The 70,840-nt window shown below is 39.7% G+C and overlaps 6 protein-coding genes, 1 non-coding gene and 1 pseudogene across 8 annotated transcripts; 5 read left to right on the forward strand and 3 right to left on the reverse strand.

Annotated features, from left to right (window-relative positions):
• The first annotated feature begins 7,231 nt into the window (after nt 1-7,231).
• LOC144660824 (uncharacterized) lies at nt 7,232-8,969 on the forward strand. Its single transcript, XM_078521549.1, has one exon. The coding sequence runs from the start codon at nt 7,307-7,309 to the stop codon at nt 8,540-8,542; it is 1,236 nt and encodes a 411-aa protein (XP_078377675.1). The 5' UTR covers nt 7,232-7,306; the 3' UTR covers nt 8,543-8,969.
• Nucleotides 8,970-14,788: 5,819 nt separating this feature from the next.
• LOC144661487 (serine/threonine-protein kinase Nek10-like) lies at nt 14,789-43,566 on the forward strand. Of its 2 annotated transcripts, none has more exons than XM_078522265.1 (41): nt 14,789-14,922; nt 15,864-15,975; nt 18,212-18,278; nt 19,283-19,407; nt 20,095-20,155; nt 20,594-20,631; nt 20,998-21,082; nt 22,611-22,652; nt 23,317-23,395; nt 23,654-23,721; nt 24,318-24,397; nt 24,545-24,631; nt 25,169-25,258; nt 25,822-25,861; nt 26,594-26,685; nt 27,274-27,346; nt 27,509-27,554; nt 28,178-28,239; nt 28,661-28,747; nt 28,866-28,888; nt 29,386-29,427; nt 29,831-29,933; nt 30,638-30,766; nt 30,993-31,034; nt 31,523-31,618; nt 31,888-31,933; nt 32,141-32,262; nt 32,407-32,509; nt 33,311-33,389; nt 34,165-34,294; nt 35,046-35,116; nt 35,504-35,546; nt 36,801-36,907; nt 37,048-37,770; nt 38,484-38,542; nt 38,720-38,826; nt 40,071-40,184; nt 40,533-40,626; nt 40,743-40,807; nt 41,413-41,471; nt 41,828-43,566. In XM_078522265.1, the coding sequence occupies exons 2-41, from the start codon at nt 15,926-15,928 to the stop codon at nt 41,913-41,915; spliced, it is 3,717 nt and encodes a 1,238-aa protein (XP_078378391.1). In that variant the 5' UTR covers nt 14,789-14,922; nt 15,864-15,925; the 3' UTR covers nt 41,916-43,566. The 2 variants fall into 2 exon arrangements, with proteins under 2 accessions (XP_078378391.1, XP_078378392.1); XM_078522266.1 differs by lacking the exon at nt 14,789-14,922 and adding an exon at nt 15,374-15,510.
• Nucleotides 43,567-48,410: 4,844 nt separating this feature from the next.
• Nucleotides 48,411-50,900, forward strand: LOC144660672 (uncharacterized). Its single transcript, XM_078521356.1, has one exon. It carries the CDS (start codon nt 48,553-48,555, stop codon nt 49,711-49,713), a length of 1,161 nt encoding a protein of 386 aa, XP_078377482.1. The 5' UTR covers nt 48,411-48,552; the 3' UTR covers nt 49,714-50,900.
• A 923-nt stretch (nt 50,901-51,823) lies between these two features.
• Nucleotides 51,824-54,783, reverse strand: LOC144660411 (uncharacterized). Its single transcript, XM_078521029.1, has one exon. It carries the CDS (start codon nt 54,723-54,725, stop codon nt 53,562-53,564), a length of 1,164 nt encoding a protein of 387 aa, XP_078377155.1. The 5' UTR covers nt 54,726-54,783; the 3' UTR covers nt 51,824-53,561.
• A 4,403-nt stretch (nt 54,784-59,186) lies between these two features.
• On the reverse strand, nt 59,187-62,003 carry LOC144660253 (uncharacterized). The gene has a single exon (XM_078520857.1). It carries the CDS (start codon nt 61,955-61,957, stop codon nt 60,791-60,793), a length of 1,167 nt encoding a protein of 388 aa, XP_078376983.1. The 5' UTR covers nt 61,958-62,003; the 3' UTR covers nt 59,187-60,790.
• An 878-nt stretch (nt 62,004-62,881) lies between these two features.
• LOC144659208 (uncharacterized) lies at nt 62,882-66,477 on the forward strand. The gene is made up of 3 exons (XM_078519643.1): nt 62,882-62,930; nt 63,379-63,522; nt 64,364-66,477. The coding sequence occupies exons 1-3, from the start codon at nt 62,882-62,884 to the stop codon at nt 65,149-65,151; spliced, it is 981 nt and encodes a 326-aa protein (XP_078375769.1). The 3' UTR covers nt 65,152-66,477.
• A 1,234-nt stretch (nt 66,478-67,711) lies between these two features.
• Nucleotides 67,712-67,932, forward strand: LOC144661780 (small nucleolar RNA U3). The gene has a single exon (XR_013572348.1). It is a non-coding gene; the product is annotated as a small nucleolar RNA U3 (small nucleolar RNA).
• Nucleotides 67,933-69,373: 1,441 nt separating this feature from the next.
• LOC144660067 (uncharacterized) lies at nt 69,374-70,592 on the reverse strand (annotated as a pseudogene).
• Between the last annotated feature and the right edge of the window lie 248 nt (nt 70,593-70,840).

Below are 70,840 nucleotides of genomic sequence, written 5' to 3' on the forward strand. Positions count from 1 at the left end.
TACAAAACTTTGGAAAGCTATCAGGACTGTGTCTGAATGAAAGAAAAACGAAAGCAGTTTGGCTGGGGAAAGATAAAAATTGCAAAGCTAAACCCCTTAATTTAAACTGGACAAGCGATGCAATCAGAATTCTTGGAACCTACCACTCATATGATAAGAAAAAAACCTTGAAACAAAACTTTTCGATCAAAGTACAAAAAATACAAACAGTATTTGATATGTGGCGCAGCAGGGATTTGACTATGTTTGGAAAAGCAGTGATTATAAGAGCACTTGGAATCAGTCCAATTGTGTATTCTATGTCCATGTTGGAAGCACCTAAGTCTGAACTTGAAAAAGTAAGTAAGTTGATTTTTAAATTCTTCTGGAAGAATAAACCGGATAGAATAAAACGAGAGGTGTTATATCAAAATATTGATAGAGGTGGGATTAAGTTGCCCAATATTTTTTTGATGAATAAAGCACTGAGGTTAAGTTGGATCAGTCGGCTTTTGGATGGTAGGCCATGTAAGTGGAAGACAATACCACAACACTTCTTAGACAAACTGGGTGGAATTGAATTTATACTGAAATGTAATTATGATGAGAAGAGCTTGGACAAACAAATCCCAGCATTTTACAGAAATATGTTATTGTATTTTAAAGAACTAAAATGCCTCTACGACAAAGAAAATCTAGAAAAATTCGTTCTATTCAACAACAAATTGATTCTTATTGACAAAAAGACCGCGTTTTGGAAATCTTGGTTTAATAATAATATTGTTACTGTCCAAGATCTGTTAAAAGACAATGGCGCGATAATGACTTACAATGACTTTACTAATAGATACAAGAACATTAAATCGAGCTTTCTTCAGTTCTATCAGATGATATCAGCGATTCCAAAACGCCTGTTTCTTTTAGGCAAAAATAATAGCATCGATAAGGAGATTTTCCATAATGGTAAACCAGTAGCTTTAGGACTAAATACCAAAATAGATATATTTAAATTAAAATTTAAGGACTTTTACAGACTATTTATTGAAGGAAGGTACACGCAGCCCACAGGCTTTCGGAAATGGTCCAACTATTTTAATAGTGATGTAACAAAAGAATGTGAAAACTGTCTTAAACATACTCAAGCTATTTGCCAAGATACCAAAGTCCTACAAACAACTTTTAAACTATTACATCGCATTGTTTTTACTAAACGAGAGCTGGCATTCTGTAATATTGCCAAAGACGCAAAATGTATCTATTGTGAACAAGAGGACTCGATAGAACACTGCCTTTTTCAATGCAAATCAGTGGTCGACCTTATTTCCAGTGCACGTAATTGGTTTGAGCAGAAAACAAACAAGTCTCTGGTTATAAATAATTACTCTTTACTCTTTGGAACAGAACATCAAACAGCTGATAACACGAATCAAATAGAAAACCTCTTTATTATATATCTAAGACATTACATAATTCATAATAAAGTGTGGGACAGCCAACTTAGTCTAAAAGAATTCCAAAATAAATTTAATAACTATTGTAGAACCTTGAAGATTAATAACCCTTTCTCAAATTAAATTAATCGTTAGAGATGGAAATGTACTGTACATAGTGTATTTGCTTGATAGTATATTGGAGAATTGTTATACTGTAGTTAGTTTTCTGTTGCTTTTTTTCTCTTTTTGTTTGTTGTATATCGTTCTAGTTTTACTTGTGCTGTACTTGTAACATTTTATTTTCTTTGAATAAATTTATTAAAAAAAAAGGAGAAAAACGTCCAAAATACAGCAACTGTGGAGGAGTTGGCCACGGTTTTGAGAAAAATCTATATTATGAAGTGAGGACCCATTTAAGTGCATTTTGTATTTTTAGAGCTGTGGAAATATTTTGAATGAATAATAAAACAATTATTGAATTTTGCTTTTGTATGAAATGAAGAATTTTTCAGATCTCTTCGACCCTCCTCGATCTGCACAATTCTTCATATCATACTCAGCCTCATCCAATGATTCATAAATATACGGCTCCGTGGTTACAGGTATAAGAGGGGCCTGAAGGGGTAAAATGAGAACTGCCTTTGGGCAGATTTTCACCGGGAAAATGGGATTTGGATCACTGGGGCTGGAAGTCACAAACAAATAAACAATAGAACTGGGACTTGGATTTGGAAAATTAGGGAAATAGGCTGGGAAATGGGATCTGGGCAAAATTTGGGCTGGGATGGGATTTTATGTGTACCGTTAATTATAATAATTATAATTATAATTTCCTAACAATTATAAAAGTTGCATTCTTTAGACAAGGAATATGATAGTATCAGAACATTTCCGCGCCCAGTATTTCCAATTGGCGAATCGAATGAAACGGGAATCGCTGTATTTCGCTGTGTTTTTCATTGCTTTATCCACGACCAAAAGCATCATAAACAAAATTTGTCGGTTAGCTAAAAATTGCCTGTCAATTTTGTTCACTAAAATAAGCGCATTTGTCGTTGGGGATGTAGCGCGTGCCAGGCGTTCGGTCCCCAACTAACCGAACGCCTGGCACAAGCAATTGAAAATGACAGCTGTCGTATGTGAGATCGTTTAGATAAATGACTACTTGCAGCGTGATTTAAGCTGTTACATGTTACTACCAGTTAAAACAACCAAGTTTATGGCCCGTCAGCAGTCGTTTACGTGGTTCCACTGTAACGGCCAAGCTGTATATGTTGTAAGTATATACCACACAAGGGAACTGAGTGCTTTTTGCGTGCGCTGATTGGTTAACTCGGAGGTGATTAGCAAAGTACTATTCACATCCGAGCAGCTAAAGAGAAACAAACTGCCTTCGCGCGTGGCTTTGTTTACTGAAAGTGATGTTTCAGTCCGTTAATTATTCAAGTTGTGTGGTATATACTAAAACAATTATTCACCTCAGTGTCGGTGAATGTGGTGGATATTTACCCAGCCGCGAAGCTGCGAGGTAAATATCCACCACTATTTACTTCCACTTCGGTGAATTATTGTTAAATAGTGTATGTCTTAAAGGGACTGTGTCACGGCTGAGTTTATTATATTAAGTTTTTCCAAATATACTCCCTAAAAAAACTTATTGTTTGCAAAGAAATTACTTCACTTCTAGGGATCTAAATGACGAAACCAGCTTAATTAAAACCAATGGATTGAATAGGCACCACCGTAAAATTCGTCAAAACATTAACTGTAAATTTACATTTGTCTATAGATTTGCGATTCTAAATTAGAGGAGAGATGATTCAACTGTTTACAAATTGTTCGTCTGAGAAGAGTTATTCGTCTCCCAAGATGCATGCAGCCAGTTAATTCTGACTTACCAGCTAAATATCGCGATCAACTGCATGTGTCTTTAGTGACTTGTCGAGACTGGCAACCAAATAAAATGCAGCCTAATTACAAATACATTCATTGATCGATAATCACGGTATTTTTTGTTGAGTGTCGTTACAAGTATATTTTCCCGCCAGAAATTAATTCACTTTTAATGACTTAAGTCTTGAGTAAATTCTAGTAAAAACAAGACAAACCGCGTTGTAAGTCGATAATGTACCTATACATATCTGCTGAAGCTATATGAATACAGTTTGTCGTGGTATATTATTCAAGAAGAGTGGTAATAAACGCGCGGTCAAAAACATGTCCATAAATACAGTAATTATGTTATTTGTGTATGCTTATTTAATACATGTGTATTCAGAATAATCTTGCTCGCCAAACCGTGACAATGGCGCCTTTTAGCTTGATCAAAACGCCTGGCCGGGGTGGGGGGAGGGGGGCGAAACGCAAAAAGAAAAAGAACTTAAGTTCTAGCAATCTCAATGTCAAAGAAAAGAAATGAAAGATAGAAAACATATCAAACTGATAACGCCTAATAGAGCTGTTGTTAGTTTACTGACGGTTTAATTGATTTAATCAAGTTTGATTTAATCAAGTGTTGGACTCATTCAAGCACATGAGCTCGTGAAAGAATTGGCCAGTTTTTTTCACGTTTGTCATTCGCGTGCTTTCGGTTGAGAAATTTGGTTTCCCAATAAAACACGCTTAAGCTTTGCTGCGCACAAGAACAGTTCTGCAAATCCTTTTTCGTATTTCCGAAAAAAGCAAACAAACAAAATTAGCACCACTGGGAAAGTTAGCCCAACGTCACATACAGAGTCCCCCTACCCCCTACCACCATCATAGCCTGACCAATTTGCAGTTCACCATGCCATACCAACAAAGATAAACATTCCCTTTAAAAAACACTATCTTAAGCCTCATCAAACACTTCATACAGCACCTCGGTGCCTTCCTCAAAGAAGCTGATACTTGCTAGCAAATCTTTTCTTGCTAATCCATCCAACTTCTTCTTGATATCGTCGATTTCACGCCAAGCTGACAGATTGTTATTTCACTTATCTGATCAAAATAGAGGTTGCAGATGATCTTTTGCCTTTCTTCCATGCAAATTCAAGAAATGAGCGCAACAGTCAGGCCCGTTGGTTGGTTTTTGCCCGCAGGCAGGTTCGTTTTCTCATGCAACGGACCAAACAGTTGCCAGTGCTAGTGTAGCCTGCGAGCAGGCTCTCTGTTCGGGGGCAACGTGAATATTGAACTGCTCGAGCGCCGCGAGCGCCGAAGGCGCGAGTGCGTGGGCGAGTGCGTGGGCGAAGCGGGAACACCGAGGGAGAGCCTGCACGCGCGCCATTGAATTTCAAATCCGGCCCCTCGAAATGTGACAACTTGTTGACAACTCGCTACGCTTCCGGTGTCAATATATCGATCGAACGCTCGCGCGTTTATTTCGAAAAAAGTTGTAAACAAAGAGAGTGAATGTTACTGTATCTGCAAGTGTACATTTTTGGTAAAATATGGAACTGGTAAATCGGTTCGCATGTAAACGGAAAATTTATTTGAAGCGTCAAATCGCGATGGGAGCCGCGGACAAGTGACGACAGATGTACGAACAAATTGAAAAACAATTCGCAATATTGTCTAGTTTGTCCAGCCGTGTGTTCGATTCCTGTCCCCAAAAAAATTAGAAAATCGAACTTAACTAGTGAGCATCACTCTGCGAACGGCATTTGTAAAGCTGCTTTATTCTCCTGCGCGTTTCGTCCGACTGTCGCGGACTTCTCAGCCGATGCAAATATTAACTGCGAACTGACGCTCGTAGCGCACAGTTCAAGTTCAACCTATCGATTGTCCCTCCTTCACCTGGCCCCGGGCACCTGGTCTTCATTTATGCTGGAAAGTGGGCATATTACTAAAACGATAGTGTCAGAGAGTCGCTCGTAAACTTTCTTCTCCACCATTGCCACTGCAAAGAGTTGAAATACATGTATGAAGCAATTGCCGTAACCGGTTTGGATAACCGCAAAAACATCTCGTCCTTCTAGAAGATAATTTACCGCATCTTCCTGTTCTTGTTTTAAGTTAAGGAGATCGTTAGAATCAAGCGAAAGTTTCCAAAATGCTTTATGAACGCTGCTGAACGAACTCGCGTGCCTATTCCCGGACGCCGGCCGTAGTTGATTTGGCTTTGATGTGGACGCTGGTTTTTCTCACATTAATTGAGCCTGTCATTTTTGACCAATCAGAGTGCTGCGTTCGTGGACGAATGCACCGGATTTAAAATTCAATGGCGTGCGTGCAGGCTCTCAATTTTAATCGCGGGCTCGCTTCCCTCGCCCAGCGGCTCGCTTCGCTCGCCGACTCGCGCCTTCGGCACTCGCGGGATCGCGCCTTCGGCGCTCGAATAGTGCAATATTCACGTTGCCCCCAAATAGAGAGCCTGCTCGCAGGCTAGTGCTAGTGGCACACGAGATGCTATCAGGCGGGTGGGGGCCTTACATACCCAGCTTTTAAAAGAGTATTTGCTGGCGCCCATAGGGGCCCTGCTCGGGAATCCGGGGGTATGCTTCCCCGGGGAAGTTTTCATACTGAAAGACCCTTGAAAAATGCCTTCTCCTTTACTTTTTGGTGACTTTCTTAGTGTATTTCGAGAGCACCTAATTTCTAACATTTCACAACAGAGACTTGCACTAAGACCTACTAACTCTCGCTCATTCATAGATAGTCATAAACGAACTTGTCTTAAACGTCAAATGTGCGTTTGCAGTTACTTGGCTGACTCGTCCCCAGTCGTCTCTTATGCGAAAATTGCAAGACGCGAAGGATGATGGACTCTCCTGGTCTGTTTTTTGTAGTTCTATGCGAAAATTGCAAGACGCGAAGGATGATGGACTCTTCTGGTCTGTTTTTTGTAGTTGTTTTGTGAAACTTGGCCGTTTTAGGGTGTTTTGCCATTCATGTTAATGAAGGTTACGACAAAAAGAGACCGGATGAGTCCATTTACTTTTAGCTTGCGTAGCTGACGGGATTAGGCGGCGCGAGTGCAGCCTTCGGAAGTAAAATGCCGCCAACTACGCAGGCTAATTTACTTCCGTCTTACATTTACCACTTTCATTTATAAGCTTCATAAATTAATAACAATGATGCTTTTCGTACGATAAGCTTGGAACGCCTGTGATATAAGAGCCATAAACCATTCTCGTCCCCATAGCCCTTTTCTCTTAGCCGGCTGGGCCTTGGCGCGAGAAACGAAGGGCCCTGGGAACACAGGATTTCCAGTCCTAGTTTTTAGGACGTCCGGTCTTCATGTATGCAGTCATGATGTTTCAAAAGAATGTACGAGAGAGTCGTTACGTTTTTTACTTCTGTTTACGAATTCTTTGCTTTAAACAGCCAATCAAATAAATTCAAATTATTCAAAAATCCTGTGTCCCCAGAGTCCTTTGTTTGTCGTGCCAAGGCTTCGCCGGGCTAAGAGAAACGATAAGGTCTATTGGGACGAGAATGCCATATAACGACAACAAGCCCCCAGAAACTGACAGTGAACATTTTAATATTCACGCATTTCAAAATTGGTTCCTCTGCTCCCTACGGGGCTCCAAGCTGTGTACCTCGTGGTAATCAAATTGTTGCTAAGGGCAAAGTGAATTGAATAGAATGGTTATGAAGCTAGACAAAAGTCTTTGTTTAGTTCACCTTTAGCATTTTCTGGTCTTGGCCGTGTACAAAACACAATTATAGTTGTTTACGCGTGAATGAGCAACTAACCAATAGAAACGTCTCTGGTACGTGATCCAAGCATAATTTATGCATGGCGTTAAAGCCTAGAACAAAGGACCCCTCTGATATTGACGCTGAGCATGAGCCAATGTTTGATTTCTTGTTCAGTTTTGTTTTCCCTTTTCATCGCCAGTGAAGCCTAAACTCGCGCCAGTTGAACTAGTATAAAAGAAATTCTGTTGCATGTTCTTAACATCGTGATGTCTTCCAAGAACGCTGTCACCATTGGAAGTCTTATTGAAAAAGACATGAAGGAAGCCTATTTTTTACTACAGCATCCGTCTTCGTATTGCAAAGGATACAAATTCTTGAACGATAAAAAATACCGACTATTCGATTATCCACCGTCACTGAGGGCGAGTCGAACTCTGTCGGCATTTAAACATCTTCCCGCAACCGGGAATGAAATTCCAATTATTTTGGAGTGCACGCCAGAATCGTACTTGCAACAGCACTGGAAACAATGGCTTCCTGCTTTCCCTCCCGTAGTTATCAAGCCATCGGACGAAGGACTGCAGGATGATATTCCACTCGTGACAACAGCGGCATTCCAAGACATCCCGAAGCACAAGCATAGCGTACATCCAGATATTTTGTATGAAGTACAACTGAAGAGCTCGATACTTGACATCGAAGCGCCAACGCCAAGACACATGGACGAAAATGCCATTTCTTATCCTTGTATGGTTAAAGTTGACATGAGCTTCGGTGGACTTGGAAACAGTCTTGTTAAGAATGAGGGCGACTTGTCTGCCATTTTGCGACAAATCAGAGAAGTGCACGGCTGGAAGGGAGGGATTGTGTTCCAAGAATTTATCCCTGGTGTCAAAGAAGTGCACTGTTGCCATTTTCACCTGCACAAATCGGGTGAGATCTTCTGGATTGGCACAGCGATCGCAGCACGATTTAATAAGTATTGCGTTACCTCCGTAGAAGTGGACTGGGACAAACAAGAGGAGTATGAACACCTTGTGAATGAAGAGTTCACTTTACCAATTAAAAATTATCTTCAAGAGCGAGGCTTCTTTGGCTTGGTCAATTTTGAGGTCTTGATAACAGATCACGGGAATTATCTGGTCGATGTTAACCCGAGAATTGCTGGTGATACCGCACATGTATTACTGGCTCGCTACACGGCTTTAGATTTTGGCCTGAAGCATTCTAAAATGTTTTCCTTCAACAAGCACAAAACGTCAGCTAAGAAGTTGGTCGAGAAGGCAAATGGCATCAACAAAAATGGAGAAGGAATAGTTATCGTTCTGTCTGCCTCTGATGCGGACGAAGAATGCGACAACAACAACAACGATGACAGCAACAACAACAACAATAACAACAACAACAACAACAACAAACAACAGCGATGCGAGTCTTTCTTGTCTATTTTTGCCAAGACACCAGAAATGGTACAAACTCTTTTTGACAGCATGGACAACTGATATCAGAATAAATTCACTGGACATGTTAACAGTCTTCCTCTTCAATATGGTGGCCATTTTTAATTTTAGAAAAGTATAGACTGATTATGCGTGGTTGCATCCGAACAGATAACATTCAGTTTTTAGAGCAATAGAGAGATTAAATATGTCGTTTATTTTCCCACGAACGGAAAAAATTCTACTCCTGCCGTCTGACGTTTGGCGTTAGTACGTGGAAATTACTGAGTAGTCTTGTGTTTGTCGATCGTCAATGTGTGATTTTTCCCCCTACTTTTTAAGGGTTTATTTTAGATTTCGAGAAAAAAAAGTAGCAAAGGCAAGCTCACGTTTTCCGTTAGCCGTATAACGCCAGCATGTTGTGTCATCGATTTTTAGCATAAGGCCACTACATATGCTAATGATCAGTGGATTTTTAATAGTATAAATACCCAGGAGACCAGTTTTGATCACAAAGGAACATGCAAAAGCCTTTCAGGTTCTCATTCAAGACGATCATTTTCTTGTCAATTAAATTTTGTACTAGCTATTGATTTTTTTGAAATCACTTTATTGTATTTGTTGTATTATTTGCACGTGAGAACATTACAGACGGAGACGATCGCTGACGTCTGCGGCGATTGGGGCGATCACGATCACCGTTGCTCTGCCGACTGAGCCACAAGGCCAGACGGCAGCAGGTCAAGGTGGCAATTTGTGGCAAGGTAATACAGTAGAATCCCGATCCTCCCCCGAAGAGAAGGCAACAACTAAACCGAGGGACAACCATGTCGCCAACTTCGCCGGGGAATCGAACCCCGCCTCCTAAAAATTAAACACTAAACAAGACATAACACAAACAGGACACTTAACGGAAACGGAAGGGAGACTGCACACATTAAGGAGACTGCACACATAAAAACAACAAGGTACGGAACTAAGACAGACATACATGACCACAACAAAACAAGTGCAGCACACCAATAATTGGTGTACTGCAGTTGTTTTGTTAAGGAGACCACAACACACAACGGATGACAGGCAAACAGCAGGAAAAAAAACGGGACAACGGCAGGAAACAGACAGGACTCAGGACTTTGGCTGACTACCAGGGAACTTCAACGAAGCAACATCAGGAGACAGTGGAGAACCACCAGAAGCACAAGCGCCAGGGAAGGCCATCCTGATAATCTTACTAAAAATCCCATTCTGATAGTAATAAATGAGGCGCTCAAGCTCAAAAGCAGTAAATTGGAACATGGGACTATAGTTCTCTTTCGTAAGGACCTCAAGAGGAACAGGAACTGCAGCAGGACTGGCAGGGAACTCAACGGCAGGACGGGACTCAGCAGCAGTAGGACTGGCAGGGAACTTCGCGGAAGGAACATCAGGATCCAGTAGACGAGTCTCAGGAAGAGGATCACGACCAGGCGGAAAAACACTCATGGCTGGACAATCCTTCATGAGAGGGTCGGAGTAGAAGCACTCACGATACATATCAGGCGTGGCAGAATCTTCCAGGACACAGCGACGGGTAACACGATCCATATCAATGAAGGCAAAAACATTATCGGGTTCACGAAGAACAACAGCATGAGGGCGATGAGCACGGGCGAAGGCATCGATCGAATCCTCATCAACAGAAGCACCAGAGGGAGGGATCGACGGAGGAGATACAGAAAGAGCAGCTAGAATCAGTAGGGGCACCAGTACCAAAGTCGAGGGTAGGCGCCGGGACAGACTCCTCAGAGGCTTAGAGACAGACTCTTCGGTAGGCTGACCAGCAGACTTGGAATCAGACTCGGGGCGTTGGCGTTTAGCAGCACGGCGCCCATCAGTCGAAGGATCGAGAGGGACAGAGGTGTCCATCTCATTGGCGGGAGGATCTTCGGCACGCGTGCAATCACGGGCAAAATGGCCAGGCTGCAGGCACTTGCGACACTTATCACGGAGCGGGCAGTTGACAGCACGGTGACCAGACTTGTCACAAATGTGACAAGTCAGGGGCTGGTCCCGGTACCAAACGCGGCACGGGTAACGGAGTATGTACAGCTTAGACAGGATGTCGTCACGGAGGCACATCGTAATGATAAGAGAACCAGTGAGGATTCCAGAAGTACCATGGTAGCAGGGCCGGATATCCAAGACTTCACCATAATCGGAAAACAGATCAGTGACGACGGAATCAGGAACTTCTACCGGACAGTGATGTAGATACACAAGCGGACAGAAGGCTCAGCTCGATTAGACGGACATCGACACCATCGATAACAAGGCCATCACGGAAGACATTGTCGCGAGACTGAACGGACTCAAACGTAACGCGAACGAAGAAATTTACCAGGGACGAACTGAATGGCCAGGATCTTGGCGCCATCGGCAGCAGATACGATCTTCTTCGCGAAGTCTTCCTTCGGGCCGGTACGTAACTCTTTAGTCACAGACAAAACCAACGTCCTAGGACGTTGGACCTTCTCGCCAAATGCAAGGCATGACGAGAAACTGAAACAAAAGCGCGGGGACACAACTGGATAGGTGACCCACGCAAAACAGTTATACAACAAACTGGCTGGGTGACCTTAACCAGACAAGAAACCGGGAAGGTCCAAGATGGCTTCCACTATAGAATCGCGAAAAACCAACAAAACTTACACCACAGAGAACAATGGCTTTCGGCTCAAAAATGGTAGGGCCTCCGGCCATACTCCGCGTCAGGTAAAGTAAGCGATTTTTATTATGACTCAAGCCTGGTTTTCACTAGCGACGCAAGCACAAGCGCAAGCATAAGTGCAATCACGCAAAAAGGACAAATTTTGATCCTTGTTCTTGTGCTTAGCAAGCACAAGAACATACGACTGAGGAGTTCAAAGCAAAAACAAAGCAAAAACTTTACATCCTCTTGGCATAAACAGACGTCACGAAACACGTCATTGACACTTGTTAATTAGTGCTTGGAACCAATCATTGTTTAGTATTTTATTTTAAATTTTTCTTTTTGTAACGATCCTTTTACTTTTCTCATCCGTCTTTTTTTCCGCCCAGCCCCTGAGGAAGGTTTGTTTTGCAAACTGAAATATAGGGCAAGGTTTTTTTCAATATACTCTAGTTTTTTATCCACTTCGTTTATTTTTGAACGCTGTAGCCGTCAGGATCAGTTTGCAGTCTATATTTTACCAAAAATATATACTTATATTTTGAGCAACTTTTTCTTTTCTGAGCAGTTTCTAGACTGAAGATTTGCTATGATTCTCCAATTGTTGTTCGAAGGCCATACGAACCTTTCCGATCATTTTTTGAACTTTTCCGAAGATAAACGAAGTTTCCCGAAGACTTCCAAGGAAGTTTCGAAAATGTTTGAACTCACTCACGAGATGGAATATCTTAACAAACCAATTTTAAGCTGGCACCAATTACGTCGTTTGTCGTTTGTTTGTTTTTAAACAAGATTGTCGTGTCTTTTTTAAACGAACAAGCGGTTTGATTACGCTACACAGTGCATACTCCATTCTCCAATCATCCATTTCTTGAAACCACTCGATAACTCGATCCAACCAAAAGTCGTTTACCTTGGATTTGCCTCAGTCAGTCGACGAACACTGCAATTTTGCCACGATATCTCAAGCTCCCAATTTCCTTGGAGGTATTAAGAAATCGGAATTTTACTGTATTGTTTTCGGCCGTCCTTGCTACCAAAGAGTGATTTTGTTATTGTGGTTTGTGGATATAACATTTGACGAGCATTCATGCAAAAGATAAACTTATTATTTTGCCTCAAAGGAAAAACCGGTAACTGTCAAAAGTGATCCCAGAGTTAAACCGGTAAACCCGGCGTCCTACCGCTGACCGAGAGGCGGGCGTAGTTGGGCTCGAGATTTAGATTTATAGGGCTGTCCACAAGTTGCTCGCAACTTTTTGGCAACTTTATATATTCCGTACAACTTTTTTTCCTTCGAGCCGTGCACTGTTTTTATTGCGAGAATTTTTTTGCGTTGTGAGCAATGCAATTCCTAGACCAAAGATTTCCCAAAGTTGTTGTGCGAGCTGCCCCCTGGCCATGGAACTGCCATACACACGTTTCCGAGCACTTTTCAAACTTTCCCGAAGATTAAGGCGGGGTAAGGAATCTTTTAAAGATTTAAGGAAGGGTCAGGGGAAATATATATATTTTTTGGAACACCACCAGGCAGTTGACCCCAGCGCAATAGCACCTCAGGTTGTAAGAGCTTGTAAGGGTACTGTTCTGCTGCCCATCTAGTAATTTGTAACTTCAAATTGTTATTGTAAAATCGATGTAAAACTACATTAAATCTTTTATATGCCTTTTTTATTCATTTAAGTACACACATAGAGAAGAAAAAAAAAATAAAAACCAAGAGATACGGTAACAACTTTAATATGCCTTATTTCTCTAAAGTTTATTAATTCTTGGAGAAAAAAACTATTCCCTCCAAACTATACCCAAAAATTTACAAAACTTGTGATGAATGCCACCAGGTAAATAAGGCTTAGTTTCACTCCAGATGCATTAGAAACTATCAGTTTGAGCTATTTTGGGAAAACGCCACCACGTCGATTCAGCCTAATATTCACTCCAGGTACAAAAGAATCGGATAAGAAAGTGCCACATGGGGAACTGAAAATGACGATTTTTTGGCTCTTGTGATGAAATGCCACCAGCTCAATAAACCCTTATTTTCACTCCAGATCCATTAAAACTGCCAGTTTGAAACTTAAAGGGACTATGTCACGGGGATTTTGCAGATGTTTGTTCTAAACTGTTCTGAAATTAGTGGTAGGCAACTTTACCCATGAAAAAAATAACCTTTATCTGGGGATAGAAATCAAACTTGAAGTCGCCCGGTAACACTCCGGCTTTAAAGCGTTGGCTAACGTTTTTAAATTGCAATCCATTTTCATTTTAAACAGTTTTAGTGCTCTAAAAAAACAATTTCCTACGACACAAATATGAATTGTGAATTGTGAATTGTTTTTTGTGGGGGGAGGAAAATACATCCAAGTAGGCCAGTATATAAACTTGTCTCAGGGGATCGATGTCAATTGGGGCTTTGTTTCCCTGTTTCTGCTCCTGTCGCACGGTTTTTTTCCTTGCTATTAAATTTTTTGTTTTTTCTCGTAAATGTAAATTTGTGCGACAAAGAAAATAAAAAAATAAAATAAAATAAATAAAAACAAACTAATTAAATTTTACGTTTCGTCAAAACACATAGGACTTCGGATCTGCATATATATGTTGTGGTTCAATTTTATCCTTGGTTCAAATTTTATTTTCCTTTGTTTTTGGGTATGGAAATGCATGATAATGAGTTTAAAACAAAGGAAAATAAAATTTAAACCAAGGATAAAATTGAACCACAACAGACAAAGTTATAAACTATGCGGTAATGCGTCTAGGAAAAAGACAGAAAATTTTGAAAGGTGTGACATATTTTAAGCATGATATAACTGTTTGGAGCCCACAGTTTGAGCTGAACAGTGGAGGGTTTTTTTTAAAAAAAGTAATCTTTTTTTAAAAAAGTCGTTTTAACTTCTGAACTTTTAAAAAAAAAAAATGTTTAAAAATGGACTTAGAAGACTAGCTCGTACAAAACTCATTTTTACCGTATGAAACCAGTCAGTTTGATGAAACCAAATTTTGCAAATAATTTTGTTGTGTTTTTATCCCGTACTTTAATGAATGAGAATAAATTCATTTACACAAATCAAACTATATATCGCGATTTATAAATAGCTGACTATCTTCTACCTGCAAACTTTTTATTATTATTTTTTACTTCTTATGTCTGCAAACAATATATTTGGGTTTTTTTGCTCTTGTAAATACATATAATTTTTTTTTGATTTTTGATCCCCCTCCAAAAAAATTATGGTTCGTTGCTAAAACTGACAAAACTGACAATTTTCCTTGAACGCTCGAAACGTCAGCTTGAAGATAATTTATTTAATAAGACGAGAAATCCAAAAGGGTTTCCAAATAATGAAATTAATCTGTAAGAGATAAAACTGCTGCTTCTTGAATTTCTAGGAATGGATGTACTACTTCATTTATTTCTCCATGATGGGAAAAATCAATATATTTTGGTCTATTTTTGTACAGCTGAAATTTCTATCCCAAGAGAGTGCGAGCGAGTTTAATCATCAACTCAGCAGGCGTAATTTTGATTGGTTGAGATTACGCGCCATTGTCATAAGCGGCGTTTTGATTGGTCGAAAAACCACAATATTTTCTATTCAGAAATTGACGTTGCCTTGCAAATTTCTTGAGCAAAGTAAGCGAAGTTGAAGTCGCTTGGTGCGAAAATGCCGGTCGGAAATCTTGTAGTTTAGCTCATTTTGAAGCTGACAGGTTGCGAAGGCAGTGCGTAGATGTCGTTGATAAATTTATGGTAAGTTGTAGGTGTTTTAATGCGTTCTTGTGTTAACCATAACAGGCTAATTTGGAGATCATTTGCCGAAGGTTTTGCGGGTGACCATGTTTATTCCTCTCGCTTCATGAACTGATATTTTCGCTGGAGGCGTTTTAATAAATCCTTTCGATTCTAGCAATCTTCTTGGGCAAAAGCAGTGTAATTCTCATGTCATCATATAGACTGGATAGAACTTTAATAATTCCATTCTCAACAGTTCACACAATTTTAAATCGGGCTCCCGATCGGACTTTCACGTAAGCTTAGAAAAACCACAACAATTAGCCGATAGTGTCAAGCATAGAGGGAAGCTAGTTTAAAATTATATACAGCGATTTTTATACAACCACGTCTCCATTTAAAAAGGTCACTAAATACATGTATAGAGGTGGAATCATTTGCATTTAGAGAACAACAAAACGTAACAGACATAAAACGAGTTTCGAGGTCATTTCCTGTGTAGCTTTTGACGTATTTCCTTTCGCCGTGAAGGTTCGTAGACTCTGCCCGTGCAGCAGTACTTTACGACAGCGAATAATCACGGCTGTGTCAAAACTCACGTAGACGGTAAGTTTGTCTTGAAAATGTTGAAAACTTCGTCAAATTCTTAGCGATCAAGATTGCGAGGAAATAAGATCTCGCCGAGAGAGATACGGGTACACGTCGACGTGTCTTCTTCCGTTCGGGTTTGTTTAGCTGGTTGAAAATTATATCAAACTAGCGATCGATTTCTAAGGTTTCTGCTGTTATCCAACCTTACTAATTTTAAAGTTAAACCATCGGTGGAACTTAATAAATCTACTCCCTAAAAAGCTCGTTCCTTGAATGTTTTTGTTGCGGGGCACTTGAAAAATTCTGTTGACGAGAAACCGTAGACCAGTAAAGTAAAGTCATGTTTTGTGTATGATTATTATCAACAGGTATATTTAATATGGTTCCGCGGCCATGGGAAGGAAAAACTTAAATTTCTACTAAATCCAGGATGCCTGTAGAGGACAAAAGAGAAAAAGGACAGACATCGGCTGTATACAGGTAGGGAAATCTGATGTATTGTGAAAATTAATTTCGATTTCGCTGACTAGCGTCCTCTCGCTTCGATCGTGATCAGCTTCCCGCAAGCTGCGAGTATGTTATAGCTTGATTCTTCGATGTATATGTAAGACCGTTTAGTTTGATGTTAGCATTTTTATTTAAAGTGAATACAGCATTTTGTGTCGAAATCTTCAAAGGACAGAATATCGGGAGACAATTGTCTCCTAAGTATATACACAACTTATTTTGCCCGAGGGCTGACCTTTACAACGCACGAACGTGCAGCCTGGAGTGAGATATTTCGTGTGGGTTTGCTAGTGGAGTTAACGCACCGTTTTTATTATAAACCCCAGTTTGTGAAAATAAACTCTTCCTTTGTAAAGCAGCTATAAAACTTACCCGACAATTTAATTTATGCATATTGATTTTGAAGCTACATGTAAAACGTAAACTTATATTGTGTATCAGCAAAGATAAGTTAGTTATCGATTAAGCCAAAGTTTTCTTGTAAACGTAGCTAAGTGGTTGCTAATAATATCGATCGGGCTGCCCGCAGTATAAAGTTTTTTTTTTCTCTTATCAGAATGGAGGTTTTTTCTCTGTGGTCAAAATTCGAATCAAGATTATCTTTTTTAATTCGGAGATTAGAATTGCGAGAAATAGGAATTCTGCAAATTCTGAATATTTCAGATGAAAGCACTATTGATAACAAAAGTTTTGGTTATATAATAGAATTATTTCAAACCGACTTGTTCATGTATTGAACAGGTCTAGACATCGTTTGATAATTATTGAATTCAAAAAGTTTTACAGACTCGCTAACAAGATTTGGAGTATCGTGTACATGTTATTTTGCGTCGCGAAATTTTCTTCGCTCTTATACATCACGTCTTTAATTATGCACTGTTTGTATTTGTAGAGGAGAAAACAAAAGATATTGGAAATTATGGCCATTGACAATGCTGCAGTGAGTTAGCGGGCTTAGAACCCTACCGTTCCGGAAAGTTTGTGAACTTTTTAAAATTCTCTTTTGTATTATAAATTGGCACGCTTTTCCGTAAGAGAGTCTAAAATAACAGACTCTGTTCTGTAATCACGCAAGTTTATAGAATTCGACTAACCAGGATACTTTCAAGACTTCCTTATACTTGTTCTAATCCCAGCTGGATTCTAATTTCAGCACATCGGGAGTCCAAAGGTTTTTGTTTTGTCAGTAGTGCCACAATTTGCAAATACTGTATAGTATAATTGACAAGTTTCTAATTTTTTCATAACTGCTATTTATATATTTAAAGAGCAAGTTTTTCAATATAACTACATGATGTAGTTAAAAAAAATACTGTTATGTCAAATGCCAAAAAATAAAGTTTTGTTGTGTTCGAAAGTTTGGAATTACAGTATGCTTTCAGGGCTAGACAACTGTCATAGTTAATTATGCACAATTAAAGGGACTTTGTCACGGATTTAACAGGTAATTTTTTGAGCAGCCAAAATTTATATTTGTGTCATAGGAAACCTAAAAATATTGTTCCATTTTTATTAAAAATTGCTATATTAGAGTGTCTTTGGCTGCAGATGGCTAGGATGGAAATGGATTGCAACTTGAAAAATTAGGGCTTAACTTTTCAAGTTGTTTCCGCGCTTCTTCAAAACATCAATATAATTTATAGCCGTAGCTTGATTTTCATCTACAAATTAAGGTTATGTCTTTCTTTAGATGTTCAAAGATCATGTTTTTTATCCATTAAGTTGCCTACCACTAAATTCAGAACAGTTTAGACCGAAAATCTGTGAAATCCCCGTGACGTAGCTTCTTTAAGGATGGCTGTGCCTCCTTGTGTTAGTGTCGTGTACACAAATTCTGCACATGAAAGGATGGTCCTACATGTTTCTTGTTTCATTTCATACAGACAAGTGTACCATTAGTGTGCACACTCACAAAAGGAGGCACCATCCTTTATTTATTATGATGTTTTGAAATATTATTTCTAGTTTTCTATATTTTTTTGCCTGTCTAGGTTTCCAGCAGTTTATTTAGATTCCAGTCAGACAAAATATTAACCCGATATATAATCAAACAAAATCAAAGTAGTTTGATTTGCAATTTACTTCACTTTCCAGATTTACATGTATTATAATCATTTATAAGCCTTAAACAAAGAAAAATGTCAAATAATACAACATTATTATTATTCATTAAGGATCCAAGTTAATGCAAATCTTTACTTGTTTCTAGGGACAATGAGGAAAAAGACTTATCACGATTGTTAGACTTACTCAATACTCCAGCCAGCAAACAACAGGTATGAACAGTGTATATTTATAAACTGTACACATGCAGTTGTTTGCTCAAAGAAATAAATATTAATAATAATACATGTTAGTCTTTGATTTTTATGCTATTTATATCATAGGTGACAAATTACTCCTTAATTTTGGCGCAAAATTTTAACGTTAATTTTTAATTTCACATGTGAAATTATAAAATTGCCATGGCAACGTAGTTAGCGACAAGATGGCGTCCGAAATAAAAGATGTTTTAAAGCTTAAACTTTGTATATTTTCGCTTAAATTTCATCTTAGCCAGCTAGCCTTGGCCATGTAATAAAACTTTTGATGATATTTTATATTTCGAAATGTCAAAACGACTTCAAGACTTAAGCCAATTACTTAAATGGCATCGAGCGGATTTTTGAGCGTTTTACACAGGCACCGTTTTCAGTTCATTCAAGACAAACTACGGTTATAATGTAAGAAATAATTGACAGTTGATTCATCTTTGAAACTTTTTGTCAACAGCAAAAAGGAATCTCTAAAAGGGTTTTTTCAAAGACTAAAAAACTTGCGAACTTGAGCAAAATGTATGCTTTCAACTTTTCAAAGCTCGGAGTTTGCGATGCCGAATATACCAGTCAAAAACCTACGATTGCAAGCGTAATTTGTCACCTCTGATATTAAAATGTAATCAAATGGTATACTCGTGAAATTAGGAAATAATTTCACTTGCATTTTGTCAAAATGCTAATAATTTCCCTCGCCTTTAAATTATTAGCATTTTGACAAAATGCGCGTGAAATTATTTCCTAATTTCACTCGTCACCATTTGATTACCAATACTAATTTTGAAAAGAGTTGGAACTGCTCTTGATTATTTAATTGCTTGTTTTAAAAAGCAGCAGTCAAATCTTTGTGGCAGTAAGGCTGCTTGATACCTTAAATCTGTAGCCAGTTTGAATACATGTCTAGTACATACACTTCACTTGATTTGTTGGGTTTCAATGTTTCTTATGCTATACATTTTATGTAGCTTCCGTCCATCTCATGGATACCAGATGAAAACCAGAACACAACATCTAATCCCTGGGCCCAAACAAATGGTGTATTGCCACATCAGCACCAGTCAACAGAAGCTCTGGCTTTGGAGAAATTCAGGTTAGAAACATTGCTTTGAAGTACTTGTATATACTGTTGTGTTGAAAGCCTGTTAATGCAGCCAGAAATTGGCTTTGAAATCTCAGGTGTGACTCGGTGAGGCTCAACTTTTGTTTGGGGTTCAAAAACCATCTTGTCCCCAGATCTATCTGCTTGTCCCTCTTAGATGGCAGAGCCTGGGGCACAAGGAACAAGTGGCTCTGGGGACGCATGATTTGATTAGCTAAATTTTAACAAAGGGAGTTTCAAATCTAGCCAATCAAATTAACCATTTTAAACTCTTGTTTAAAAAAGGGATTTTAAAACAGTTCATTTGATTGGCTGTTTCTTTTGTTAAAATCCAGCAAATCAAATCATGTGTCCTTAAAGCCACTTCGTTCTCTTGCACAATCTCCGCCAGCTAAGAGGGACAAGCGGCTCTGGGGATGAGAATGGCTTAACAATAGTGGCAAAAACGTTAAAAAATTCTGAACCTCAAATAAATATTCATGCTCAGGGCATTTATTTAAAGCTTTACCTTGTGGATCCAGCCTTAAATATCTAATTTCCAATGTTTTATCGGGGCCTGGCATTTATTTGGAAAATACAGTTTAATCTATTTGCCATTATTACTTAGCTGTTGACTGTTGAAGTTTAATCCAGGACTGCTTTAGTTGTAACAAGGTTTCCTTTTTGCTTTGACAACAGTTCCAGATATCAAGGTGTCAGGAATTTCAGCTCACATACTTACCATAGTTATTTCAGCCAGGTTGGTAAATGGTACATGTAGCTTTTCAAAAGTCATTAATCAAATATAAAATATGTGAGGCAGCGAGGCATGTCAGCCAGGCATGCAAGGAGGATTGAGTTTGGTTCAGGCTTTTAGCCAGGTGGGAGTCCAGGAGTCCTGTGGACGGCCACTTATCACAGACATTTAATATGAATTACTGTATACAGAGGTTTTTTCCAGCAAATTTGGAAGTTTTTAGACACCTTTGCACTCATAACTGCAGAAAAACACCTTGCATGCTCCTCAGGCCCTCCTATGGGGACAAAGTCAGGCTTTATAAAAATTTTGGACCCCCACTTTTTATATCCTGGCTAAAAGCCTGGTTTGGTTTATGTTTCATGAAACAGCTGAAACGTGCGCAAACTTATGCCCGGTTTTCGATAATTTTGTCAAATTGTCATTTTTGTTCACTTCTAGATTTTCACAGCCCTTGTAAAGCAAAGAGTCTGCTACCTGTAAGTGACTATTTACCAGTATGTTTATCAATTATTAACCTCATGTAGATACAAAGCCTTAAGCAAGATCCAGCTGAAATTTCACATGAAAACAGATTTACATGTAGGTAAACTTTTAGAGCTGCTTAGGCCAGGAAAGCCAGCTGGGCTTGTTTATGAGCCAGCTTAGTGTTTTCTTAGCTACAAGCTTGGTCAATAAGTCTTAAGAAATTTATTAGAATACTTGTTTTCACAACAGTGGTGTTCTAGAAAATATCTGTACCCCTCCCATGGAAGTTACCCTTCCACCATACCCCTCTGAGAATTCCAATTTAAAAGATGTTCATCTGTAAGTAAAACAGTTTCCTTTTGTTTGTTTGTCCCTAGGGAATGGATTGAAAGAGTTCCTCCAGAGAATATCCTCAGAGTGCTAATATGCCTCAGAATGTTGATGAGAGATCATGTGTTCCAGGTACATGTACCAATAAAGTCAGACCTGTACAGTATTTTAAGGTCTCCCTTGAGGAATGGGTAGGCACCTACCTTAATTAAACAAGATGGCCATTTAAGGACGTTCGTGCTTATTGTTTATGCACATCCCTACTGCGCACGTAATTCATGTCGCAACGCCATGCCACGTCATACTTTGAGTGCGCGCGCTGAGTAAAATAATTTCTAAGAACATATAGGGTGGGTTGCCGTTCCGCTAGCTTTGCTTGCAATTTGCTCTCTTAAATGGTCAGTGACCCCTACTTTTTTCTTGCCGGATCACTTTTGTTCATTAATATCTACATTTTGCGAGAAAATGAAAATAAGACTATCGAGTGGAAGTTTGATTTTTTTGTCACACTGACGGTTTGAATTCCACTTTTTGAGCTTTCCTTTTTGCCGTACGTCAGTTTCAAATGCGTTTTTCCAGGGTTAAGTTTTACAAAAAAGATGGCAAACTAGGAATTATTTTTGCAACAGATGCACTTTTACAAAATGTGACTTAGATCGTTAGCCTTCGTTTATAAACTCATCTTTGATATTTTTAACCATAAACCTTGTAAATCATGCTGAATTACGTGCGCCAATTTTTCAAAATCAGGTTATTTTTCCACACGCTTTGTCTCTGAAACGAAATTGGTGACCCCAACTTTTTTTGCATTTCTGACACAAGTCACTCATTATCTGACCGCAGCAAAAAAATTAAAGAAATCTATCGAGTAGAAAATTTTGGCGCGAACGTCTTTAATTAACAACTATTCACTGAAGTGGAGGTGGCTAGTCTTACTGAGCCTCAAAGTGGCGATGTATATATTCACCACTAGCCACCGACACTGAGGTGAATAGTTGTTTTAGTATATACTAAAACAGTGAGATAATATAGCCTGAAAGGATGATTTTTGACTAGTTAATTGCTGTTTCAGATTACAATTTTCTAGGGCATGTTGCTCGGAGGTGAATAGCAAATGATATTCGGAGTTCGAGTAGCCAATCAGCATGCGCCAAAAACACTATCCACTGTTTTAGTAAATACTTATATACAGCTTCATACATGATACTGGTGGGGCAGTTTTTTTTATAGATTGAAGTTTATTCAAGGAGAGTTTGGTGTAGAGCATGCATTTTCCCAACTTCCAGACTGTATAGAGAATTATTTTCAGTGCAATCAAATTTACACTCAACTGGTTTGCTGTTCAAAGTGTTTTTGGTTTCCTCAAATATACTTAAATCTTTCAAATTAACAGTTATGGTTTAAAGTTTTCTTTGGTTCCAAATTTTTCATACCAGTTTTATTTTTATTTCCCTGACAATGACAATGAATTTGAGACAATGTAAAATTAAAAAAAGGTAAAAATCAAACTGGTTTGAAAAATTTTATTTACCAGAGATAAATATAATCTACAACATACAATGTATATATGCATGAACACTGTATTTAAGATCAGACCTGAGGTAGTGTTATTGTTTTTAACTGTCCATGTTGTTGATAAACCTTTCCTTTTCATTTAAAGGTTGAGTTTTTTAATCTTGGTGGAGTCAAAGTTCTTTCAGAGGTAAAACTCTATAGACCTGGTATCAATCCCAGTAGTGTTGGGCTAAGAATGTTGCCTAGGACTGGCATTGATTTCAGTGATCTGTGAGGTTCCGGTACCTGACTGGCTATTGGTTTAATCAAGTTGTATTTATTATTTGGGTGCAATAATAGTTTTATTACATTAGCATTACCTGCATTATTACTAATAAAATATGTACAATATGTTTTTAAAATTATTGATAACGTGACCAGGCTACCTAACACTAAAAACATGAAATAAAGACTAATTTCAAATACTTTTAACTTAGATAGATAGATAGTTTATTGATATTTTTACATGACAGTCTAAAACTGAATTGCGTAAAAATTTACAAGAGATAAATTATTAAAAAAGACACTATTAAAATCTAATCTATTATAACTATATTAAAAATTTGCCATAGAAGGAAAAAAGCTATGTTTAAAACGATTGGTTCGAGCCTTATATGCTTATGCTTAACTTAGCAACAAATGTTAACTGAGCTGTAAATAATATCCTTTATCACACACTGTTAGTGCCCTTCTAACCTTGGTCTGCCTGCCTTGTGGAGGATTTAATTATAACAGCTACATAATTTTAGTATTATAATTGAAACTCTTCATCCCCAGCCTAATGCGCGATTGTACTTTTTTTTGTCTACCAGCGGTTACAACTACTGACAGAAAGTTACCTTGAGAATGGAGAAGAACCATTTACTGTTGACATTTTGAAGGAAATGACAAGTAAACACCTTGTGTATATTTTTGTAAAATAAGTGTCTTAAGTTAGTTGTTTTTAAGCTTTTTGTGTATTCATATGTTATTTTTTTTTCGGATGATGTCTCATATAACTACGGTACATAATTTGTTCATGAGAATCACAATCACAATGTTTGATCATTCTACCCTGTAGAATGGTGTGTAAACAGAAATGTGACCAATCTATTGTGTGTAACAAAAGGTGTTGGCCACTATTCATTGTCATATTACTCTTCTTTACAGACATCTGTCAAAAACTGTCTGCAGATGTTAAACAGAGAGAGTGGCTTATAGCATGTTGTACTCATAAGGTATGTGGGAATACAAGTGCATTCACTTACTCATGTAATTAAAGTACTTGTAATGGAAGTAAGTTCATAATTATAAATATATTCAGCAAAGACTGTTCAGTGAAAGATCATTTAGTGCACCTTTCAATAACTCTGAAGTTCAAAGCCAACCACATTGCAATGATTGGGTTTTTCCAGTTACCTTCATGTCCGTCAATCATTGCGACAACAAACAAACAACCCTGAAAAAAACACAAACAAACAAAATGGATTGGAATTCTCCAATCACAAGTAACCCACGAACATGACATTTTGAACCTGTTGATTAAACTTCCTTTCTTAATTTCCTGAGACATCTACTAGCTAGGATGATTAATGGCAGCTTTAAACCCAACATGACATAACTGTTCATTGAGTTTTTAACTTCAGAATTTTGTATGGTATTAAAAGGCACATAGTGACACTTTAATTAAAGACAGCAAAGGGGCAGTTACTCTGAAAGATGACAATAGACTATAGTTCGAAGCATGTTAATTATTTGAAAACCTTGCCTCTTGTGTCAATTATACATTTCTGAAGTCTAAATTCTGTGGTGTCGGTGTTATTCTTTTTGACAGGCTCTTGTTCTCCTCTTGTCAGCTAGTGATGTCATGGTACTTCACTGTTCTTTGTACGCCTTGATTGGATTGGCCCAAAGGTCAGCTTTATGTACATGTCCTGTAATATGCATTTCACCACAAAGTAAAAATTATAGCAGTACATGCCTAATTCATCTTTGCTTACAGTAGTTGTAGTCAATAACCTCTCCACCTTTATTGACTTACATGCTTCTTTTCTAAATCAGTGAAAGACCTCGAGCCTTGATTGGTGAACTGAACAGCACTGAGATACTATTGAGAATATTGCAAGAATATGATATGCTTTCCAAAACGTAAGTTTACTTAGTGGTTATGCCATATTTGAGCTATTGATGTACCTGTCATCTATTATGTACACAGGGCACAGTGGAGTCAAGTTTGTCCACACTTCAAAATTTCTACCGTACAAAAAAACCTTCAAAGCGATCTTGTAAGCCTACCTGATCCAGCGCTGTCATGAGATACCATCTGCCTACAGATTGTCTGGTGATATCGTATTCTGGCAATGGTGGCCTGGGGAAAATAAATCGTCGCGCAAAGGGCGGCGATTGTAACGCCCACAAACATTGTTGTCTGCGGATGTCGCATGAGGGTATGATTTAAACCTACGATCACAGATTAGTATGATTTCTAAACAGATGTAATCGCGTGGTGGCGCTGGATCACATACATGTACGCCGCTTTCATGATCACTTAGAAGGTCGCTTTCAGTGCACGGTTACAAGATCGCTAAGAAGGTCAATTTGCATGGTAGAAATTTTGAAGTGGGGACAAACTTGACTCTGTGCCCTGTGCCATAAAATTTCTTCTCATTAATTTTGTTGAATTAGGTTGGCAGCTGGACTGCTCAGAATATTATGTGCTGACAGCAGCATCAGAGAGCAAGTGAAAGTCTTCGATGGAATTCCAATTTGTCTGAGGTTAGCATTTTCTTTATTCAAGCTATTTTGTTTTTCTTGTTTGGGGGGCACTTACATGCTTGTATTCTGTATGTAAGTACATCGTGGGTGCATGCGCATGTACATGTAGCTAGTAGGTCCATGAGTGGGTGTTTTGGCCCAGAAGGTGGGTGGGTGAGATCACCAGTGGTTTTGCTGTATTATCAGTACAGTGGAACCTCGATTTAACAAAGTCCTTGATATAACAAACTATATTCTTCAGCCCGGCCAAAGTTACAGTAAAATGTATGGAAAAGAACCTCGATATAATGAACCTCGATATAACGAAATCCTTGTTATAACAAACACAATCCGGAAGCCCAAACGTAAAATATACCTAACAAACGATATAACAAACAAATTTCCCCAGTCCCTTTGCACTTTGCTAAATCGAGGTTTCACTGTACAAGCCCTTATGAGAAAATTGTTGTCACCTAGGATTATTGCTATGACTGATAGTTAATTGGGGAATTCTATGAACAATTGATGTAATTATTTAATGACATTTCTGCTGAACTTAAAGACTGTGTTCATGTTTTCTTCAGCTTGCTACACTGTGACAATCTCAAACTATTGTGGAATGTGGTAAGTGTACATTTTACTATGCACAGTGTATGAAAGCAGGATTACTGTTCTTAGAGGGGATTATTGCAATCTATCAACAACCTTCCACTTTCAATTCTCCTTACGTATTCGCCAATTTTTCCAAACGCCAGTCTTCGCACTTATTTTGTTTTTTGCTCTGCTTCCCCCCGGGGGGGGGGGGTACTCCCATATGTGGCCTATATAGGTATGTGCTGCTCGATAGGGTATGGTTTTTGAGGTTCTCGGTCCTTAAATAGGGTATCATTTTTGCTCCTTTTGGCAATGTGTTCCCGGTGTAATCCGTAGATAGGGTACCTAAATTCTATTAGCTAAAATAATCGCCCAGCTAAACGAAAAAAAAAGGTTTCTTAAAACTGAATTTTCTGTTCAGGTATTAGTAAAGCGATTTTATAAAGATTTGTGTCTTGCCGTGCGCGGTTAGCTGTTATTTGGGTCATCACGGAACGCTTCTCCTCCCCTTGAATAGGGTGTCATTTTTCGGTTTTGGGCCTTAAAAAGGGTATCAATTTTCGCTTTCTTTATCCTTAAATAGGGTCAGGGTTTAAGAACCTTGGCGGCACACCCCTAACCGAAATTTATGGGGGTACCCCCCGCGGGTGCTTCCCAACTAACTGAACGCCTGGAACAGGCTAATTACCAACCAATAACTTTTCATAGCTTACATCAGTTATCATTCAGTGAATGCTGATGTTTTTGGTTTGTGTAATACAGGTGTGGATTATTGTACAACTGGCAGAAGATGCTGATTCTAGCAATGACATCAGAGTTCTTGGTGGAATTCCCCTTTTACTGGCTCTCTTACAGTAAGCAATTTTAAATCGCACTGATGATTTTCCCCCTTCTCCACCGCAAGACTGTTTCTGTCCAAATAAGTTTGCAAATCATAGAATATTTTTAATTGAGTGTTGTAAATCCAAAACCAAAGTAATCACTTAAGCCAATCACAAAAATCACAGACAATCCAGTAAACCAATCAAAACTCGAAGCAAATACCTGTAGCCAGCACGAAGTGCGGGAAAACGTGCCCAAGCGAGTCACGATTGGTTTTGGTCTTACTTAGGATTGGCTGAGAAAGTGGCACGAGAGTTTTAAACCAACCACTAAAGCGTACTAATACAAAACTAATGCAACGCGAATTACTTTCGACACTCAAGTGAAAACTGCTCTATACATACCTGTAACTGCATTACACATACCTGTAACTGCAAACAAGTAAATTGTAACTAAGTATTTTTATATCTTATTTATGCATGTACATTTTGTTTTTTATTTTGTATCTATTTTTTATAGTTGATGTGATGTCTTAAACGATGTTATCAACTTAATAAATGTAGATGTAGATTGTTGATTTCATCATTGTAACGCAATGCATGCATCTTTGTTTTCTGTAGAGATCGCAAGCCAAGCAGTGACACCTTGTATCTTAATTCAGATTCAGGTTCAAAAGCGTCTATCAATGCCGAGGTACTCAATATTTTGTGTAAATTTCTGCTAATTTGTACGTTAGTAACTAAGTTTCTTTTTATAACTAGGTGTGCACATATATTTTTCCTATTATATGTTGAAATTTTTGATATGGTAGGTCCCCTGTAGATTGCCTAAATATGAATTTCATTTGTTTTTCAGCAGACAGAAGCTGAGTCTATGGAAGAAACAATGCCATTGAAAATTGGTGAGTTGAAACTTATTTATTATAGAAGAGTAACAAACAATTTCCGTATCCTGCGATATACATAGTTTGCCAAGATTCGTTTGGACACTTAGAAAGTGCTGCATAACCACAGTTTTTCTAGCTGTAAAATGTGTTTCTTCAAGAATTTGTTGATTAATAAAATAGTCGTCCTACTTGATCCTAATCCTTGCCTCGGTGCCAGAGGCTTTTTGTGCATGGTTTCCAGTCGCGGTTAAGTCTCTTCCCGTGGCTTTGCTGCTTGTGGTGACGGCCTTTGGCCGCTGAAGTGAAGTATTCAGGCGCGCACGCGAAAAAATTCTCTGGTACCCAGAGTATCAATCCTTTTGAATGTTGTCTAATTTTAGCAAACTCAGCCTACGGCATCGTTGGCTAGGTATCAGGCGATATTCCACGCGATTTCACAGGATAATTGTTAAAGACATGTAGCAGGCAATACCCCTTTCTATAAAAGTGGTCATTTCACCCCTCTTATTCAGACACATTTTACAGGCCATAAAATTTAATAGGCACTGGTCCCAGTCCCATTTACTTTTGAGGAAGTTTACTTTTTTAGAAAATTGCAACCTTGATTAACCCTTTTTGAATGTGTTTTTTGTCATTAGCTGTGTGCTCTGCCCTGACTGAACTTGTCGTCAATGACACTAATGGACAACAAATTGTACAGGTTGGTAGATGGTAATTTTTTTTGTAGCTGTATGATTTGTGGATGGTCACTCAAAGCAACCCAGTTACCATTACCTTAGGTTTTGGGTTCTTTAAAGCGTTTTTTCTATGAGCATCGAAAGTAATTTTCCTTTGCCTTGGTTTTGCATTACTAGGCTTGGTGACTGGTTTCAAAAAAATTCGCGCCACTTTCTCGACCAATCAGAAGTAAAACCAAAACCAATTGTGATTCGCTCGCGTACGTTTTCCCACGCTTCGTGCTGACTACATGCATTTACATCAAGTTTTGATTAGTTCACTGGTTGGCTGCGTCCTTTGTTACTGACCAGAGTGAAAAAAATTTGAAAACTGTTGGCCTTTGAAAACTGCCCTATAAGTGATCAGAAATCAGTAACCTTAACCATCCATTTCTTTGTTTTCAGTCCAACGGCATTTATCTGCTGGGTCTGTTGATTCTTCCACAAGAATCATCGTCTTCCGATGAAGCTTCTACAGTAGAACATCTGCAGGTAGGTTGGGAATTTTCATGTGCTTTTATCACGCAACGCTTCATGTCACGCAATGTTTGTTAGTCACTTTGGTAAACTGACCTATGTTGACTTGTGTGTTTTATGTTTCCCTTTGCAGAAAAGCGCCTTCAGAGCTTTGAGGTAAGTGTCTCTCTTTTTTCGGTTATCAAAGACGTTTAAATCTGAACGCAATGACTCGTACAGTGCTTAATGTTATCACAAGCTTTAAGAAAAAATATCAAGGATAGGTATATATCCCAAAGCGTTTTCCTTTACATAATTGATATGGTTGAGTTGTTGGAGGATAGTTTGATGCCATATTTTGATCATAAAAGTATGAAGTTAACTACCTTTGGAGAAATTGTTTTCTTGTTTTCGCCAGAACCGAGAAGACATTTTATCAAAATCTTGAAGTTAAAAATATCTCGGCTACATGTACGACATCCCGCGTTCACTTGAGTGCACTTCTACTTTTTCCCGCCAAAATAACACGCCATAAAGGGCACTATGACGCTTTATTTTTTTCTACCAAAATAACTTGCGTGCACTCTTTTGCTGGAAACTAGTTAGCCTTTTTTTACAGGCACTTCATATACCACTAATGCATGGTGTAATTGTTTTGTTTCATTTTCCCGCAGGTTTCTTTTCAGTATGGAGCGGAATCGCCAACTCTTTAAGAGGTAAGTTCTCTAATGAAGTTCTGAAGTTTTGCCTGGCTTACTTTTGTGTATGTGTACTTGTCTCGACAAGATCCCTTTCTCGAGAGCTTACTTGTAACAACTTTAATTGGTAGGACATGCAATTTTTTTTATCCATTTATACCATGCCATTTATACACCTGGGTGGAGTGAGAGGCACTTTGAAGAAAAAAGTGTCTTGCCCAAGAACACAACACAATGACCCCGGCCAGGGCTCAAATCTGCACCGCTCATTCTTTAATCTAACGCGCTTAGCGTTACGCCACCCCTTCTCCACAGAAAAAATTGACTCATTATACATGTATTTACAGCAAATTATCTCTGCAGGTATTGTAACAATTCTGTGAAACCTGTACATTGACATCAATTTTTCTTTGATCTGTAGGTTGTTTCCTCCTGAACTCTTCGAGAAGTTTATTGACGTCGGGCATTACGTCAGGGAACTGAACGCCTACAAGCCTCTAGTGGACAAGATTTCTACTTTAACGGTAAATGTCTAAACAGCTAAAAAACAAAACAAAGCAAACAAGTCGTGTAACCTGCAATCTGCTTCAAGCTTGCCTAAGTTTCGTCCCTCCTCTTTGGCTTTTAAGTTTTTCATTTGTATTTTTCTATCATTGCAAACCGACTCTCCTAGCTAACCAGGCACTACATAAATTCATGCAATCTTTATCATACGTCAGGTTGTATAAATTATGCTCTTAAAGCTCTCAAAGAAAACATTGCCTTGATTATAAACAAATGGGATATTATTACTAAGGTCAACAATGCTGTCTACCTATTCGGTCTTATCGTTCATGGTTTGAGCTTTTCATGGGTCAACGTTTCTTCAATCAGGTATATACAACATGATAGCCGGAAAAGGTAAAGCCTGCTGTCGAGCCAAGTGGCTCATCAGGCCGGAGCTTATCCCGGTTTCTGTAGCCATAAGCGGCTACATCCCCCTGTATTGGATGCTTGTCCATCGCACGGTTACCCCCTAGGAGTAAATTCGCCGGTACCCATTTATACACCTGGGTGGAGAGAGGCACTACGAGAGTTAAGTGTCTTGCCTAAGAACACAACGCAGTGCCCAGGCCAGGTCTCGAACCCAGACAGCTCGATCTGCAGTCCGGCGCACTAACCATTAGGCAACCGCGCCTCCCATAAATAACTTGAGCGTTTTTTTTTTCTTGCACATTTTCCCCACAAGGAGGAGGACATCTCAGTAATCAGGAACAACATTTTAACAACCAATCAGAATAAAGCTCCTAGTCATTCCGTTGGCTTATATGAAGTACTAGAACTTCTAGGATCAGGTGCATTCGGGAGTGTGTACAAGGTGAGTTTTAAAAAAATACCATTAGATTGCTTTATCCTGATGCCAAGAAATAGGAACATTACCTTAACATTTGATTAAGTTCTCCTGACTAATTTGCCCACATTTCAGTATATTATTTTTAATTCGATGAGGTAGAATGTCTAGAAAGTAATGATCGTATATTTTCCCGAAAAACCCTGCCGGTCATTTGTGATTAATATTTGCCGTCCTTTTGTTTAACTCTTAGGTTAGAAAGAAGAATGGTCAAAGCTTCCTTGCCATGAAAGAGGTATAGGACTAAGTAAACTGTTTTCCTTACTTTGATTATTGAAAAAGTAGAAAGGACTTAACCAGTTTTTGAATGTCGTTCTCGCCCATTTTACAGAGAACATTGCTGTTGGCGATAGCCCAGTATTGTACTAAGGAAATATCTCCATCGATTTTTCGCTCCCAGTAAGTCGGTGGAATAAGTGGCAGTTTTGGCAAATCTTCGTTAAAGCACTTGAAGAATTTCCGAATTATTTTATCCAATCAAAAACTAGCGCGAGCGCTCATGAGTACTCCGATAGCCGTCGCACATGATCGCGCGTATAAATATGTCATGTTGCTTAGCAACTTCTGGGACGAAAACCGCGGGCTCAGTCACTTCTCGGAGAGGTGATGTCGCAATCAACTGGCACTTGTTCCCCCGACCGCAGTATGGCCCTCGTGCTAAGTTAACGAATCCATGAACTCACAGGAAGTTTTGAGGTAACGTTGGAATTTTTACCTTTTTAGATGTCGGTCCACAATCCTGCTCTTGGAAAGACGGCCAAAGAGAGAGGAAAGAGCGTTGGCGAAATTGTTAACGAAACAACTATCATGAAAGAACAGGTGAGAATGTTAAATTGTTAGCAAGGAAAAAACAGGCATCGACTGTCATTGTTCAATTCTCACCTTCTCTCCCAAAACAATGTTGGCATATTAATTGTCGTACATTTTGAGTATAGAAACCAATATTCATTTGGGGTGTGTAGAGGGTGGGGTGGGATGGGGGGGGGGGGGGGGTTGTCAAAACGGTGAAGTGTCCCAAGACGTTTGTCTCGGATTGTAGCTTTGACTCTAGGTTGGCATTGAATGTTTATATTTTCCTTTCCTTTCAGCTAAGACATCCAAATGTAGTCAAGTACCACAAGGCCTTTCAAGAAAGTAAGTGACTTTGCATTCAGTTGTCGTTCCAATTTCTCGGATTGAAGTTAAAAAAAAAAACTGTGTTTTTTAACTTTCTACGTTGAGCGCATTTCAAATACGTTTAACCAATCGTCCAATAATTGTCCACATTGTCAGCTTTAGGTAAAGCGTTGTCTTTTTTTTTTTTTTTTTTTTACAATAACACTATCCATTTCTTTGTTGCAGAGGACAAGCTGTATGTAGTTATGGAATTAATCGAAGGAGCACCTCTCGGAGAGCATTTTAATTCCTTAAAGGAAAAGGGAACAAGATTTTCCGAAGATAGAATATGGCATATTTTCATACAGGTACATTAATTAGGCTTTGATGGTTTGTAATTTTCCCTTTGTTGTAAGCTTCTTAAATTTATCATTGTTGTTAGTTCGTTTATGATGTTAGTGTGTGTGGTTCGTTCGTTCGTTTGTTTTATATCTGCTTCTTTTTCGCTTTAGATCGTGCTAGGACTACGTTATATTCACAAAGAGAAACACATCGTCCACAGAGACCTTACACCAAACAACATTATGCTGGGAGAAAACGATAAAGTTACGATAAGTAAGTTATTGGGTTTTAACTCGGAAAAGAGTTGTTGTAAGCGAAGTGAATTTCACTCAATTCCTGTTAACATAGACACGCAATGCGTGCAAGTGTTTTAAGGCCTCTATAGAATTAAACCTGTTCTCTGATAACCTACATTTCTAGTTAACCATGCGTAGTCGGTTCATAATCTGGCCGGCGTTTTTTCGTTTCTCGTTTTGTCGGTAAATCGTTCCAGACCCACGCGGCCCATCCGGCTCCTTGGTCACGGTCACGCAAGATTTGATGTTTACTAGCGATCACTCGTTTAACATGAACACTCTGCTTTTTGTTTAGAGTGAAATGTATATTTTTGTGTCATTTGAGTGTTTTACTAGAAGAGAGGACTGAATAGTATTAACATGCTTTATTACCAGCCGAAATACTGTATTAATGTCAGTATTATTGAAATAGACCAAAACTTAAATCTTCTAATGATATTATTATTTTGTCAAACCTTCAAAAAACAAAAAAGGAAAAGTAAAAAGAAAGATTTGCAACGGATGGTCCGAACTCTATATCTTGGCCTTTCAGCCTGCTCTCGATTAGCAGCTAGATGACAATCAAACTAAGTGAATTGAACCGCTGGAGTGTAGAGTGTTAAACATAATTTGTTTTGGCAAATCTATATTTGCCAGTTTGTTGTTTTCGATTCTCGTTTCATAATAACTTTTCCGAGTTTAGTGGCTTATAGCCACTTTGATTATATTTTTGCTGTAAGTTTCTTTTATGGCGCCAAGCGAGATCATTGATTATCTTTCTTTTTCTTCCTCTCAACAGCTGATTTTGGTTTAGCAAAGCAGAAAAACCCGGATGCAAGCAAGATGACCTCGATGGTTGGAACAATATTATACTCATGGTACATACATACCGTAAATTCCGGTAAAGCCCCCCGGATAGGCCCACAACCTGGAAACAAAAAAACATCCGGAAGCCCCCCCCCGGAAAGCCCCCCCACCGGATGACAGACTGAACAGGGCAAATGTGCTGTGGTCTACAAAACGTCGATCAACACTCCCGAGGCCGGGAAACGCCCCGCCAAAGCCCTCCCGAAAAAGCCCCTCCCAAAGCCCACCCAAAAACCCACGAAGGAAAGCCCAGGGCTTATAACCGGAATTCTACGGTATATTTTCTCAGCTTTTGGGTCTTGTTTTCATTTACGAAATACCTAATGAAGACAGAGAATTTAATAAGATAAAAAGTGGCGAGGTTACCTCTTACAGGATTCATTGGTAAAACTTCATTGACAAATTACAATACGGTGCATTACAATACACTGCAAAACGGCAAATTGAAATAAAATAAAATACATACGATATCAACATGTCTATGGGATATTTGATTAAGTTATATTTATGTCGAAAGAATGACATAAGTTGAGTTTTGCCTTTTAACTAAAAACGTAGCCTGTGTGCAGCCGTCCTCCTTTCACGGGGCAGGGCTGTACTTAAGAGCACCTTTAAACTGACTCAAATTATGGTTGATTTGGATAAAATGGCGTAAAGCATTCTACTCTTTAGGCCCTGCTGTCATCTGTCATCTTGTTGTTCTTTGAACTGACAAGCTTACAAAGTCTTACTTGTGTGTCAATAAGTGAAGTAAAGGACTGAGTGTTTCTGATTTCTCTATTTCAGTCCTGAAGTTGTCCAGAGTCAGCCTTATGGCGAGAAGGCTGACGTGTGGGCCTCAGGATGCATTCTTTATCAAATGGCGACTCTTGAACCGCCATTTTATTCGTCTAACATGCTTGCTCTAGCTACCAAGGTACGTTGAGAAATTAGTGAAGGTCGGTGTTAAAAGAGCTGTATGCCACTTAACATGTAGATGAAGTTTGTTTGCGAATTACCTTTGAATCAAGGGAGGCGCGGTGGCCTGATGGTTAGTGCGCTGGACTCCGGATCCAGCGGCCCGGGTTTGAGCTCTGGCCGGGGCACTACACTTGCGCAAGACACTTTACTCCCGTAGTGCTTCTCTCTACCCAGGTGTATAAATGGGTACCGGCGAAATAATGCTGGGGGGTAACCCTGCGATGGACTAGCATCCCATCCAGGTGGGAGTAGAAATACTCCTTGTCGCTTGAATAATGCTACAGAAACCGGGATAAGCTCCGGCCTGATAGGGCACTAGGCTCGCACGCAGACTTAACCTTTTACCTTTGAATCGAAGTAAAGATCAAAATGGTCGCTTGTGAGAGCTACAGATTGTCAGAGTCGCAAGGAGATGCGGGAGAACAAACTAATCACAATGCCAGCTCTTACGCCCTCCGGGTACTCCCTTTCTGCTTGCGACTCCCACAATTTAGTTTTCACTCTATTATAAACGACGGAATCATAAGCGGAATCGGTAACTCACTTACCACTCCGTTGGTTTGATTTTCACTATTGCGTAAGGCTGTGCGCTTTGACTCCGTCTTTGACTCTTGGAAACCAGTCGCTTGTGAAAACCAGCCTTGCGTTACTTTTTGACTGTGGAAGATACTTTGTAGTAACCTTTCTTTATTTTTGGTCGATCGCAGATCGTGGAAGCCCAGTACGAGCCAATACCACCTGGACAGTACTCCGACAAGCTGTCAGAGACAGTTACAAGGTGAGTTGCCTGGACTTTAATTGGTCGGTCAGTCAGAATACGTTCCGTGCAGTAACGATGTGGAAAATGTGATTAAGACGGAATTCACCAGGACTTTGAGTATTAATTGGACAAAATTATGTACCAAAATTATTTACATCTTATTGCAAACTTCTATATTACTGTTTCAAATATCTTATCAAAAGAAATCATTTCTAACAACACCAAAGATCAAAAACAAGTCTCGAAGTTCCACTGAATTCCACTAAATCGCTCAAAAGACGATTTTACATAATAGCTACACGTGAGATTTTACCTATTGTTCCTGTGAACTTTGACTGAATTCAATCCTTACCATTTCCTTTTTTTCTGTGCTTTATTTATGACGTTGAACTTGTTCTTCGTTAGATGCCTGCGACCGAATCCTGACGAAAGACCAGATATTGTCCAGGTATGCTAACATTGTCCGTTACACGAGCAATAAGTTTTAGTTTTTTTGTTGTTGTCCTTATTCCCTGGAAAATTGTGTCTGTTATAGGTCCCTAACAAGGGGTGGAAGTGTTTTTTTTGGCGGGGGGGGGGGGGGGGGGATAACAACTTTTGTTTTATTCTTATCTTGAATCAACGCAACTCAAACTGTTTACATTAAAATATGAGGAGAGAACGATAAAAGTGCTGGAAGCGGAAGGCGAGGCGGAGAACGAGGTGAATCGCATCGGACGAAAAATGAATGACCGGTGCGAGACAGGGCGCACGCACACGCACTGCGTAGGATGACGTCACTCACAGAAAATGTTGGGATGACGAAGAGAAACAGCAAGCAAGAAGGCGGCAGCCACAGCTGGGACACCATGTATAATAATACAAAGTACATGTAACATTGTTGATGCTTAACCGGTATAAAAGTGCTGTATGCGTTATGGATTTTGTGATCCCTCTTTTTTTTTTTGCTGTGTTAAAGGGACTTTGTCACGGTTTTAACCAGATTTTTGAATAGCAAAATTTATATTATTTTGTGTCGTAGGAAACCTAAAAATAATGGTCCATTTTTATTAAAAATTGCTATATTATGGCACTGAAACTGTTAACGGGCATCTTTGGCTGCGGATGGCTCGGATGGAAGCAGATTGCAACTTGAAAAATTAAGGCTTAACTTTTCAAGTTGTTTCCGCGCATCTTAAAAAAAATTCGATATTTACAGCCATAGCTTGATTTCTATCCGCAAATTAAGGTTATATCTTCCTTTAGATGTTCAAATATAATGTTTTCATGGGTAAAGTTGCCTACCACACATTTCTGAACAGTTTAGACCAAAAATCTGCGAATTTGCGGTCAGTAAATACCTTATTATAGGAATATAAGGAAGCATTTTAACAACGCTAACAAAATTTACCCGTAATAAAATTAACGCGAATTTAAGAAAAGTTCTGGTTAAATCCTTATAGTAAAAAAATGTTAACGTCAATTTTTTACGCGAATTTGTGAAATTCGCGTTAATAACATGTATCGTTAATTTCCTATAATAAGGTACATACATCAGTAGTAGGGTTGTACATCAAGATGATTTTCCATCTTCTCATCGCCTGTCTACTTGACAATGTATGGATATTGTAAGGAGAAATAAGATCTGGATCAACCTTTGGATTTTAAAAAGAAGGAACTGTAATATGAAACCTATAATTGTTAAATGATGCTTTCTTGTCAGGTTGCTGCTATTATCAGTGAGATAATGTTGGTTTATGTGGACAAACTGCGATCCAATGAGATCAGCTTGGAAAAGAAACTGGACAGAGAAAGAAAGCGAACTCAACGGTACGTCTTCTGTAATGATGCAAGGTGGGGTAAGGTGTGGTGGGGTGCGGTGGGGTGGTACAGGCTTTGCAAAGGGCTTTATTGCTGAAAAAAGAGTGCAATTATTGGTTACATATCGGTACCTTTGTGTTGCTTTCCAGACATTACATCGAGGCAACTCGCAACATGCAGAACTACCATCGCCTGTTCTGGGCCTCACAAGAACGCTACGACAAGCTTGTGAATCTGTCAAGTAGTGGAGGAGCCGCTGGCTTCAGGACTGTGGACGTGCCTGAAGGCAGCGACACCGTGTTCGAAGCGGCGAATGCTTTAGCTGAATTCAACAAGAACGGTGTTCATAAAAACGGCGAGACAGAACTTGCCCCTCAAGTGGACTCTGGAATAGACATTGGAGGAGAAGTTCAAGCAAACGGAGGGCTGGGTTCTAGTATTAGATCATCGGAACAAAATGGCGGCTCGAAGCATGAAAGTAATTCGTCACCAGGCTTATCGCGGCGACAAAAAACTCTTAAACCTGTTACCGATAAATCAACGAGTAAAGGAAGCGTCGAGAAATCGTCGAGTAGTAGACACGATAAGCCGTCTCCGAGTAAAACAAGTACGGAAAAAGTACCGAACGGTAGAACTATTGTTGAAAAGTCGAGCGCCAATTCTTCTACGTCAAATTCTCACGTTTTTGCGGTACCCAAGCCCCCGGGGCCTCGCAAGGGCGCGCGAAGGCAACTTCATGTTGATTTTGCGGTCAGCAGTAAAGCTGGAACGTCAACTAGCACGACTACAAGTACAACGACACATGGCGTGACCACATCCGGGATTTCTGCTTCAGGGATAAGTGAAGCTCCATCGCGAAGAACACAAAGCAGGTTGGTATTGCTGGTAAAAAGGCCATTTCCGAATAGCCTCTAACCTCGGTATCAAAACGAGTACTAGTGCAAAACCAACTTATTTAGAAATGGGTATTACTTTTGTAATAATGACAAGTTATGTGAAGTTCAGTGCAAACCTATTTTTCCTATCGGCTTCCAAACGTGAACCCGTGAGGTGCACGTTAGGTGAGCGCAGATATCATTTCCTTGCGGCCGCCGATAGGCATGAAAACCAAGCGTTACAATCGCGCTTTGAATTTGGACACTGAGAAAAGGAAAGACTTTCTCCTTTTTCACATATTTCATGGCGAAATCTCTGATTTCCTCATTACTGGTGAGCGGGAACGGCACAGTGGTGAGAGCGCTCGCCTCCCACCAATGTGGCCCGGGTTCGATTCCCTGACCGGGCGTCATATGTGGGTTGAGTTTGTTGTTGGTTCTCGTCCTTGTTCTGAGGGTTTTTCTCCGGGTTCTCCGGTTTTCCTCCCTCCACAAAAATCAACACTGCTAAATTCTAATTCGATCGGGAACAGTGAACGAAGAGCCATCTAGTTTATTTTATTATTTCTTGAAGCGCCAATCTTTTAAATACGGTTTGTTCTTGCTGATCACGGCAGCTGCTCAAATCTCCTGACCTCAATAATCGACTTTGTATTGATACTCTATCAAGAAGATAGATGTTAATATTTCTTCTTGCTGTCGTGTTTTAGCTCCTCGGTGGAAATGCACAGACGGCAGAGTGCAGGCGGACAGCTAAAAGCAAGACCACGTGAGTATACTGTTTGAGCTCATCATGGTACCTTCCTTAACTTCTTTACTGTTTGTTTTCGTTGTTGATGTGTGTCTTTCTCCCTTTTACTAGCTTTTCCTTGCATTGATGTTGAAACATTTCTGTCAATTTCAATTGGCTCGTTTTGATTGATGCTATTAATATTTTGCTTTTCAGCCACGGCCGCGGCAACTCTTAGCATATCGCCTCGCAAAGTTCGTCAAATAAACGATCCCATCTCGCAAATCCTCAATCAACTTCACAAGATCATCTTTATTACGCAGGTATGTGAATCGTTAACAAAACGGTCGAGATTTGTCGTAACTCTTTAATTACCACTCTACTTGAAGATAGAGCCGAGCAATTTTTAATTCACTGCAATGCAATTATGGTTTTGCTTTGGTTTTGTGGCGCTCGTTTGTTTCAGGTTTAAGAAATGCGTGCATCGTTTTCTAACAAATCAGAACAAGCGTACTATTTTTTCAGCCAATCAGGAGCAAATCTATCCAAGAGTGACTTGACTCGCGCGTCTTTTCCCGCGCTTTGCATGGGTCACGTGTTTTTGCTTCGATTTCTGATTGGTCGATTGCCTTATTTGATTACGTTTGTGGAGAATTAAGCGCGGGAAGAAAGTTTTCGTTTACGAAAACTAAACACTTGGATGATGGTAAATGTTTCAACACAGAGTCCAGAACGCTAGTCATTAGGCCAGCGCTCCTGCTCTTAGGGCCTGTTTACATGGAGGGAGGGTGCCCCGGCTAACCGAGTTACCCGGCTGACCGAGCTACCCTGGGCGAGCCAACTTTTCATACGTTTCTTAAGAAAACGTACTGAAGCCTTTACATGCTAGAAGGGTAACCCGCCTTGCCGGGGCACTCGGTCTACTTGCCCGGGGCACCCTTCTAGGCGGGACAGCTTTTTGCCATGTAAACGGTTATGACCGAGCTATCCCGGCTTGCCGGGATAGGTTTTCGCGCGTGTTTTTGAACTAAATTTGAAGTAAATGGCATATAATATATACTGGACCCAAACAGTGCTATTTGATCAAAATTAGTTTTATCGGTCGGCTGGAAAATATTTCTTTGAGCAACAGCTAATTAATTCGAAATTTTCGTTGGAATGATTATCCTAATTCACGACACAACAAATTTATTTTCAATTTGACAGCCAAATACTGTTGAATTTCGATTGAATTTCGCCAAAAATGAACGCAGTAAATTTCTGAGAACTTGCACATCAAATTAAAATAGGTTTGAAGAGGAAAAGCCTTGATTATTCAGTAAACAGTCATATTTTTCTTCAATCATTTGGAGCTACAATGTTTTCCCACACCGTGTCACGCTTCAATGACGCTGTCTCATCTCGGGTAGAAGGGCTGTGAATTCTACATGTAAAGGCGGGCTAGGTTTTATCCCTTCTTGCCGGGTAACTCGGTTAGCCGGGGCACCCTCCCTCCATGTAAACAGGCCCTTAGACAGCTACAACGCCGTATCTAATGACGATTATTTTGTTGTTGTTGTTTTCCTAGTTACCCCCAACGCTGTCACCAAATCCACAGAGAAGAATAGTAGAGCAGTTCAAGAGAGCTTTGTTTGCTCCACAAAACAGCTCTTTCGTCAATCTCAAAAGCGAAGTTAAAAAGGTAGGAATTGTGGCCTTGTTTCACATTTTCAGGTTATCGTAGACTATTTCTGCGTTAATTGTGCAATTCTTCGTAAATGCTTGTTTTGAAAAACTGGTAAAATTTATTAAGTAAGATATACTTTCAAGACATACAGTGATGAAACCCTTTATTTTTTTTATTTTTTTCTGGGGGGGGGGGGGGGGGTAAATAAAGTCGTGTGGCAAAAGAGGTTAAGGATTGAAGCAGCTTGTGTTCCGAACATTATTCCTTAGCCAGGACATATCATTGCAATAAATCGTTACCTTTTCTTTGCTGGCGTTTTGTTTTCTCTCCTCCAAGACACCTCATTCTTTTAATACATTTCAGGTGATCGAGGGCTCAAGAGAAGTTATCGACCTCAAGTTTGGCTTTGGAGATCCTGCGTTCTTACATCACCAGCAGGATACCGCTGACAAGTTAGGTAAGTCAAGCAATGGAGGGGTGGGTGTGGAAATTTTAGTTGACCTTTGCGACGTTGTTTCTCAATTCAGTCGGATTTTTTTTCCGAGCTTAATATTGTTGTTTCTATTTTGTTAGTGAGCGGGGTGAATCTCGAATCGGCCGACGCGCAGGAAATTGGAATAACTTATGAAATGATGCAGGTTTGTGAATTCTCTTGTGTCGTTTTTCGCTCCAAAGGTTTCGATCAAGATCGTCGTCTGTTAGTCTTAAGATGGAATCGGCCGAGAAAGTGACTTGCCCATGAGAAAAAAACAACAAATGAAAATTTTGCAAATGAAAGTTTCAGTAATTTCCAATACAATTTTCTGAACTTCTGCGACATTTTGGTCCTTCTGAGTAGAAATGAGAAAAAAAATCTCCTTAAAGTTTGAGTGGACAACCAGATCTTCGCTTGATTTGTAGGTTTGCCGTACATTAGGGAAAAGTTTCCTCCGTTCATTAATAATTTTCACACATACGCCATACACATAGCTCCCCCTGGATACCTCTCCTCCCCCCCCCCCCCCTCACCCCTCTCCATCCTGAATTTTCCCTTTTGTCAAATTGCTCATACAGCAACTGGGTGAAGAGAGGCACTGTGAAAGTAAAATGTCTTGTCCAAGACTAAGAACACAACACAGCGACCCAAGCCAGAGCTCGAACGCGTATTGCACGATCCAGAGTACGCCACGACTCTCCAAAACTTCAAATCAGCCCTTAAGAAGTTGAAACACGTTTTAAATCGAATTTGTTTCTTCTGTTTTAGAATATAATTGAAAACGTTCTCATGGAGAGCGGCTATTATGACATGTCTCCTTGTGCGAGGTGAGATACCAAGGTTATTTCCTGTATGTACCTGTAATACATGCTGTGTGTGCATGTTTAATAGTTGTCTTTTTTTTCACGTGGTACTGTGTATTACGGTGTACAAGGTGGTTCTAACTTGTATGTTTGTGGATGAAACCCTTGTGTGTTACCACTTTAATGAAATCTGTTGAGCAGTATACATAGGGTGGTTTTAACTTTTAAGACTGTGTGAAACTCCAGTGTGTGACCATTCAAATGGAAGCTATTTGACAGTACTTTGATTTGGTACTGTTTTATTTCTGAATACTGAAAGAAACTAAGGGTCTTTTAAACTCTGATGTTGTTATTGATCTTTTCGTATCTTCTTGTTTCAGAAACCGAACGGTACCTCTGGGTCCCATTGGCACGGTGCCGGCATCTGGTGTCAATTTAGGCCCCTCTAAGAGGGGCGGAACCTCTTAATATGCAATGGAATTTTTCATACCAACCACAATGGCTAAGGAATTAAAAATGCTGTCTGTAAAAGTATTAAATTGCCAACCTCTTTCAAATCTAAACTGAATCACCCAGTTTAAGGGCAGATGTTTCGAATAAACAATCTGCGCTTGGAGATATTTTGGTGAGATTCCTCGGCGTTTGGTAGAAAACTTTGCTTGGCGGTATTTTTAATTTAAAGCCATCGTGGTTGAAAAGCAAGATTCCCTTAGATGTAAATGTTTGTACAGAACAAACTTAATTTATTTTTTTTAGCAGACGTTTATTTAAAGAGCGATAGATGTAAATGAAAAAGAGAAGAGTTATCTAAACTTTGCGCAAATGTACGCGAATGTGTCGACTATTTCTGCAGAGCGTAGAGTGTGGTTTGTAATACCTTACCTAGTTGAAATGAAAAGTTGAACTTTTCATCACGATTAAGTGAAAATCCTCAAATGTAGAACCTAGAGTGTAAATTCACATAAAACACTAGACTGTTCACAGTCCCCTATTTTTCCGTGAAGTCGTAGAAATGGATCGTTCAGTCCGACGGGCCGCCATCTTGGTTTACGGACGCGAGCAAAAAATGGGGAGAGTGAAAAAAAAAAAACCGTGGGTGGGGGGGGGGGAGTGTGGCGGGGCGGAAAAATTTTTTCCGCTCTCCCACCCCCACGCTATGAGCATCCAGCCCAGCCACCCACGGGGTTTTTGCACTCTCCCCAGTTTTCGCTCGCGTTCGTAAACCAAGATGGCGGCTCGTCGGACTGAACGATCGATCTCTACGACTTCACGGAAAAATAGGGGACTGTGAACAGTCTAATAAAACACCTTATAAAAGTATCTCACTTGCCCACTTTGGAGAACTGGTTTAAAAAAAATCTGCGCAACTCACATAAACATAAACTTGTAATTCTACTGGTCCTCTAGTGTAGCAGTTGGTATTGTTTTTGCGGCAAGGGGCATTGTTCCTGTTGTTTGTTCCATTGTTTCCTCGAGGGGGTAGCGGGCCATTCATGCGAGACCTTGCGAAAGATGCTACCTGACCCTTTGTGGAGAAAAGACGCAGGACATGTCCCAGCAATATGTAGCAGCAACAAAATCAAAATGTGTACACGCACAAGTAACTGTAGCGGGGAAATGCCCCAGGGACGTGTCGCAGCGACACGTCTCCTCGTGTGTGCTGATAATTTTTGGCACGTGTAACACGAATTCCTGCAACAATTTGTCCCTGCGACATGTTGCACGAAGTTCAACGAGTTTAATTTTATGTAACATGTCGCAGGGTCAAAACTGCTGCAAAGTTCGTGCTGCACATGCCAAAAATTATTTTGTTGCTGCTATGTCTCCGCTCCACGTCCCCTCAGTGTGGACAACACAATATTTTGTCGCTGCTACATGTCCCCACGTGTGCGGAGACCATTACTGGCCGGTGTAATGCTGTACTCCGATGGAACGCCTCTTTCCGGTCTTTTCTTGATGCGAGTAGACAAATGTACGCAGACAAAAATAAGAATGTAATTTGTTTCAGGGTGTATGAGCTAGGTGTGAATATTCCAGAGATTTTAATGTATGGAGTGAAATAGAAGTAAATCTTATTTTTTATTCTATAAAGAAGATTAAAAAATTCTTTTGACATCAATGAAGTATCTTTGAGAGTAGTGTGTGATATATCTTCCCATTTTTGATATCTGTGAAAAAGGCCTAATTTTCTGTACTCGCGGTTATGTAAATGCTGCTTTGGCAAATTGTTTAAGGGGTGGCTTCTCCAGGCCATAAATATATAAAAAGATAGGGATTTCATAAGTTGGGGTATGAAAAAGGTTTGGGAAAATTGTCATAAAGGGCCTTTATAGTGAAAATTAAAGAGATGTCTTTAACCATTTGTAGATATGTAAAAGGTTTACCGTAAAATTCCGGTTATAAGACCCCCGCTTATAAGCCCCCTCGGTTATAGGCCCATCTCCTTGGAAACAAAAAAAATACATACGATTATAAGCCCCCCCCCCCCCCGGGTATAAGCCCCCCTCTACTGGACGACAGTACTGAACAGGGCTAAATGTTGCTTTATTATGCGTTTTAAACTTAGAAACGTATCACGTGGCTCTTTTCGAAACGTTCTTTTTATTCCACTTATAAGCCCTCCCGGATATAAGCCCCTCTGCTTATAAGCCCACCCAAAACCCCTTACGAAGTTGTATAAGCCCAGGGCTTATAACCGGAATTCTACGGTATGAAAATAAGTGGTAGATGAAAGGGTAAGGATTTCCTCCTCCCTAAGATAAGCAAGGACTTCATCAGGGGTCTCGGCAAGAACCTGTCTGAGCCGTTTTTTTTTTTCATTCAAATCATTCGCCTTTTCTACGAGCCTTTTACCTGTAACTTGTACGGAATAACTTCAGGAAACATCGCGGAGTGTTTCGAGCCTACTTCCAAGGCCACGTAACGAGCTAACGATCGACGCTTAGAATTGCTCGCAACATGGAGACCACTAAATTCGTGACAAATTGCCGCGCGCAGCCGAGACGACCGGAAAAGATATTTACTTTAGTCGCGGTACAATAAACCTTCTCAAGGTCGAAGAGTGAATGCCCTTAGGCAATCATCAGGGAACGAAAGAATATTCTACAGTGCAGGATTATAAAATGAAGTTGTGGCATAGGTGACACGAATAATAAGTGTGCTTATTAAGATCGTGTTTGGACGAGAAACTTCTCAATAGACCATTTGCATTATGACGTAAATGCGCAAAGACTTCTGGTAGTTGTAGTTAAGTTCGCGGGAAATTTTGAATCGTCATCAAGCTCGCTTGCTAAAGAAAATCGCGATGGAGGTAGAGAAAATTACTCTCACCGAAGAAGACGTCCCTGTGGCTTCATTTAAAGGGCAAAAAGCAACCTCTCAGTATAAAAACAAGTCCGTTAACATGAAAAAAAAGTTATGCAAGAAATTGTATATTTGCTGGGTTGCGTTTTGCAGTGAAGGTCAGTGAAGTTTCAACGAGTGTTTCCTCCAGTCGAGTCTCAGTCGCGCGGTTATTTAATTAAATTCCTAAAACTTTTGCTTGCCAGGTATTTTCAAATAATATACGAAGACGCAATATTTTACCCTTTCTAAACATGGGGGAGTATAGTACATGATGTCTACACTCGTAAAAATCTTTGAGGCTCACCTTTCGAGTCGCACAAGTAATCGTTCACTGAACAATTAAGATTATGGAAATAAAATTTTATTTGCTCGCACGGCCCTCGCTCGGATTGAAACAACAACTGCTACTCGACGAGTTGACATTTCCAGTACAAAAACAAGAAAACTTCTTTGTTAAAGAATATTGCAATTACAGCTCTAATTTGACGAAAAAATACAATTTTAAGATAAAAACAAATAATCTGTATTCACCTGCACGGGGAAGTTTTGATTGATCAGCTTGAAAATCCTTTATGATTGATCCTTCATGATTCATCGATGAAGCTCGATTGAACGAGGAAAATTATTTGACTCGTTTCTCTGTCTCACTGCAAAAATAAATTAAACTGACCGTCCCGCCGAGCAATCATGATATATGGTAAAATTTCTAAGCTTTTCAGTGAAGAATTAATTCACCTGCGATCGATGGAAGCGATCGTTTGTTGAACGTCTGAAAATAGATGATAAACAAAGTCAATGGCTTGCCTCGCTTTCACTTGATTCCACACAAATTTAGTTATATCCATGTCTCGTCCTTTCAAGCAATCTGTTTCCAGTGCGCGATTTTTTGAAGCTGTGATATTAGGCTGAAATTATTTACCAAGAGAAGTTGTCGGCCGCGATGAATAAATTTCTACCAAGTGAACTCCTCCACACAACGTACATATTAAACTTACTTGAACACGAACAACATTTGTCTGTCTTGGTTAAAACACAGAACTCAGCCAATTTTCATTCCAAAGCTATCATCCTGTTTTCAGGTAACTGAAAAAATAAATGTATAAACAAATTTCGAAGCGACAAGAGCGTAAACTTTGCAACACCCCTCTGTAACAGACCTGGTGAAACCCGACCTGGTGGGTTATTTTGCCCTCCCTGGTGGAAATTTGACCTCCCTGGTCCCTGGTGAATATCTGAAAAATCCTTGGTCAATTTTATTTCTCCCTGGTGAAGAATTTTGTTTACCTGGTGAGGAAAAATCAACCAAAATCTTTCTGCTGGCTTTAATAAGCAGAAGAAAACGACGCGCGGCAAAAAGATAATTTAATAATTGACTATAACTTGATGTAAATATAGCAAAAGGTAATTGTTAACTTTTTTCTATTGTTTTTGTCGCTTGTTCCGTTGTCAAGCACATCACTGAAGAGACAAAACAGATCTGTTTCCTTTTCTGTATGTAATACGAGCTTGTGAATGATTCAGAGCGATTTGAACAGCGCGCGCGGCCCAAAACAAATGTGTGGAAGTATTTTTGACCCGGCTTTCTACAGCGTTTTATCGAATAACTACGCAGAGGATAATCAGCTTGACCGAAATAATTCTTGGTGAGTATTAAACGGCCTTTTTCCGTCGATTTAGTAGCCTTGAGCAGTTTGAGAGGCGTTTGATGTAAAAAATATCGTGTTAAACTTTGCAGCCCGCCAGCACAATGTGATGTAGAAAATACGCAAGTTATTCAAGTACATTCAAGATCATTCAAGTGGCGTATGACGGTAAATTTTAATTAAGCTGCCTCAAATTGTAAGTACTGTCTTAATATTACTTTGTGTAGCTTTCGCCTGCATGAAACTATTGATGCCGATGACTGCAGTCATTAAAACGTATTTGTAATTGCTCGCTTAATCCGAAAAAAAGAGACAATTTTTTCGACCTGTAAAAGATATAAGCAAACGGTTTTCTATTTTGACGTCTTTATGCTATAACCTACTGAAAATGGATCAACGAATAAGGGCCGGCATTTTTAATTTTGCAATTTTAATGGTAAACGGACCGTTTAAATTTAGGCGCGCCCGTGCAAGACAACCTCTGGATCTGTCTCTTGGTGCTAGCTAGGCTCTTTTGATAATAAATATTTATGTCATTTACCTTCTGGAAAAGTAATTAAACTTGTAGTCAGATTAGCAGGGCTTGAGAGACGTTCAAACTAGGGACTCGGGAGTCGAGAAAATGATCCCGCGAAACGTTCTCCCAATTTGTTTTTGAAACATATCGAATATCTGTCTGAATATCCTTCAACACGCGGTTTAGGAATTTAAGTCGTAAATGTATGTTTTGGTGGTGTAATCCGTCAAGCGCAAGGTTGGTTGCCTGGTGAAGCGCGTTCCCCTTCCAAAAATAAGGAGCTTTGATTTTAACTGAAAAGGACTAGAAATAATCGTGTTTTTTAAGTTTACTTTAAGCTGCCTAGTTGCCTATGAAACTCCCTTCAAAACGCACAAAATGTGATTTCGGCCTGTCTAATTTTCAAAATTTCCCGGGGAGGCATGCCCCCTGGACCCCCAGTAGTAGCTTACATCTTCGGCATTGACACGGTTGCATCTTTCAGATCTTTGGCGCTCTGAAGAACCGTAGTTTAAAATCCTGCCTACAGGCCTGCTAAGAACTGTAAAAGTAACATGCATCTAAAGGAATCATTTTAAGGCGACAACGTCAGTCCATCGCCTTATATCATAAGGCGGTCGGCGGAATTTGTTCTTCTATTCGTCATCGCTTCTGCATGCACTGCGTCAGATCAAAATAAAAGTCCTGGATGTCCACCTTCACGCTTGGCTGCCCTGAGCCAATCATAAGCCAGAAATGGCGTTTTCCCGCGAACCTAACTACAACTACCAGAATTCCTTGCGCTTTTACGTCATATAATGCAAATGGTCTATTATCTTATCTGGCACAGCACGAGATCAAGTAGCATTGCAACCTAAGCAGTGAGACGAGTCAGCTTTAATAGAGTGCCGCAAAAAGCACCCCAGTTGTTTGGTGGTTAAATGAGCAAACAATGTTTGATCAAACATCAAACAAAGTGAGCCCACATAGCGCCTTGTGCGTGGCACGACGTCACAGAGATTCGGTTTCTGGTTGGTTGCTTTTTCACACCTTGGCTTGCTTTGTCTGCAGAGGCGGCTAAACAATCAAACATCAATCAATCAACAATTACTTTATTAATGTGTCAAAAGAATTCTAGCCGAGAGTGAAACACTCTCTACTAATAGGGGACACATAAAATAAATAAAAATAATAATAATAAAAAGACTTGAAATTTATATTTACAATAAAAACAGACTAAAATTTAACTACGCTATTTACAAATAATTTCAATAACAATTTTAACAATTTTCATGTGGGCGTGAACCAAAATGTTGGATGAAAATGTTTGATCTAGATCAAACATGGGAAACCATTAAAAAATACAATGTCGAGAGAGGTGGCTAAACGGTCAAACATGCTCTTTCATCAGGATGTTGGATGAAAATGTTTTATCGTTTAGCCGGGGCTAGAACCACACGTACGACTCACGTACACGGCTTCTGGAAAGGTCCTTGTCACAAAGGCTGAGTGTTCTCTCTTCCCGTCATTCACCGTGCACTGGGTTGCGTGATCTACAGCCAAAACAAGGAGGTCACGCAAATCGCGGCGGTTTTTTTGTGGTAACACCGTGGATTTTGCGATGTCTTCCAACAAGAACGTGATTACCATTGGAAGTCTTATCCAAAAGGACCTGAAAAATGCCTATTTTCTTCCTCAACAACCTTCTTCGTATTCCAAAAGGTACAGGTTTCTGAACGACGAAAAATACCGAGTGTTCGATTCGCCTCCTCCTCCGCTGTGGTTCAACCAGGTTTTGTCTCCGTTGCGAAATCTCCCAGCTGCCGGCGAAGGAATCCCTGTAGTAATGGACCACAAGCCGCCGTTGTACTTGCAGAAACACTGGGAAAAATGGCTGCCAGCTTTCGCACCAGCAACTGTGAAGTCAGTGGATGAATCACTGCTGGATGATGTTCCAATTGTGACTTCAGCAGCCCAGCAAAACATTCCTGAACACAAGCACAGCATTCCTCCAGATGTCATGTACAAACTGCAACTAAAAAGCTCGATACTGGAAATTGGAGTACCGGTTCCAAGGCACATGGACGAAAACTCCATTTCTTATCCGTGCGCAGTTAAAGCTGACATGGGTTGGTGTGGACGTGGAAGTGAGCGTGTTACTAACTCGAGCGAGCTGTCTGAGACATTGCGACACATCAGAGATACTTGCGGTTGGGAAGGAGGAATTGTGTTTCAAGAGTTTCTTCCAGGAGTCCACGAAGTGCCCAGCTTTCAATTTCATCTGGATAAATCAGGCGAAATCTTCTGGGTCGGTACTTGTTTAGGGAAATTCGATGTGTTTCATTGGACCGGTGCCACGGTTGATTGGGACAAACAAGAACATTACAAAAACCTAGTTTACGAAGACTTTACAGTACCCATCGCAAATTACCTTCAAAGTAACGGCTACTTTGGGCTCGTGACCTTCGAGGTTTTATTCACAGATCACGGAAAATACCTGGTCGATTTAAATCCAAGAGTCGCCGGTGAAACCACTCATATGTTGTTAGCTCGTTACATGGCCGAACTAGGCTTGAAACACTCCGCGATGTTTTCAGGTAATTCTCACAACTTCACAGGTGCTAAGCTGGTCGAGAAGACAAACGATTTGAACAAAAAGAACCAGGGAAAAATTGTCGTGCAGGCTGTTGCAGATGTGGAAAATGGCTGTGATTCAGATGTGTCTGTCTTTGCCAAGACCCCTGAAGAAGTTCAAGCTCTTTTTAAGGAACTAACCAGTTAATTTCATTCCAAGCAGTTATTTAAGATCTGAATACATAACAATAAATACAAGCGAAAATAATGAACGACGTTTCGGTGACATCCTGGCACCATTTTCAAGTTAAAATTCATATGCGAAAGAAAGTTATTTATACTAAGATAAAGGTGTGATAATGAATAAATTAAGATAAAAATAAATGTTCAATAACTTTCTTTCGCATATGAATTTTAACTTGAAAATGGTGCCAGGATGTCACCGAAACGTCGTTCATTATTTTCGCTTGTATTTATTGTTAACTGTATTTCTAAATTTAATCTTATATGAATACATAACATTTTATTTTATATTATCAAGGGTGAACTATAAGAAACTATAAGGAAAAGCTAGCAAACTTGTCAAAGTAGAAGGGTAACCGATCGAGTGTGTAAATTGCAACAGTACAAAACAATAACCCCTCCCCCTCCCCCCACCCTTCCATCAGGACCCCCAGCTTCTGGATTCCCCCTTTTCCTCCAGAAAATGAATGAAATATTTAAAATTGAGAAATCTTAATAAAAAAATCTACTTAATCAGCCCATTCCAAGCATTGAAGCGAATAAAAAAGTATATTAAAAGAAATCCAAATAGCATGTGTGCCAGAAATAAATCAACAATTTATTACACTCTTTTCTTTTTATAAGAATATTGTTTTCCGGCCCAGGCTGAATATTCCTTTTTTCTTTTTTCTGTCGATTTTAGGCTGAAATATTCCGGTGAATATTCTTAGATTTTAGCGTTGACATTTCTGTTTTAGAATGTATTGGAGTAACAATTACAAGTAGACTGTCCACAGCCCTCTATTTTTTCGTGTTTTTTCGATCGATGAGCGCGCGGTGAGAACGGCGAGAGAACTGGACGCCAGCGCAAAACGGAAGAAGCAAGGGGGTGGGGGGCGGGGAGCGAAAAAAATAGAGGGGCTGTAGACATCTTTGGAAATATTGAATTTCCCGTTTCTCCAGAAACAGAAAATTCCCATTGGTTGAGAGGCGGCAAAAGTGTCATCGCCTTAACAACGGCCGATCATGATTGCTTGCAGGCGGCGTCTTGCAAGCTGTGTACAGGTCTTGCAGAAATGTTATTTAAGTATCACACATGGTGCTTTTGTTGTTTTTTAGCTAGTTTTATCATTTAGAGAAAAGAAGAATTTTAACGGTTTAGTTGAAAACATATACCACGTTGTATGCTGTGGATTTCTTTATTTGGAACCAGTTCAATGAATATTTAAGATCGTAATTCGATGTCTCCTTTTGAGAGCGCCCTTTCCATAACCTTTTACCTTCTTTTCAAAGCCCACTTTTCAAAACTTCCTCTGCAAGGTTTTTTTTTAAATCCCCCTTTTTTAAGTCCCCATTTCAAAACTCATTTCAATCAAACACCCTCTTCATAACACCCTTTCGATTAAGTCCCTTTGCAGCTGGTTCCACTTCTACTCCTTTGAAGCCCCCTTTTCGTAGTGCTCATTTCAAATTCCCATTTTCAAAGTACCCTCTTCAAATCCCCTTCTTTTTTCAAGCCCGTCTAAAAGCCCTATTTTCAAAGCCCTTTATCCAAAAATATTTCTGTATTTCTATTTCTTGACTGAAATTTATTAATCTTAACTATTTTTGTACTGAAATAAATGTTTTTTTACACTGGAGTGCACATATTCTTATAGTGCCCCCATCCCATGGGCCACCACCACAAAGGGGAAAGTTTTTTTTAGTATTTTTTTCCATGGCTTTTTCCTGGCTTTGTTGCTAAATATTATTTTCTTGATAATGTGTGGTTCTAGAAAACGTCCATACTCCCCCTCCACCCCCCTTCAGAAGGAATTGAAAATTCCTGAGGGTGGGAGGGGTCTCAAAGGCCAAAAACGTTAAGGAAATGTATGAAGCTTTATTGGAATTTCCAGAGAGAAGGGGGGGGGTTCTTAGGAAAAATCCCCTCTGTGGGGGAGGTATGGATAACTTATGGAACTACACAATTTTCCTTCCTACCGCCCCCCCCTCAAAACTATAATGGTCCATCTCTTACACTGTTTGCATTTTGTTTTCCCATGCTTACACACACTTTGTGCGAGTCCAGCAAAATATAGGTCATCGATTTAGGCAAGCATGAAAGCAGAGCTCCACATTTATTTATTTTTACTGTATTTTACAATGTCTCCATTCTGCTAAATAAGTGGCCAAATTAAGTATTAAGTAAATTAAGTATATGGTGGGCCATAGGTGCAAGACAACTACTTATGGGCAGATGAGATACTAACGCACTAGTATGTGAGGCTTTAACAAGAAAAGTATTTCAAATTTTCTGCAAGACTTGTACACTTGTAATATTGTTAGGGACTGGTCAAAAAGTACAGGGGGGGGGGGGGGCTATGAAAAATTGGGAGTGGGCCCGGTCACTATTATAGTCCACATTACTGATTTTGATTGGGGGTGGGAGGAAAATGGGTGGGTCATGGTTTAATTACTCATTTGACAGCATCTATAATAGTGCAAAAATTCTATGATCTTCTATCAGAATGCCTAAAACAATGTTTCTGAGGTTCTAAAAATGTAAATTTTCCCAGGGGAACATCCCCCTACATCCCCCTACTTTGCTATGTACCTAAACATCATTAACTCAAAACCATCAACTATTATTATCCAATTTAAGCTGCAGAGACTACATCTACGTCTACCCCCCCCCCCCCCCCGGCACTTTACTCCAATACCTAAAATGGAAATGTCAGTGCTATAACCTAAGAATATTCGGAAGAATATTTCAGCCTAAAATCGGCAGAAAAGTAAGATTATTCAGCCTGGGCTGGAAAAACAATATTTTTATAAAAAGAAATTACTGTAATTTGTTAATTTATTTGTGGCATACATGCTGCTGGATTTATTTCAATATACTTTTTTCTTCACTTTAATTTATGCTTGGAATGGGCTGATTAACTAGATTTTCTATTAAGATTTGTCAACTTTAAATATTTCATTCATTTTCTGGAGGAAAAGAGGGAATCCAGAAGCTGGGGGGTCCTGATGGGAAGGTGGGGGGAGGAGGAGGGGTTATTGTTTTGTACTGTTGCAATTTACACACTCGGTTACCTATCTACTTTGACAAGCTTTACTAGCTTTCCCTTATAGTTCACCCTTGATATTAAAAATAAGGCACCATTCAATATTTATGCCAGGGGGTGGGCTGGCAAGAATAAGGGGTGGGTCACGATAAATCCAGGATATTCAGGGGGGGGGGGGTCATCAGGGAATCTGTGTACAGAGAGCGGGTTAGGGCTGCCTATTTTTTATGATTTTTGATTTTTGATTGTTGATTTTTTGATTGATTTATTTTTTTATTGATTGAGAAATGCTTTTATTGTTGTTTTCTGATATTGCAAATGGAAATGTTGAGAGTCTGAAACATAATAGCTCATACATCACAGTTTAAAACTAATATAGAAAATGGTCACAGTATCACGAATCGAAAATGTCTCAATATTACCTCCAGATCGAGTTGGACAAGTTAACTGTATAAGCTGGTACCAGATTTTCCTCAGCATTTATCAATCACTTGCAAAATCAGTGAGAACAAACATACAAAATACAATACAAAATACAAGCTTTCAAGTGTCCGTATTAAAGTTTCTTCATCTTGAGAAAAGTTTTTTGCATATGGGCGGGGTGGGGGCTACCTATTTTTCACATTGCATGCTGAGGGTTCATGACTTTTCTTCTTTTCGTTGGAGGGGGGTCAACAACTTTTGTTTTACTTTTCGATGGATCTTGCCAGCCCACCCCCTGACATAAATAATAAATGGTCCCTAAAATATTACGCATGCAGATCCTGAATAACTGCTTGCAATGAAATTAACTGGTAAGTTCCTTAAAAAGAGCTTGAACTTCTTCAGGGGTCTTGGCAAAGACAGACACATCTGAATCACAGCCTTTCTCCACATCAGCAACAGCCAGAACGACAATTTTCCCCTGGTTCTTTTTGTTCAAATCGTTTGTCTTCTCGACCAGCTTAGCACCTGTGAAGTTGTGAGTATTTTCTGAAAACATCGCGGAGTGTTTCAAGCCCAGATCCAATGCCATGTAACGAGCTAACAACATATGCGTGGTATCACCGCCTACTCTTGCGTTCAAATCGACCAAATATTTTCCATGATCTGTAAATAAAACCTCGAAGGTCACAAGGCCAAAGTAGCCGTTATTTTGCAGATAATTTGCGATGGGTACTGTAAAGTCTTCGTAAACCAGGTTTCTGTAATCTTCATGTTTGTCCCAATCAACCGTGGCACCGGTCCATTGAAACACATCGAAACTCCCCAAAGATGTACCAACCCAGAAAATTTCGCCTGATTTATCCAGATGAAATTGAAAGCTGGGCACTTCGTGGACTCCTGGAAGGAACTCTTGAAACACAATTCCACCTTCCCAACTGCAAGCATCTCTGATGTGTCTCAAAGTTTCAGACAGCTCGCTCGAGTCAGCAACACGCACGCTTCCACGTCCACACCAGCCCATGTCAGCTTTTACTGCGCACGGATAAGAAATGGAGTTTTCGTCCATGTGCCTTGGAACCGGTACTCCAATTTCCAGTATCGAGCTTTTTAGTTGCAGTTTGTACATGACATCTGGATGAATGCTGTGCTTGTGTTTAGGAATGTTTTGCTGGGCTGCTGAAGTCACAATTGGAACATCATCCAGCAGTGATTCATCCACTGACTTCACAGTTGCTGGTGCGAAAGCTGGCAGCCATTTTTCCCAGTGTTTCTGCAAGTACAACGGCGGCTTGTGGTCCATTACTACAGGGATTCCTTCGCCGGCAGCTGGGAGATTTCGCAACGGGAACAAAACCTGGTTGAACCTTAGCGGAGGTGGAGGCGAATCGAACACTCGGTATTTTGCGTCGTTCTGAAACCTGTACCCTTTGGAATACGAAGAAGGTTGTTGAGGAAGAAAATAGGCATTATTAAGGTCCTTTTGGATGAGACTTCCAATGGTAATCACGTTCTTGTTAGAAGACATCGTGATAGTCACGGTGTTACGTTTAAAAACCCGCCGCGATTTGCGTGACTAGTCACCTCCTGGTTTTGGCTGTACTCGCAACCCAGTGCGCGGTTCCCAAATCTCTTGTGAGCGAAGAGATCTGGGAACGAGATTATGACGCTAGGGTCACCAGGACCAAATTCTAAGGATGGGCCGATACAGGTTTTTCAAAACGATACGATATCGATATTATGACGTTATTGGTATGTCACGTGATTCGTCTGACCATACAAAGGACAGTCCTGGCATTATAAATGTTAGCCAGGAATGCAGATTTTTGGTCTTTTTATTTCACTGTGAACTAGATCAAGTCAAGGCAATAGAAAAATCCAAATATTGTCAAGAAAATCAATATTTGTTTGCATTTTTAAACCTCAGGTGCTGACCAGAAGACCGCAGGCTCAGGTCACGTGTGTATCGATACTTTTCAAAAAAGTCAAAATATCGATGTATCGAATATTTAGTTTCGAGTATCGGCCCATCCTTACCAAATTCGGGTACTTTTGGCTTCAAAAGCTGACTCGTCTCCCTGCTAAGGTTGAATTTCTACTTGATCCCGTGCTGCCACAGATAATAATAACCGAAAAATTCTTTATTGTCCAACTTCAAAGTGGATTTTCTTAGGAACTAATAGAAATATCGAAAAAGCCTCATACAGTTTGTTAGCACCTGATTTATGTCTTCCGAGTGTTATAGTCCAGTTTGTTTGGTTGCCGGCGGTAATACAAAGGCGGGTACAGCTAGCAGTGAAACAAACACCGTCAGTTTTGCATTTAAAGGTTTGCGCGTGCTTACTAAAACAAAAACAGTTAAAAAGATTAACATTTTCGGATTCTATGTTTTATCAGCTTTACGGTGATATATTGTCTTGTGTGGGTTCTATTTAAGTAGCGCGCGTATCCATGCTGAATGACGACGTAGCCCGGCCCGTTACTTGAGCTCATTCCACGTTAAAACATACAAAATTAGTCAGCAAACATGACATCATCGATATCTTTACTATTTTTCTCAGTGAAAGAAATCCTTGTAATCAACAAATTTTTGCTTTAAAATGTTGTTTAGACACTTCTGTTGCTGTGAAATCCCATGGAACTGCTTACACATCTTACCTTCAAAGGAAAATTAGCATATATTTGGGGAAATTTTCTTGCTAAAAAGCAGCGTTTTGGATTTTTGGAGCAACTTTTTTCAGAAATTTCGAGCAACTTTTTTGAATAATTTCAAGGAACTTGTGGAAAGTCGTAGCACCTCTCTTTAAGGTCGCTGTATTTTAAGTTGACGTTAGATGTCATTAAAATTTTAAAATCTAAATTTTTTATAATCTTAAAAAATTTATCTTTTTTACATTTCTTTTATATTCTTATATATTTGGTTTTTTTTTTTGGTTTTTTTTTTTTTTTTTTGAAAAATTTTTGCGTTTTTTTTTTTAGGTTTTTTCTTTTTTTTTTAAAAAAAATAAAGACAAGTAAAAAACTTTTTTTAAAAAAAATAAAAAAAAAAGGGATACCAATTACAGTAAAAGAACAAAGTTGAAATGAAATTCATGAAGCGAAATTTTGCTTGGCCCGAAAGAACAGACCTGCATCCATTTTTAAAATTAAACGCTTGTTTCTCTTTGGCTGTTATGGGGGTGACGATTAAAGTTGACCGAACAAATTTTACAGAGTACATAAAGGAAATGATAAAAGATTATGTATGTCATCTCTTATTTGGTATATTGTACTTAACGGCGATGTAATAGCCACGTAAGTGCCAAATTTGGGAAGAACATGATTTTGTGGCAGAGTTTGCGGAACGAGTAGGAGACAGCAAACTGTGATTTTGTCAAAAACTAATCAGTCAATATCTCTAGAGTGTCATAACAGAAGCGAATTTTTTATTTTAAAGTTTGCCAGCAAGTTATGGCGGTTTAAATGCGCAAATTTTAATTCAATGCCTTCTACCTCTTTCTAAAAGCGTCTTTTAAAATTCCGCCTCTGTTATGGCTACACACTACAATATCCATAGTTTACCTATCTGCAGTGGCAAGTCATGAAGTTGCCTGCCTTGATCCGCGCTGTATTCTCTGCCATTTTGACAAAATTGTCGGAAAAGTCGCAAACTTGTTTTTGAGATTTCCGAAGGTGATCCCGACCAAAACACGACTGCTTCTTAGTTTTCATAGGAGAGATGTGGAATTATGGTAATTATATTCCACGCTTTTATGGTGAGAACAATGACGTTATTTATGAAGGACACCGATTGTTTATGCAAAATTTGCCCTATTGTGATTACTCTGAGTTGCATAGAAAACCATTCAAAATTCGTTTAAATATATAAAATTAGCTCATAAAACAGTGAAGGAATATTTCATAACACACCAATAAAAAGGGGGCAAAAGGGAGAAAAAAGGTGTTTTTAAGGAAAAGACTTCCTGCAATCTATATAAACGTATAACGCCAATGTGTTGTTTTAAATTGGTTAGAATATCAAAGAAACAGGAATTTATTTACAAAAAAAAATCACGCGCACGCACCCATATTTTTATCCAGTCATGAATATGTCGTAAAGTTGTCGATGTCAGTCGTTGCACTTCGTGTATACGCGTATCCCCCACGACCTTAATATGCTGAAATGACCTTAATATGCGAATCTTATCAAGGCCCCTTAATATGCTGAAATTACTACAGAAACATGTTTTTTTAACCGTTAAATTGTGTTTTTTTTTGGCGCTACGGTGCCAAATTTCTCCAAGAGAAGATGAAGGTAAAAGAGTGACTCCCCCATATAGGCACATAGGATTCCAAAGGTGATCCCTCTAAGTTATTTTTAGACATGGTACCCAGTACTTCCGTGGATGTGAACGCGCGTTGCGTGGAAGTTCTCGCGCGTTTTCAAATCCACAGTCCTGAACTAAAACTAGTCCAAGCGGATGCTTCTTTGTTCTTTTAACTGATATCGGAATTTTTTTGGTATTTACTTTCGTCAACAATATTAATACAAGGCACGTTCACCACATTTTTGGGGGGTTATTTTTGGTCCAGGGATTTTTTTAAGTAATGTCGGAAGACCAAGGGATTTTTTGGGGTCCTGAGTTTTGCCTCCATTCGATCATCCCCGTCATTTACAAGCCGGAGACCCCCCCCCCCCCTTGGGGCTCAAAGCTGGCTGGCGTTTCTGGGAAATTCTAGAAATAATTAAGCGTAAGGTATTTTTTTTAATAGTGTCACGATAAGCATAGTATTAAGCCTTATCAATCAATTGATAACTATAAACAATTTAACAATAATTAATGTTAAGGGCTTCTAGGGAAATGTGGGAAATTATAGTTGAAATTTTTCCGTGGGGAAATAACAAAAAACAAAAGGAATTAAAAAACAAACGGAAACGAACAACAAGCGTAAAATATGACAGTGTGTCGATCATTGACACTTGTAAGCCTCTATGCAAATATTGTAACAGTTCTCCCCTTCCCTTTTACATTACGCATAATCCTCCCTCAACCTTCAATTTTTTTTTAAATTATGCCCCCACCCTCTAAGCCAAGATAATTTATGGGGGAGTGTCAGGGGGTGATATTTGTGCTATTTCTTTTACAGAATATCATGGAATGTTTTAAACAATTTTGCTCATTTCTCCTGGTGGCCACCACCTCGGGAATACTTCTTCCCACCGTTTCTTCACCTGCCTCCTCAGGTGGGATCCAGAAAATTCAGAAAAAAATATAACCATCTAATTCGTGCAATCAAGTGTGTGCTGTGGGTATGGGGCGAGGTTGCTGTCTCACCAAAATGTTCCCCCCACCCCTTTTGAATTTTTGGATCTGCCCTTTAACCTTGTTTGTTGCCAAAAGTGTTTTTTTTTTCCAACAAATCTAAAGAAAGGGGGAGGGGGCAGCCCCCTGCTAAATCTGGCTGCCCATGACAAAAGGAAATATATAAGATACAGCCACTACACATGAAAACAGATAAAAGAGACTCATGGTTTGATGTTTTAAACACATCTCCGCGTGTCAAAAAAGAAATTAGTGACTCACTAGGGCTATAATTACCACAGTTGCAATCTGATTGGCTCAAGAAGCACCTTCTCTGACAGTTTCGATTGACAGATATAACCAACTTTCGTTTGTGCAAATCTGAGGGTTGTGTTGTGGGTATGGGGGGGGGGGGTTGCTCTCACCAAAATTTTCGTGCTCCCCCCTTTTAGCCTGTACAGCCTTCCCCCTCCCCGATTTTTTTTTAGGGGAGGGGGCGGCTGTACACAAGCTTCCCCCTTTTTGTTGCCAAAATATCACTGCAGTGACCCTATATAACTAATAATTATTAAAATTATTTCATTATTAATTCAATATCAATTTTAAATCAAACACTATTCAATGTCTAATCTACGGTCTAAATAATCAATGTCAGTTGGACTAGCCTGTGAATACAGCCGCCTCTCATTCGCTCTCGCTATCAGTTAAAAAATCTACAACAAATTTTTATTACTGCCAGGTGAAAGTTGAAAAAATTTTGTCCTTTTTTTTACAAGGCTTAATATTTACTACAGGGCAACACTGATACTGCAGACTTTATTTTACTTGGACATAAGGCCATCCCTATTTTTTTCTCTGTTTACCGTCGAAATATGCGTTTCCTAGCTAATTTTGGGTCGGTTGGACTTGGATTGAAAAAAAAAACAAAAACAGAAGCAACCTGGAACTAGGAGGTCAGGTACCCAAGCATCATTGCTGTGGAGCCTGGAAACAACAAGATGTGGTCACAAAATCAACATGGCAGCAGTAATGGAGGAAGAAAAGATTGATGCTGTGGTTAAACTTGGCCGAGAAAAGCGAAAAAAAAGATGAATTGAATTAACCACCAACACTTCTTTGCGATCTGCCAGCATTCATGACTTTTCACTAGTAAGATTATTAACTTCCTCATAACTTTTTTTGAAAACACAAAAATATGGGTCGGTTGGACAACAGTAAACAAAGAAAAAACAAGGATGGCCTAATATACCTCCAGATATACTATCCAACTTAGACAAATCCACTTTATACTGAACAATAGAGGGACGGTGTACAAAACATAAAAAAATATTAATTATATGCATTCAAATAAATAGCACCGGTAAAGAGAACAAACTAAATTGTCTGAACAAATTAAAAGAAAAACAGCGGTGATATTTAACAGATTTTCCCTGCCATTACAAGTAAATTAATGTATTTATTCCGTATGTAAGTTTACCCTAACTTTTGGTAAACTAAATATTTACTCAGAAGAATTAAATTTGTCTAGTTCCATAATTATTTATTCCTCTCCCAGGGAAGGGATTTTTTTCTTAGAACACCCCCCCCCCCTTTGAGACCCCTCCCTCCCCCCAGGAATTTCCAATCCCTTCTGTGGGGGAAGTATGGAAATTTTCTGGAACCACACGCACACATATTTCTATTTTTTTAAGACAAATGTAAGGAAAAAAGGGGTGGGGGGCTGTGGCCCCCTCAGCCTCCTTAATTCTTAATCTGCCCATGGGCATGCTAAAGATTTTTCTTTATTGACCAAATAAGAAAGAGAGAAGACACCATCTGCATTCTTATAGGTAGGGATTCCACTTTGCGAACGTCAACTGAGCTGTTTATATATGCATTTGCATTTGAAGTGCCCAAAACTGAGCTTCTTGACATTAGTACTTTAAACAGGGGTCGAGCTGGCTAACCCAACAATACACAAATGGGGTTTTGCTTAGGGCATTTTCAGTGTTGTTGTTGGTCATTCAACCATGTAAATTTCCCCTGAAGTAAAAACTTCATAATTCCCTAGGTAAAATGGCCTCCATTAACCATAGAATTTTGTTAAGTTAATTTATTTGCATCTAAATTTGACAAAATTTGTTCATAACATTATAATTTTATATTTAATTGATGTACCGTACCGGTAATCCTTTGCTAGTTACCCTTTGGATTTGGCCCACAATGCCCAGTTTGGCATGTAAATGGGTGGTTGGTGTGTGCAATGAAAAAAAATTGTAATCTATCAATTACTGATTAATTATTAAACATATTACCTATAAATGATCAATGATCAGTTGTTTATTTTGTGAAAAAGAGCTTGTACTTCTTCTGATGTCTTGGCGAAAATAGACAAATAAGACTCACATCCCTTTTCTGCATCAGCGGCAGATAGCACAATGATTGTTCCTTCACCTTTGACATTGTTATGATTTGCCTTGTCGACTAACTCTTTAGCTGTCATGTTGCTGTGTTTATTTTTGCAAAATATTGCTGAATGCTTCAAGCCAATATCTAAAGCCATGTGACGAGCTAGTAGTAAATGTGTGGTATCGCCACCAATTCTCGGGTTTACATCGACCAGGTACTTGCCGTGATCTGTGATTAGAACCTCAAAAGTGACCAGGCCAAAGTAGCCTCGTTTTTGAAGATAATTTTTAATTGGTATAGTGAACTCTTCATACACAAGGTGTTCATATTCTTCTTGCTTGTCCCAGTCCACTGCTCCAACAGTCCAGGCAAATATTCCATCAAATCCACCCGATGTTGTGCCGACCCAGAAGAGCTCCCCAGATTTGTGCAGGTAAAATTGAAAGCTGGGCACTTCTTTGACCCCAGGGATGAATTCTTGGAATACAATACCTTCCTTCCACTCGCACACTTCTCTGATTTGTCGCAAAGTCGCAGACAATTCACTTTCGTTTCTAACGAGCCAGCTACCTCGTCCGCCTGTACTCATGTCGGCTTTAATCGCGCAAGGAAAAGAAATGGCGTTTTTATCAATATGCCTCGGAAATGGCACCCCTACATCCCGTATGGAGCTCTTTAACTGTAGTTGGTACAATATGTCTGGATGTACGCTGTGCTTGTGCTTCGGGATGCCTTGCAGCGCCGCTGTAGTTACGACTGGAATATCATCCTGCAATCCTTCGTCCAGTGGCTTGATTACTACGGGAGGGAAGGCAGGAAGCCATTGTTTCCAGTGCTGTTGCAAGTACGATTCTGGTGTACACTCCATAATAATTGGAATTTCATTCCCGGCTGCGGGAAGATGACGAAATGGCGACAAAAGGCGATCAAAATACAGCGGAGAAGGCGGGCAATCGTATACCCAATATTTCCTATCGTTCAAGAATCTGTATCCCTTCGAATACGACGAAGGTTTCTGTGGAAGAAAATAGGCTTCCTTCAGGCACTTTTGAACGAGCCTGCCAATTGTGACAACGTTCTTCGAAGTCATCGCGACATTCGGTCGAAATAACTATTTACCATAAACACGTGTACGCCGAATATACATAACTTGTACAGCCAGTTAATGAGATTGCGTGACTGGTGACGGTAACGCTTATGAAATTTTCGCAACGATTACGTAATCTGTATCGCAGCTGAATTATAAACGAAACGCGGGCAGGACAAAATTGATATCCAAGTTTTATACGAAAGACTTCCACGAGAAAGACCGAAACTTATTATGATGAAATTTGTTTATAATTCCTGTTTGGCGATGTTGATATTTGCGTACAGATCAAAGCTAAAAGCGTCACGCTCGCTTACATTTCAAAGCGAAGACCGTTTGTTTTTGGGCGGTGAAGCGACGCGACACCGGAAAAAGCTGGGATATTAATCTCGCTTTTCACAAAGCTATAAAGACGTATTACGCCTTTTGTTTCACATGAATACGTAAATATGATGGATTACAGTTAGAATCTAGATATAAACTCGAACTCTCAATGACTCGAACCTCCCGCTAACTCGAATTCGAACCTTTTCCGATTCCCCTCCAGGTTGTTTTCCTACTTATTTTACCCTCAAAAACTCGAACTCCCGATATCTCGAACCTTGCGATTTACTTTGTAAAACTCGTTTTATGCAGTAGAACCAGTAAACAAATGAAAACAAAGAACTTGGATCGGCGTGCCATTATTTATTTGCAGGCTCTTTGCGAACACTTAATAGCCCTTGTTAATAGGTCGCACCTTCTTCACACTTATTGGAGGTTTTTTTCACTATTGCCTTTTGTCTGCATGGATTTAGTTGTGTCTGCCTGTTTATTGGTGGTTTTGGACTCAGCTAGACCCCCCCCCCCCCCCCCCCCCCCACACACACACACACACACACACGGCCCTTAATCCTCCCTCCTTCGGGTTTAGAGACTTCGTGGCTCATGAATCCGGAGGAGATGCTCCCGTATATACCATATGGAAGCCATACGGGTTTGTGCCTCTCAGTCTTATAATTATTATAAGAAGTCGGAATCGGGCCATAAATAATAGGACCCGCGAATAGGACCCGCGAAACCTTTCACGACTTTTTCACCACACGATTCATTCAACTCAGATAGTCTAAGGCCGAGTAGACGTTCATTGTTTAGTAACACCTGGTAACGAATTCTAATTTTACCCGTCCCAGGCTCTACTCATCTTTAGAGTCTTTCCTCCGGCTTAGCTTTGCAACTTTTTAATTTCAATCCCGAACCAGCTGAAAACTATCTTTCGAGTTGCAGCGTTATATTTGTTCATTTCTTAAAGATCACTAGCAGGATTTGAATGGGCTCCTGTTGCTTCTGAGAACACTGAATTTACTGAAATCGACTTCCGGGTTTTCCAAGAAATGACGTATGCCAAAACAAAGCCCATTCAGTACATTTGTTTACATTTCAAGCACGAAGTCATGCGATCTGTGGCTTCTTGAGCCACGGAAGCAGCTGGTGGGCCGAGATAGGCAGCAAAGGTTCGTTTAAATCCTCAGTTGGCAATTTAAGGACTTGGGAAGCTATTGTAAGACAAAGATACCTAGATCGCAAAGGTAAGACAAGAATAACAGATCGCCACGGCCATGATTTTTGCTGACTACGAACCTTTGCATACTAGCACTGAGTAATAGCTAGAGATCTTCAAAATCATTGCTTCACTCCAGACAACTCATCTCGATCTTTTTTCGATGTAAATGGTAGCTGTATTACTGATACACTCGAGCAAGTCAAAATGGAAGGGCTGTCTAAACCCGAACAACGAAACGAAACGACCGAAACCGCCGAAACGACCGAGAAACCGCCGAAACAACCGAAACGGCCGAAACCACCGAAACGAAACAGTTACCGAAACAAGCAAAACTTCAATATTTTCGCCGCTTACCGTACTATGCACTCAGTTTAGCCTACATACACTCCGGAGCCTACCATTCGTCCGGCAGTCACATACCCCTGTTAGCCACTACACACTCCGGGCTACTTTCACTAGGTAGCCACATGCACTCCGGTGTTACGTGCTCTCAATTGTAATGGTTTTGTTTTTCGTATGCGCCGTCGGCCGTTTCTCGGCGGCTCGTCGTGTTCGCTCGTTTCGGTGTTCGCGTTTTTCGGGAGTACGCCAAATGGGGCAAAGTTGAGCAAAAATTTTCAAGAGAAACCAGTCGGGACTCGAAGTGCAGTCGTAAACAAACATGGCGGTTTCAGTGCATTGAAAGCAATTTGTCTGTGAAATTATGTTACTGTACCATATATTGTACGATTCGCAAATTAATGTTCCATTTTTTAAAACAAGGATTATAGCTTTTTGTGGCGTTGCTAAAATGATTTAAAGGTGAAAGAAGAAAGGGCAAATACAATGAAGTGTAAATAAATAGTTTTGTTATTCTGTTTCACTAGACAGAAAATGGTGGAAGGCTCATTACGAAGTGTGGATCACCCTGGCGTATTATGTGAATACCTTGTCTGATTTTGACGTCGAGGTTATCAATGCTTACAAAAAGAAAGACAACGACAAAATCAAACAGCTAGTCACCAAAGGCAAAATGGACATGGATATATTTATTTGTGTAAACAAGAGTTGGCATGGATTTATTTTGTGCGTCCCGGCTGGTGAAGATGAAAACAATTTACTCGACTTTTCTGATGTGATACAAACTCCCTTCGACGTGCCCTCTCTTAGTCTGTGTTGGCAGTTCGAATTGTGCATTGAGAGCGAACAGCAGCGCATGTACAAGATACGCAAAGAGTGCCAGCTGTTTAAAGACGTCGAGGGAAGAATTAAGCGCAGCTTTTACATCGGGAGATTCAAGGAAACCAGCTTGTACGCTTTGCAGTTCGTTGCCCTGAGAGCAGCCCCTCACCGCTACAGCGTCTTGCTGGAGGACTGCGTCGAGTTTGCGAAGGAATTTTGTGTTCAGGCCCTCGCGTATTGTTCCAACTGGCGCGATCTGGAGGAAAAGGTTCATAGCAACATCCGCAAGGCGACCGCCACTGGATTTAGCGTTGAGAAGCTGTCGCGAAATATCCGCAGCTCTGGTTGGGTGGGAAATACCTTTCTTGGAGGAGTGGACGTGAGTGGCCTGGTGTCGAGCCGCTTCCGAATTGCGGGAGTTATTGCATCAGCTGTATTCTTACTTGCTTATCCTTTTATTGTTGCTGTTATTGTCGTTAAAATGATGAAGTAAATTTTAGCCAAATTAAGGCATTAAATGGCCATTAAATTCAGGGAAATACAGAAATAACCGCTTGAAACAGTGAAGGAACATTTCAATAACACGGCAAATGCAAAAGAAAGTACGGATGGCTAAAATTGAAGAAGATTGAAACGGATTGCGATATGGGTTTTGAAATACTCTTGGGCTGAACAGTTTTTAAAGTTAATCTCGTTTGCTTGTAACTTTAAATTATAACGCCCGGGAGACACAGATGGTTTTGTCATTTAGATCCATAGAAGTGGCTGTATTTTTATATAGTTTTAATGTGTAAGTAGTTAACGGATATAATAATATTGTTATTTCTATTTTACTTGTTTTATTTTTTATTTTTAATATATATTTCACTTGTTTCTCGAAGAAACTAGCTTGTCTTAGCTATATTAAATTCGAGGGTAAATAAAGTTTTATCTTATGTTATGTTATGTTAATTCATAGCGAGTATTCGGCAAAACATATTACAGTGGAACCCCGATATAACGATATGCCAAGGGAGCAGTAAAATTACATCGTCATATCGAGCAATCGTTATATCGAAACTCCCGATATAACGATATGGCCGTAAAATAACCGAAAATACCGTTATCTCAGGGTAAACCTAACACATACTTTTTTACTGGATAAAGAGGCTTAGAATACAGTATCATTTTCTTATGTCATCTTATAAAGCTGTTGTCAGAAACGTTAGAAATTACTCGATTACTGTTATGTTATTGTCTTAAATTCAATATTTTGCTTAAATTGTGACTGGCTACTAATGATATCTTTATATCGGGGAAGGTTTGACGTTCGGTCCGCTAAATTCTCATCGTAATATCGGGAATATCGTTATATCGAAGATCGTTATATCGGAGTCCTGTCCCATACATTTTTCTGTAACTTTTGCGGGGACATAGAATATTCATCGTTATAACCCAGGTGGTTATAACCGGGAATATCGTTATATCGAGGATCGTTATATCGGGGTCCTGTCCCATACATTTTTCTGTAACTTTTGCCGGGACATAGAAAATTCATCGTTATACCGGGAATATCGTTATATCGAAGATCGTTATATCGAGGTTCCACTGTAAAATAAACTTAATTCAGTCGTGACGCAGTGCCTTTTGAATCCTTTCAATGAACGGTTCAGTTTTTCACAAGGTTTTTTTTTAATTTCTTTAAGTTAGTTTGGAATACCTTTTGATTTTAATCATTGTTAAACATTTCCAGTGCAAGAATAATCTTAATTCTAATAATTGATAGAATGTTAAGGTATACTACAAAAAAATAGAAAAAGGACGACAACAGGTTAGAAAAGTTTTATCCTGATTGCAAACGTTAGATTTTTATGAAATACATGTAGATTTTTCGCCGGCTTGATGCAATTAGGTATTTTCCTTTATTTGTTCTAGTCTTCTAGATCTACTGCACGGTAATTTACCGGTACGAAGATGATGTATGAAAAGAAAACAAATTGTATTGAGTGTAGTCCGAGAACTAGTCTTTCTCAAAGACATCCGTTTTCAGGGCCGTACGTAGGATTTTTTGTCTGCGGGGGCAAGTTTTCCTGGCGGGGGAACTGTTTTTTTTTTTCTTTAGTGTTCTTAGATTTCAGTTTTCTTTTCGGGGGGAACTTACCCCCCTCCTGCCCCCTCCCCCCCCCCCCCGCTAGGTAAGGCCCTGGTTTTCTGTGTTTTGGGCGTCGTTGCTCATCCTGCTCACCAGTGCGATATGCAAATGTATGTAGCTTGAAATATGCAAGAAAACGCGTAGGAATTCTAGTGAAAAGAAAAGCTCTGAAAAGCTTCAGTGAAAAGCTCTGTGCGAGGATGATACTTTCTCCAGAATTCTTGAATTGAGAGCCCACTCGGGAAGGCCAACAAGATAAGAAAAAAAGAAAAAGCAAAAGCAAAAAAAAAAAAAAAAACTAAAAGCCTTAAGTGGTAGAGCACTCTGACCCAAACTTTGACTTTTCGTCACGCCCGAGCAAAAATGTCATAAAAATCTGATGCTTTTTGAAAGAAAGGCCTGCCCTTTTAAGTTGCAAGTGGCATTTGAGTAGGTCGGAGCTTATTTAGCTCATAACTGACCAAAAAATGTAAAAACAATGTCCAGAAAGTGTAGTTTTTTTGGAAAATCTCCAGGAGTCAATGGGTTAAAGGAAAAGGAAAATATATAACCATGAATTTCAAACTTTTGGCTGTCGAGTTTCGATTCTTCGACACCTTGGCTGGTTTAGAAATTTGGCGCAAGTTTTAATTTAATCTTCTGTCGGGGAGGGCGGTTTAAATGAAACTTTATCTCGGTACTGCTCACCAGCAATGTCTTCTTGACTACCATTTATTAGGTGCATCGGATGCTGTGAGCTACCGCACATTTTGAGCTGAAAAGTAAAACACTTTTAATTCACTTGCTCGATCGGATCAGAGGAAAACGATTACAGTAAAATTCCTGAAAGCACGCATGCGCTTAATCAACGTGGTAAACATTACATCCCACATGTGTTAGTAAGCCGAATTTAATGACTTCGTACCGCTTTCATATCTAAATCAAGACCGTACTTACTAGGATCATTTCTATAGTACGCGTCCCGTCTTTGTACCCTAACAAAGACAACACCATCAACCGTGATGACGATGCGAAGCGTTCACCTCTGAGCGCGAAGCACGTCGCCGACTTTGTCTTTCATGGCAATTGGTCGGCGGCGATTGATGACCGTTCCTTTTCCTCCTTTAGTGGGGAATTGGAGGAGGTGATCGCATTCTGAGCGGTTGATTACTTTTACTTCTAATCAAAGGAAGAGCCCAATCAATTCCAAAGGAGGCTAAGCCGGCCTTAAATCCGAGGGTCAAAAAAGTAGTCTAAAAGCTATCTAGGTTGTCTAAGAAATGTTCACAACAGAATTATTACATAATTTTTTTTAATTCAAAAATTAGAGGCGCTAAGTCATAAAAAAATCGCTTAATTTTAGTTTTCACGAATTATAATAACCGTAAGGTCTGACGGAGCTTTAATATACAGTAGAATCCCGAGTTCTCGAACCTCGAGGGAAAAGAAAATTGCTTTGAGAAAACGGGGGCAAAATTACAGAGAAATACTATCCAAGGGAAACGAAAATAAGTTCGGGAAATTGGGACTGCTGAGGAACCGAGGGTTCGAGAAATCAGGTAAAAAAAAGGTAAAGCAACTTTATTTATACACGGTTTGTGTTTAAAGCTAGAAGCTTGTGGGGCCGTGTATATGAAACAAATACTGAACAAATATAATATATTAAATAAACGTAACATGATTAAAAATCCCAACTGGCAGGAGGCAGACCAGTTGGCTATTTACAAGCGTGGCCGAGGATTTGAACTCGGGACGACCGAGAACAAATCCAGATAGTGGTCAGAACAGGACTTGAACCCGGGACCTCCAGATTTCAAGTCCGGCGCTCTAGCCACTCGGCCACGCTGCCTCCAGGATTCTACTGTATACCTTGCCACAAACTGCCACCTTAATTACCAACGACTTGCTCCTGTCTGGCCTCGTAGCTCAGTCGGCAGAGCAACGGTGATGGTGGTCACCCCAATCGCGGCAGACGTTAGCGATCGTCTGTGTATTGTTCTTACGTGCAAATAATACAACAAATACAATAAAGTGATTTAAAAATAATCTAAAGCTACGGTACAGTATTTTAATTAACAAGAAAATGTCTACGAACTATGTCTTGAATGAGAACAAAGTTTTTTGCATGTTCCGTTGTGATCAAAACTGGTTTCCTGGGTATTTATACTATTAAAAATCCACTGATCATTAGCATATGTAGTGGCCTTATGCATAACATCGGTGGCGCGACATAGCGTAAAACGGCTAACGGCAAAAGCGAGCTTGCCTTTCATTTTGCTACTTTTTTTAATCAAAATCTAAAATTAATCCCTCAAAAAATAGAGAAAAATCACACATTGACGATTGACAAACACAAGACTACTCATTTCCACGTACGAACGCCAAACGCCACACGGCAAGAGCGAGTAGACTGAGAATTTTTCCGTTCGTGAGGACTATAAATATGTCAACGACATTATTCTATATCTCTCTATTGCTCTAAAAACTAAATGCTTATCTGTTCGGATGCAACCACGCGCAATCAGCCCATACTTTTCTAAAATGAAAAATGACCACCATATTGAAAAGGAAGACTGTAAATATGTCCAGTGAATTGATTCTGATATCAGTTGTGCATGCTGTGAAAGAGAGCTTGTACCATTTCTGGTGTCTTGGCAAAAACAGACAAGAAAGACTCGCATTGTTGTTGTTTGTTGTTGTTGTTGTTGCTGTTATCGTCGTCGCCGTTGTTGTTGCATTCTTCGTCTACATCAGCGGCAGATAGAACAATAACTATTCCTTCTCCATTTTTGTTGATGCCATTTGCCTTCTCAACCAACTTCTTAGCTGACGTTTTGTGCTTGTTGAAGGAAAACATTTTAGAATGCTTCAGGCCAAAATCTAAAGCCGTGTAGCGAGCCAGTATTACATGTGCGGTATCACCAGCAATTCTCGGGTTAACATCGACCAGATAATTCCCGTGATCTGTAATCAGGACCTCAAAATTGACCAAGCCAAAGTAGCCTCGCTCTTGAAGATAATTTTTAATTGGTAAAGTGAACTCTTGGTACAAAAGGTGTTCATACTCCTCTTGTTTGTCCCACTCCACTTCTACGGAGGTAACGCAATACTTATTAAATCGTGCTGCGATCGCTGTGCCAATCCAGAAGATCTCACCCGATTTGTGCAGGTAAAAATGGCAACAAGGCACTTCTTTGACACCAGAGATAAATTCTTGGAACACGATCCCTCCCTTCCAGCCGTGCACTTCTCTGATTTGTCGCAAAATGGCAGACAACTCGTCCTCATTCTTAACAAGACTGTTTCCAAGTCCACCAAAGCTCATGTCGACTTTAACCATGCAAGGATAAGAAATGGCATTTTCGTCCATGTGTCTTGGCGTTGGCGCTTTAATGTCAAGTATCGAGCTCTTGAGTTGTACTTCATACAAAATATTTGGATGTACGTTATGCTTGTTCTTCGGGATGCCTTGGAATGCCGCTGTTGTCACGAGTGGAATATCATCCTGCAGTCCTTCGTCCGATGGCGTGATAACTACGGGAGGGAAAGCGGGAAGCCATTGTTTCCAGTGCTGTTGCAAGTACGATTCTGGTGCGCACTCCAAAATAATTGGAATTTCATTCCGCGGCTGCGGGAAGATGTTTAAATGCCGACAGAGTTCGACTCACCCTCAGTGACGGTGGATAATCGAATAGTCGGTATTTTTTATCGTTCAAGAATCTGTATCCTTTGCAGTACGAAGACGGATGCTGTAGTAAAAAATAGGCTTCCTTCAAGTCTTTTTCAATAAGACTTCCAATAGTGAGAGCGTTCTTGGAAGACATCACGATGTTTAGAACATGCAACAGATTTTACTAGTTCAACAGGCGCAAGTTTAGGCTTCACCGGCGATGGAAAGAGAGAAAAAAGAACGCTTTTGTGATGCTCAACTTGGTTAATGCTCTGCATCACTATAAGACGGGTTTTTTGTTTTGGGCTTAAACACCATGCATAAATTACACCTGGATTACGTACCAGAGACGTTCCTTTTAGTTAGTTGCTCGTTCACCCGTGAACAACTATAATTGTGTTT

This window comes from Oculina patagonica, chromosome 7 (assembly GCF_052425735.1).
Source record: "Oculina patagonica isolate OP01 chromosome 7, crgOcupat, whole genome shotgun sequence".
In the NCBI taxonomy this organism is placed as follows: Eukaryota; Metazoa; Cnidaria; class Anthozoa; order Scleractinia; family Oculinidae; genus Oculina; species Oculina patagonica.

Bases quoted from the DNA above. Each gene is read 5' to 3' on its own strand.
- LOC144659208 (XM_078519643.1), top strand. From the start codon at position 62,882: ATGAATCCGGAGGAGATGCTCCCGTATATACCATATGGAAGCCATACG. The intron at 62,931-63,378 runs GTTTGTGCCTCT...TTACATTTCAAG, and splicing joins ACCATATGGAAGCCATACGG to CACGAAGTCATGCGATCTGT. The intron at 63,523-64,363 runs GTAAGACAAGAA...CTGTTTCACTAG, and splicing joins AAGATACCTAGATCGCAAAG to ACAGAAAATGGTGGAAGGCT.
- LOC144660672 (XM_078521356.1), top strand. From the start codon at position 48,553: ATGTCTTCCAACAAGAACGTGATTACCATTGGAAGTCTTATCCAAAAG.
- LOC144661487 (XM_078522265.1), top strand. From the start codon at position 15,926: ATGCCTGTAGAGGACAAAAGAGAAAAAGGACAGACATCGGCTGTATAC. The intron at 21,083-22,610 runs GTACATGTACCA...TTTCATTTAAAG, and splicing joins TGAGAGATCATGTGTTCCAG to GTTGAGTTTTTTAATCTTGG. The intron at 26,686-27,273 runs GTAAGCAATTTT...TGTTTTCTGTAG, and splicing joins CTTTTACTGGCTCTCTTACA to AGATCGCAAGCCAAGCAGTG.
- LOC144660411 (XM_078521029.1), bottom strand. From the start codon at position 54,725: ATGTCTTCTAACAAGAACGTGATTACCATTGGAAGTCTCATCCAAAAG.
- LOC144660253 (XM_078520857.1), bottom strand. From the start codon at position 61,957: ATGACTTCGAAGAACGTTGTCACAATTGGCAGGCTCGTTCAAAAGTGC.
- LOC144660824 (XM_078521549.1), top strand. From the start codon at position 7,307: ATGTCTTCCAAGAACGCTGTCACCATTGGAAGTCTTATTGAAAAAGAC.